This window comes from Homo sapiens, chromosome 15, assembly GCF_000001405.40.
Source record: "Homo sapiens chromosome 15, GRCh38.p14 Primary Assembly".
Classification (NCBI taxonomy): domain Eukaryota; kingdom Metazoa; phylum Chordata; class Mammalia; order Primates; family Hominidae; genus Homo; species Homo sapiens.
In genome coordinates this window covers 20,811,108-20,874,032 of record NC_000015.10, presented here as the reverse complement: position 1 = coordinate 20,874,032, position 62,925 = coordinate 20,811,108, and the positions used below count along the sequence as shown (strand labels likewise).

The window sequence follows — 62,925 nt, the reverse complement described above, 5'->3', positions numbered from 1 at the left end:
AGATAATAAGAGCCCAAGCCACAGCAGGCTCAGCCTTTTTTTCCTAAATAAAAAGGAACGAATAGCTAAATGTGACAAAAGTCAAGGTATCTTTTAAGAAAGTTACACTTCCTCTGAACCACAACAGAAATCAAAGATAGTCACCCTACAGCACTCCTTGCCTCTCTTCCAAGGATACAGCTATGTATTGTTTTTTAAAAAAGGTAAAGGTAAAGAGACATGGTCACTTGACCATGTCTCTATCCAAGGTGAATTTCTCCAAAAGCACAACTTTGGGACACTTGTATGAGATATAGTTTAAACCCCACTGAATTTGATTTCTCACCCTCCCAGACACTTACCTTTATTATTTTCTCATATTTGTTTGCTTTTGTTTCCTTAATATAGTCTAGGAAATGTATCTGTGGGCTGTCCTACAGGAGAAGTTACAATGAATGGAAAAATGTGAAGAACCTTCTATTCTCCCAAGAGTATATGGCAAAGAGGGTGCAATTGCACCCAAAATATCAGTGTGGAAGGGTCACATAACTGATACTATAAAGTAACACATTGTCTTACAGAATTCTCATTCTTAGGCTAAAATATTATCTTCTTCATCAAACTTACTTGACTGCATGTTTGATGTTGTTTGAGTAAAATATAATACTCTTTTATTTCCCAAATGCACACACACACACACACACACACACACACACACACACACACACACACATATTATATTATGTTTTGGGAAATATATGTGCTATAGTATCTATATTTATTCACTTCTTAAATTTGAACTTAATTAAAATGACAAAATGAATTTGCTGAAAGGAGTTGGTAAAATGATCAGCTGTATTCAGTCACATAACTATTGTTTAGTCTTAGTAATGAAAATAGAAAAAAAAAACCAGCCAGGTGCAGTGGCTCACGCCTGTAATCCCAGCACTCTGGGAGGCCAAGGTGGGTGGATCGCCTGAGGTCGGGAGTTCGAGACCAGCCTGGCCAACATGGTGAAACCTCATCTCTACCAACAATACAAAAATTAGCTGGGCGTGGTGGCACGCACCTGTAACCAGCTACTTGAGAAGCTCAGGTAAGAGAATCTCTTGAACCTGGGAGGCGGTGCTTGCAGTAAGCCGAGATTGTGCTACTGCACTCCAGCCTGGGTGACAGAGTGAGACGCCACCTCAGTCAAAAAAAAAAAGAAAAATGAATATAGAAAAAAACGACAGACGCTAAAAGCTAAGAAAATAGTGTGTTCATTTTGGAATCTAATTCAAAATTCATTATAATGAATTTTAACGGGCCACCAAAGGTATGTGTTGAAGTTCACTGAATATTATTCAATGTTTGAGAATTACTGACAGCACATATATTTCATTTGTAGCAATGTTTGATTTGTTTTGCATCCATATATTTGCATTTATTTAAAACAAAAAACATCAAAGTATATTTCATCTGTTATTTGGAAAAAACATTGAGTAACTAATTGTCCAAATATAGCTATTTTCTAATTTTTAATTAAAAATGCTTCCTGTTTAAAAAAGTAACTTATTTCAAAATAACTGACATTTAATGTATTTACATTTTTTAAAGTGTTCACGCACATCTATTTAATTTCTAGATGTCTTGAAGGAATCGTCACTGTATCTGGAAGCCAGATGCCAAAGATGTTCAGTTATTATCAATGCATCTATGCATAAAGGATTGAAAATGATTCTTCATTCCATAATTTATCTAAATGTTCATTCCTTTGGAAAACTGTTTTCCACCAATAGTGACAAGACTTGGAACAAAATAAAATAGCAATATCATATGCATTTTCTATTTCTGCACTTTTCCACTTCTGGAAATAGTCATAGAATCATCTTGTGACAGATTAATATCATCCATGATCCTAAGCCACTAAGAATAAGTGTTAGATTCTTTGGGTTAAATTGCCATAAGGACTAAATTTATTTTTTTAACCAATTCCCTAAAGAATCAACTGATATTTCTGACATAGTTTTACAGCATATGTATCACCTCTCCATCCATTTTGCCTTAATTCTATTTCTTTTTATCCTTCACTGGTGAGGATGAGAAAACCTGGATGCATATGGGTATGGTTGATTTGAAAAGTACTTTTTAAACATTTGGAAGTTTTTCAAAACCAAAAACATATTTGCCAAGTGATCTTTTTCCCCTATATTTTAAATCCATGTGCAACTTAAAAGAAACTTAGACCATATGCTAGTTCAGATTCACTTATATTAAAATCATGAAAATTTTATTTAATAGCTCTTTGACACACAGGGAGTGTTTAAATTAAGCTTCTCTAAATTTTACATTTCTCAAAATACACTCTCTTTCCTATCTACCCTCAACTACTCCTCACTACTCTCCAAGAAAATATCAGGTTTAATTCAGGAGATGTAAGTTGGATGTTGTCAGTCCATCAACAATGATTAAGTAATTTAAAAAGCATTCTTTTCTTCACTTCTTCCCTAGATTTTTTGTTTCTTTGTTCGTTTAAATATCTCTGTGCAAGTTCTGAACAGTTTTATTTATATCAGGATCAATAATCTGAGGAATGAAATAAATTGTTGCATTTGTTGCAATAAATGAGTTTATGCTTCCTTTACAGAACATTAAGGACATGAACTTTTAAGAACATTTTAATGTTTCACTATAAATGATACTTGAGCCTTGCATTAGAATACATAAGGTAAACTTATATAAAGAAAAAATAAAAATCTTCTCCTTCTCATCTGCATTTGCAATCCCACATGCACTGAAGTAATCAATGTTAATGGTTTTCTGTCCATTCGGCCACACCTCTAATGGATGGAATTTATGTAGTGTAATTCTTTGTCAGGTACAACTACACATGAGTAAAACTAGGTGTGATTTAGAACTCAAGATTAGGATTTTTATCTAGTAGTGAAATGGGAAGGGAAAAGCAAAAGTAAAATATACATCAACTAATGGCAGAATGGTGTACAGAAGGGAGTCATCTGTATATATGACATCTGATGGCCCCGCCACTCAGCTAACCCATCCACACATGAAATAATAAGTAGACAAGTGCATTGAAAATTGTAAGTGTGACAGAAAGGTCACCACTTGATTGCTACTATTATATCGTTTTATTATTTTGTTCTCCCAACAATGTATAGCTCAAATTTATACTACAGGCTGTTCATATCCCTTAACAAAATATCCATTAATTTATGAATTTGATAAAATTCTAACTTACTGCAGTGCCCTACAAATAATAGTTTGGCCCATCTGTGGTGATGACTGTTCTGGAAGATCTTTCTGATGTTGAATAACTAATATTGTGTTTCAATGTTACTATTAGGTTGGTGCAAAAATAATTGCGATTTTTGCCATTAATCACAACTACATTTGCGCAAACCTAATAGTAATTTAACATTCTGTATCTAACATTTGTGGACACTGATCGAATATGCAATATTCTGGGGAGAAGTTGGTGGAAGAGATGTGTGTTGTTTTGTGAAAGATAGTATTCTGAGGGAAGGCAGAAAAGGGATATACATATAAGAAAATAGTGGATCTTGATCAGATGCACACTTGTTCCTATTTACAAGAAGTCTACTCTGTGTTACTGAACAAATCAACTTACATGAAGTCAACTAATTCCAAAGAATTTACCGTCTAGAGAAATTCACATTTGTAATAATAAATACTTTTCTTAATGACAGAAATTTTATAATATGTCTTTTTTACTTTATAGCTATAACCGTAGAGTTATAAAATCTAAATACAGACAAGCCTACCCAGTGTTTGATTATATTCAATGATGTTTAAAAGTAATGGCCTCTCTTTTGTTCTTACTGGGAAAATTATCATTAGCACAGTGCTTCATGCAGGCTCTTATTACTTCTATCTTCCATTGTTATGATTGGCAAAGCACAAAGCCATACTCAAATTGGAATGCTTGGGCACATTGCAGTATTTATCACAGGGTGGACTGGATACTGAGTTTCTTAATTTATAAATATTTCTTTCCAATGCAAAATTCATGAAGGCTTAATGTTGGGAAATGTCTGAATGGCTATAAATTCCCTTCCTAATTCCCTCCCCTCAATGCATACCCATTTTTTTTTGGCTCATTCTTAGAACTGTAGCTGTTCTTGAATCTTTGATGAGTTGAAGCTAATCCACATTCGGATTTTACAATCTCATATAATTGCCAAAATTCTACCCTTCAAAACACTTGTTTCTTTCTTTTTTTTCTCTTACATTTCCTCAAAGAAAATTAGTGAAAAAACAATTTTTTATTTGGTCTGAAACTTTATGGTGGAAATCTGAGGACAGGAAGAAATTTAGGGACTTGTTCATGCACTTTTGATTTGGCGAATGCCTGGAATATATTTTTTTCTCTCTGCACAATGCAAAGTAGTTGCACTCACAAAGTATCAATTAGAAAAAGAAATTCTTTCCACATTTCATCAGAGTTTTAAGTGGTTACACCACAATAATCCCCAGCTATTTGGGAAATGGTAAAAAAAAAAAAAAAACAACTTTGAAGATCAAGCCATCATTATTATTTTCACTAAAACCTAAAAATTCAGCCACAATATGTCAAACCAGTTGGGACAGGACTTCCTTCCACTAATTTAGTTTTTACTGCTGGATACCTGATGGGCTACTTACTATATCAGGTGTCTCATAGGGCAAATTGTACCTGGAGATAAAAAAAAGAAGAAAAAAACAGGCTCCAACCCCTAGCAGCAGAATACAGCAGAACATTTAGGTACCCACAGAACATAAACCAAAATGGACTGTATCCTGGATTTTAACAAACATTAAGAATTTTTTAAAAACTGAAATCCTGTAGAATGTATCCTCCAGCCAAAATGGCATCAAATTAAAAATAAAAAAGTAAAATAACAGCAGAATCTTAAATACTTGAAAAATAAACAGCATACTTTTTTAGTTCTTTTTTTTACATTTTTATTTATTTTAAGTTCTGGGGTAGGTGTGAAGGATGTGCAGGTTTGTTACATAGGTAAATTTGTGCCATGGTGGTTTTCCCTACCTATCAACCCATCACCTCGGTTTAAGCCCAGCATGCATTAGAGATTTTTCCCAATGCTCTCCCTCTCCCTCCCCCATCCACAGGCCCCAGTGTGTGTTGCTTACTTCCCTGTGTCCATGTGTTCTCATTGTTCAGCTCCTACTTATAAGTGAGAACATTAGATGTTTGGCTTTCTGTTTCTGCATTAGTTTCCTGAGGATAATGGCTTCCTGTTCCATCCATGTCCCTGCAATGAACATGATCTCCTTCATTTTTATGGGTGCATAGTATTCCATGTTGTATGGGTACTGCATTTTCTTCATCCAGTCTATTACCAATGGGCATTTAGGTTGATTCCATGTCTTTGCTATTGTGAATAGTGCTAAACAGCAAGCACACTTCTAAGGAGAACTTCTCAAGGGAAACAATTAAATATATTAAACTGAATAAAAATAAAAATACAACATATCAAACTTGATTTAACACAGTTGACGTCAGTGCTGAGAGGAAAATGTATTTCACTAAATATATATAATAGAAAAGTAGAAATCTCTCAAATAAAAATTCAAGCTATCACATCAAGAAAGTAGAAAATAGTAGCAAAATAAAATCAAAACAAATATAAGAAAGAATATAATAAGGATAAGAGCAGAAATAAATGAAACAGCCAAAAGAAAACAACAAAGAAAAGCAAAGAAATAAAGCTGGTTCTTTGAAAATATCTATAAAATTGACAAACCTTAACTAATAATGATAAAGAAAAAAGGGATGTCATAAATTACCAATTTCATGAATGAAATGGGCTAACATTAGCAGTAGAACTCAGCAATGTACACAAAGAATTACACAGCATGTCCCAGTGACGTTTACTCCAGTGACTGCACACCTAGACATTCATCCCACTGAAATAAAAACTTTTTTTTTGCACTTGCAATTGGCTTCCCCTCTGCTTTTGTTGGCAGGAGCAGGTCGGTGTCCCAGGCTTAGAATCCATTTTTCTCTCTCTCCGTCTGTCTCTCTGTCTCCGTCTCTGTCTTTGTCTCTGTCTCTCTCTCTCTCTCTTTCTTTTCTTTTTTTTTTTTTTTTTTTTTTTTTTTGAGACGGAGTCTCGCTCTGTCGCCCAGGCTGGAGTGCAGTGGTGCGATCTCGGGCTCACTGCAAGCTCCGCCTCCCAGGTTCACGCCATTCTCCTGCCTCCCGAGTAGCTGGGACTACAGGCGCCCACCACCATGCCCGCTAGTATTTTGTATTTTTAGTAGAGATGAGGTTTCACCGTGTTAGCCAGGATGGTCTTTATCTCCTGACCTTATGATCCACCCGCCTCAGCCTCCCAAAGTGCTGGGATTACACGCGTGAGCCACAGTGCCCGGCCAGAATGCATTTTTCCTCCCACACCAAAGCACCTGCAGTATGGGTGAAGCAGCCTGGAGCCTGGCTGCATAAGCCTGCACAGCAGGAGGGTCCCAGCAGGAGGGTAGAGGTGCCACTGCCTGGGTCCAGCTCACAGGCTGCCAGGGAGGCTCCGATCTGGCTCCCTGGTGCTGGCAGTGTCCTGTTCCCAGGATCTGCACGTGGGGGTGCCTTCCTGCATCTCCCCATCAGTGGTAGGTGCTCCTCCCAGCCCCCTCTTGCAGGCCTGGAGACAGCGGCCTGCACCTCAACCCTACTGCATGCCAGTGAAGCGAAGCACCCCGGGCCAGAAGCCCCACAGCTGTTGGCCCTGGTTTGGACACCAGGCAGGGGGCACCACAGCAGGAGCTAGCAGCCCAGCCCCGATTCTGTGGCCCCGAGTGCCCCGTTGCTGATGGCCCTGTGTTCTGGGTGCGGACCAAGGAGGAGCAGGTGTGGAAGGCGCCTCAGGCAGGCCCTGGGCTCCGTGGGCGTCTTGTGCTTGGAGATTTTGAGGCCATTTGCATCCAGCTCCGCCAACCAGAGCTCTAAGCTGCAGCGGCGGCCACCCGCAACAGCGCCACCACTAGTGTCTTGGGGGCTTTCTTCAGAGGAGGCTGTCAGCATCCTCGAGTTCCAGGCGCTCTAGCCCCAGTCCTGCTTCAAGAGGCTTTTTCCCACCACAGGCTTCTCTCCTCAGTGGCCAGAAAGCTGGGCCAACTCCCATGAACTTTGCCAGTAACGCAAGGCTGTCACTGACATTTGTGGCGCCAAGACTTGCGCACGCGGATTGCACACATCGGCCACTTCCTGGACCACGTGCAATGACACGCGCACGCCTCACGCACACGCCGCATAACGTCTGAGGCGCGCGCCCCGCACGCGCGCCCCGCACGCGCATAACGGCTTGGCTTACCTGTAACGGGTACGCTTCGCTTCGCGTTCCTCGCTTGGCCTTGCGTTCCTAGCTTGGCTTGGCTGTTAGTAGCTTTGCCTGGTGTTTCTTGCTTGGATTGGCGTTTCCTCCCTCGCATTCCTTTGCTGGACTTGACCTTTTCTCTGCTGGGTTTGGCATTCCCTTGACTGGGCTGGGTGTTTCCTTGGGAGGGGGGGCTTGGCCTTTCCTGGGGTGGGCGTGGGGTCCCCCTGGTGGGCGTGGGCTTTCCCCGGGTGGGTGTGGGTTTTCCCTGGGTGGGGTGGGCTGGGCTCCCTTGCTGGGGTTGGCAAGTTTTGGCTGGGATTGACCTTTCTCTTCAAACAGATTGGAAACCCAGGGTTTCCTGCTAGTTGGTGAAACTGGTTGGTAGACGCGATCTGTTCGCTACTACCGGCCTCCCCTGGCTGTTAAAAGCAGATGGTGGCTGAGGTTTGTTCAATGCCCGCTGCCTCTGCTGTGAAGAAGCCATTTGATCTCAGGAGCAAGATGGGCAAGTGGTGCCACCACCGCTTCCCCTGCTGCAGGGGGAGCGGCACGAGCAATGTGGGCACTTCTGGAGACCATGACGACTCCTTTATGAAGACACTCAGGAGCAAGATGGGCAAGTGGTGCTGTCACTGCTTCCCCTGCTGCAGGGGGAGCGGCAAGAGCAACGTGGGCACTTGGGGAGACTACGACGACAGCGCCTTCATGGAGCCGAGGTACCACGTCCGTCGAGAAGATCTGGACAAGCTCCACAGAGCTGCCTGGTGGGGTAAAGTCCCCAGAAAGGATCTCATCGTCATGCTCAGGGACACTGACATGAACAAGAGGGACAAGCAAAAGAGGTAACCGGGCCTGGGATGGGAGGAGGCGGGACATGGGGGGATGATGGGGACATACCCTCCTGGCGCAGGGAGGGAGGAGCCAGGCTTTCTCTTCCTCCGCAGGCCCCACACCACCCTGGGTGTGGAAACCTCAGAGATGTCAGGGCCCAGGTCCCTTTATAAACAGCAACACAAAAACAAAACTTTAGCTGATTTCCAATCCAATTATAATTTCCCTTATAGAACACTAATAGACGGTTTTAAAGTGATTTAACTCGCAAAATTAAGTCGATGCAGCAGATTATTTTTAATGTACACATTTTAAAACAATGTTCTATACACTATAGAAAGGTGTATATTGAGAACTAAGTCCCATAATATATCAACTTCTGGGCTAAATATTTTTCAAATAAAATCCAATATGGATTTTATATCGATGTGTACCCTATGTAAACACGTTCTTTACTGAGTAACCTTAAAAGGAAACTGAAATGGGAAGTATGGTTCATATCTTTGAATAGGAAGGTTCGTTTTTCTTAAGATGTGAGCTTTTTCTGTGTTTATCACTTTTACATAAGCCAAATAAAAATAGCAAAGTCTTAGTGTCTTTAAATTGCACATGATGTATTTTATCATTGTGATAAATTGATTTTTTGTAACAGAATGGAAAAAGACTTGCTTTTCCAGATATCAAAATGTGCGTGTGTTATTTCCACAAATTGTTTACTAACAGCTGAAAAGACATAAGTGAACAGAACAGAATAGGAAATCCAGAAATACCCAAATATATGTAAGAATTTAGCACTTGATAATGGTGATGTTTCATATTGGTAAAACAAGGTGAATTATTCATAAATTAAATGCATGCTGTTTGGAGAAAACTACCTAGATTTTTATGTCACAAAAATAAGTTCCTGGAGTATAGATTAAAAATTTTAAAGATACAAAAGGAGAAAAGTACCAGAAGAAAACACAAATGCCTATTTATATGTGCAAATATTTATTTATTTTTCTGAGACAGACTCTCACTCCATAGCCCAGGCTGGAGTGCAGTGGTGCAATATCAGCTCACTACAACCTCTGGTTCCTGGTTCAAGTAATTCTTTGCCTCAGCCTACCAAGTAGCTGGGATTACAGGCACCCACCACCATGCCTGGCTAATTTTTTGTGTTCTTAATCAAGACGGGATTTCACCATCTTTGCCAGGCTGGTCTTGAACTCCTGTCCTTGTGATCCACCCACCTCAGCCTCCCAAAGTGCTGAGATTACAGTCATGAGCCACTGAAACCGGCATATATATGCAGATATAATAAAATAAGCTCAATTTAAAATTGGGCAAGGTACTTTTTTGCATGTCTACCAGTGACCTGTGTACATAGGAAAACATAGCATTCCTGCTAAGAGAAGGAATTTAAGTTAGAAGAGGAATGAAAGACTATTTTCTGTTTAAGTTAGAAGAGGAATGAAAGGCCAGCCATGGTGGCTCATGCCTGTAATCCCAGCACTTTGGGAGGCCAAGGCAGGTGGATCACGAGGTCAGGAGTTTGATACTAGCCTGGCCAGCATGGTGAAACCCGTTTCTACTAAAAATACAAAGAATTAGCTGGGCATGGTGGCATGCACCTGTAATCCTAGCTACTCAGGAGGCTGAGGCAGGAGAATTGCTTGAACCAGGGAGACAGAGGTTGCAGTGAGCTGAGATTGCACCACTACACTCCAGCCTGGGTGATGGAGTGAGACTCCATCTCAAAAAAATAAATAAATAAAAATAAATAAATAAATATAAAGGAATGAAATACTGTTTTGTGTCCACAAAGTTTGTGAGGGTGAAGAACAGTGGTACTTATATACCTGCTGAAAGTTTAAGTTGCTGCGACTTTTCAAATAGACACTTTGATGGTAAGAACCACATTTTTAAAATGTGTATGCCTTTTACCCATCTGTTCCATTATACCGAAATATCTATATGAAACAGACACAGCTGTTTTTCTTAGTATTGCTTAAAATAGCCATGTATTGAGAAGAACTCATATAAAGATTTTATGAACAAATTTCAGTGCATCCATAGGATGGAATAATATGTAACCATTGAGGGTGTCAGTAGATACAGAGATATGTCGGCATGCAGAGATGTACTTTGCTGTATCAAGTGAGAAAAAATCAGTTTGTTATACATATACACAAATAGAATCTGCTCTTGTGTTAGCTGGAAATATGTGGAAAATATAATCAAACTTATTTCTGGGGATTTGTAAGTGAAGTTTTTCCCTTTCTCTTATCTGTGATTTCTGCAATGAACATCTGCAAAGTTTTAGTTAAGTTTCATTAGTAATGAAATAATCCTTGGGAAGAGAAGGAATATGCTACTTGCATAGATACAAATAATTTCTTACATTCTATTATTTATTTTTATACCTGTGGATGGCTATCTTCTGTGAACTTTTACCCTCTTCAGAAGTAGAGGGCTTCTGTTTACCTCTTCTGGTAGATTTTATTGTGTATACATCTTATTATATATAGATTGATGTGTAAATAGTATGGATTAATTATTTTAGTTTAGTTATATATTTATGAAAACTAAAATAGCAAATATAAATGATTGTTACTATCGCAAATGTATTGCTCTACTCAACAGGAGTTTTCTTTTAAAAATATTGAACTTCCAACCTATGTTTATCCATTCTTTCAATCCGTTTAGTCATCAAACATAAGCCAGACACCTATTATATGGCAAGCATATTCTGCTATCTCTCAGGATCCTTCCACCTTTGAAAACTTCATGTTTACCTGCTGCGCCTGAGCAAGCTGAGAGAATCAAAATTGGGGCATTAGGACTTAATCTCAATTGAAGCTTTTCCTCCCTCCTTTCAAACAAAAGCACTTCTGAAGGTGGAAAATAGTAAAAGATAACCCTTAACTGCCCTTTTGAAAATGTATAAGACTTGGGTAAACACTGTTTTAGCTGTTTTAAGAACTTAAATGTGGTACATAAACAGCATGGAATACTATGTAGCCACAAAAGAAAGAACAAGAGCCTGTCCTTTGCAGGGACATGGATGGTGTTGAAGGCCATTATCCTTAGCAAACTAACATAGGAAGAGAAAACCAAATACTGCATGGTCTCACTTATAGGTGGGAGCTAAATGAGGAGAACACACAGACACCTAGAGGGAAGCAACACACACTGGGGCCTATCAGAGGGTGGAGGGTGGGAGGAAGGAAAGAAGCAGGAAATAGAACTAACGGGTACTAGGCTTAACACCTGAGTAATGAAATAATCTGTACAGCCAACCCCCTTGGAACACGTTTACCTATGTTAACCAACCTGCACATCCTGCACCTGTATCCCCGAATGTAAAAGTTGAAAAAAGCTCCACAAATAGTTTCATAAATCCATTTTAAAAAGAGAAAATTTATAACAGTCTTAAATCCTAATATGAATGATTGGAAATATCTGATGTACATACGTTGTATAAATCTAAGTATTGAAAAAAATGAGCCCATGCTATTCATTTGAATTTCAAGATTTCTTTGGCTTAAAGTTTTTGAAAACCAAAGTAAGAAATAGATTATTTTAGAAAATTGTTTTTGTTTTCACCTCAGCCCTCTTATTCCATAGTTCTTTTAAGAACTAAAATTTATCTAAATGCTAGTCATCTGACTGGAACTGCCCCAGACCTGTTATATTATAACATATTCTACTTAATGTAAGGCACCAGGGATTGTATGATGCCCCATTATTTTATGTCTCACTAAGAAAATTATTTAAATGCTGCCAATTATAATTATAGTAAATCATGAATTAATAAGTGGTATTTCAGTGTAAGAAATGTTAAAACATGGAGACAATGATCATCTTAGACTCAATAAAATACAGTACAACGCTACCTGTAATCTTTAAAATGTACCTGAAAGTGTAGGTATAATTGTATCGTTTCACTTAATTCAAATGTTGTCTTTAGTGGTATTAGTAAAAATTATAATATCTTACAATTTTTGAGCTGTTATTTGTGTTAGGAACTATTCTATATTTTGTGTAGAGTCTTATTTAAGCATTACAGTGGTTTCCTCTGAGAAACTGACTATTTTCATTCCCATTTTATTGATGAGGAAATTGAGACACAAAAAGGCTAAGCAACAGCTAGGAAGCGACAGAGCTTCAAGTAGGATTCCAGCCCAAGTTGAATGTCATCCAAGAGCTATGCTCTTTCTATTCAAATAGGCTGCTCTTTCATTAATACAGTGACTAATGAGAGGTAATAAGTAGTGTGCTTTCTTCAAAGGAAAATTGAGTTTGTTTTGAAGGCAGAGTAATAGGCTATTCAGTGTTTGCAACTACATGAATCATTAATGTGGCATTAGCTAGTGCACTACAATTTCCTGAAGTCTTCTCACTCTCATAGGACTGCTCTACATTTGGCCTCTGCCAATGGAAATTCAGAAGTAGTACAACTCCTGCTGGACAGACGATGTCAACTTAACGTCCTTGACAACAAAAAAAGGACAGCTCTGATAAAGGTATGCAGTAGTCAACTATATCAGCGTGAGATGGGTTTGATTTCAATAGATAGCATAAAAATGAGTTTTCTCATTTAAATATAACTAGTTGGTGAAAGCTGTGGAATGTTATTTTGAATTCCTAGGACTTATAATTTGTTTTTGGTCTAATACTGACAGGCCGTACAATGCCAGGAAGATGAATGTGTGTTAATGTTGCTGGAACATGGCGCTGATGGAAATATTCAAGATGAGTATGGAAATACCGCTCTACACTATGCTATCTACAATGAAGATAAATTAATGGCCAAAGCACTGCTCTTATATGGTGCTGATATTGAATCAAAAAACAAGGTATAGATCTACCAATTTTATCTTCAAAATACTGAAATGCATTCGTGTTAACATTGACCTGTGTAAGGGCCAGTTTTCCGTATTTGGAAGCTCAAGCATAACCTGAATGAAAATATTTTGAAATGACTTAATTATCTAAGACTTTATTTTAAATATTGTTACTTTTAAAGAAGCATTAGAGGGTACAGTTTTTTTCAGTGCACTTGTGGTTAATGCTTTTTAAAAAAAAAAAACACTGAATTTGTAAAAGGTAATACTTTTTTTTTTTTCAATTTTTCCCTGCCAAGTTTTTTTTTCCCTAACAAATGTAAAATGACAAAATTTGCCCTGGAAATAGGTTTTACATTAAAACTCCAAGAAAACTTAAACATGTTTCAGTGAATAGTAATCCTGCTACTTTGGCAAATTCCTAAAAAAACACTAATAGATATGAGGTGATGTATCTCTCAGTGGCAAGGCTTAAGATATTTCTGATTGCTCATGAGGCAGAATTGGAAAGGGAAAAATGCAGCAATCAGAAATACCAAGGCCAACTTGGAAATTAGGTAATGGGGGAAAAGACCATGAAGAGGTTTTTTTTTGTTTTTGTTTTTGTTTTTGTTTGTGTGTGTGTGTGTGTGTGTGTGTGTGTGTGTGTGTTGTTATTGTTGTTCATTCATTTGTTTCCTTTATATGGTGAGACAGGGTTCTTTTCCATTTTAGAGAATGACAGTTTTCAGTTTGGGAGAGGGAGTTAGTGGGTTGTAAACTGCCTAGAGATCAATTTTAGGAGGCCTCTGAGGAACCAGACTGGCAGTGAATATGTGGTAATGTAGTGGGAAACCCTTGAGTAGAAGGAATAACAAGTAATTAACCAAATTAGTATCCTATTCTGGTAGAAATGGCCAATTAGAGTCTCAACTCTGCTTTCAATTCTAGAATGTCTTGATGGGAAGGTGGGAGATAAGGGGCTTATAAGTAAAAAGATCAGGTTGGATTTTGAGTTTACTAGACCTTGTTCTACTCTTACCGGGGAAAATTTTGTGGTGTTTTCAGCAAATGAGTCTCTCTCCTACTCTTTCCTCTTTTTGGCCAAATCCTCAAATGATAAAGGGAATTGTTTATGTGATGAGAGATGAGACTGAAATAATTGTCTATTGCACTAGCTTCCAGCTAGAGTTGTGCATTCCAGTTACTTCAGGAAAATTTTTAAATAATCTTCAAGTCTAGGTTTTCCCCTGAAGATTTTGATAGAGTAAGTCTAATAAAGCCTGGATATGTATGTTTAAAAATGTTTCCTTGAAGCCAGGCATGGTGGTGCATGGCTGTAGTCCCAGCTGCTAGGGAGGCTGAGGTGGGAGGATTGCCTGAGCTTAGGAGTTCTAGTCTAGCCTGGTCAACATAATGAGACCCTGTCTCTAACAACAACAACAACAAATTTCTCAAAATCCGGATACACTCCTGCTTAACCACTGAATACATAAGTGTAATATGTAAATTCTTATATCTCAGAAACTTCAGATATTTCTAGAAGAGTTGGAGTTGGATATGTGCTAATTCCTTTAAATCTTTCCTTTCCAATAACATTAATCTAAATTTTTGTTTGTTTGTTTTTGAGATGGGGTCTCACTCTGTTCCCCAGGCTGGAGTGCAGTGGTGCGGTCACAGATCACCACAGCCTTGACGTCCCTAAGCTCTGGTGGTCCTCCAATCTGTTTTTGTATTTTTTTTTTTTTAGTAGAGATGAGGTTTTTGCCATGTTTCTCAGGCTGATCTTGAACTCCTGGGCTCAAGTGAATCACCCACCTCAGGCTCCCAAAATGCTAAGATTACAGGTGTGAGCCACCATTCCTGGCCTAGTCTGACTTATCTCTGTCGTTGGGACATTAAAATAAATATTATTGGCACTATCTATCAGCTTACAGAATAATACCTTTTCCTTTCTACCATCAGTTATTCACTGCCATTCAGAAGGTCTTTAGAAATTTGCAGTGAGTAGTCTTCCAATAAGTAGAGGATGGCTCTCTCAGGACTTTGTGTCCCTTTGTTCAATCATTCAAGTGCTTAGGTCAGTAAGTCGTTTTTAAGAGCAGAGTTTTCTCAGAATTGTAGCAAATTCTAAACCTTTTTTGTCAATTGAAGCTATATTGTGGGCTATCCAGTATGTCTCTTAAGTTTGTAGAGCTTTGGCTTAATCAGGATGGCAGGTTTAAACACTCAAAACCATGGAGTTATTAAGAATACAGATAGGAAATCTCTTAGTTTCAGTAATCCTATGAACTGATTATCTATCTAGTTAACAATCTGGAAAAATTAAATACAAATAGATTTTAAATGAATAAATGTTGGAAAAAATTCTTGAAATGGGCAGTGTGAGTATTAATAGCAATATTTATTGCATGTTGGAGCTTGAACTTTGGTAAAACATGTGAAACTAAAGAAATATTTTACATTCAAATTCTTGCTTTATACACAACAATTTTGTCTTAGGATTGGATAATAATAGAGATAAAAGATACAGCCCCTGCCCTCAAGAAGCTTTTTGTTTAAATGAAAAAAAAAATCATCCAAAAGTGCCATGCCAAATGCTCATTTAGAAACAAAGAGTCTTGGAAACAGTAAATGTTTAAAGTGAGTTTTTGAGATGATCAGATTTAATGTGGTGAGGCAGAGAAGGGATGTTTCCAAGGGAAGGAGTGGCATGTGGGAAAGTACAGAAGAGTGAGAAGGAAGCGACCAAATTTTATTTACTTTCTGTGAGTGTAAGTCCATAAGCTTCTAGTTCAGTTGAGAGATACATAATTTTTTGAATTACATATTGTTTTTGTTTTATATTGTTTTACAGTGTGGCCTCACACCACTTTTGCTTGGCGTACATGAACAAAAACAGGAAGTGGTGAAATTTTTAATCAAGAAAAAAGCTAATTTAAATGCACTTGATAGATATGGAAGGTATGGTTATTTCTTTTAATCTGTGTGTTGTTCTAGATTGATAGCAGTCACTCAAGTCATAAATAATAAATTAATAAGATCAAATTATACTTATTGGGACATAGTGATCAGTATCAACACAAATCAGTTAAGTAGAAAAGCAATTATTTGGACTGGGCAACATAAAGAACTGTTTTAGTAGGATTCATCTTCTCTTATTATATTGACTGATGTTATTTGTTGTATGATGTTTTTGGTTACATGATCTTATGTTAGCTAAAGGGATTTCATATTAATTTTATGAAGTTTGAACTTTAACTTTCAGTTTACTTTATGACTCAGTATTGAACTTTTTAACCCTTTCTAGTAGGTTTTAACCTCTGTATCTTATATGCTTTTCCACTAAATATGCTGTATTAAACATAAATAGGAGTTGAAAATCCTTTTGTCTTTTCAATGACTCTGCTTTAAGTTGCTTTCTTTGAAGAATATTAATGTTAGCTTATCCCTACATGACAATTAATTGCTATTCCCACATACTGTGGGTTCAACAGCTTTTTTCCTTTTTTATTTCCAGTGTATTTTGATGTTTTTATTTTTAGTTGGTATGGAGAGAGGGAGTGAAGATAGTTTTAAGTGGATACACTTTTCCTTTAATGAAGGCAAGCTGTAGGTGGGTGATAAAGAGAAAAGAGCTACGCTTTGGATTCACACAAGACTGGGTTTAATTCCTAACTTTCTTACTTGCTACGTGTGTGACATTGGGAACGTGATTTACCACCCAATATGTTGTCATATGTGAAAAGTAGGAGAATATATCCTTCAAAGTTGGCTGTGCATAAGCAAGAAAGGTACATGTGGCATTTAATTCAGTGCATAGCACATGCTTATTGGCATCATTAACTGAAACTCCTGTGACTACTATTCTTACCATTATTATTAATATTACTGCTTTCAGCATGCAGAGAGCTCTTATTTATCTTAGCCCCTAGCTAATTTTCTATTACAGCATATCAGTCTAGGGAAGCTGTGACAAAATCTTCACTTAAATCTTTGTCCACTTCAGATAAGTGGCCCTAGCATTGTTTCTTGCCCATCAAAGGACTTTAAATTAGTAGCTTCTGCTATGCAATACCCCACTGAGATAAGAGGTTTCCTTTTTGTCCCTTCCTTTTAACCTTGGTGGTATTTTACAAAGATGAACTCTTGAGCACCCAAGATGCTTATGTCTTTTAGCGCATGTAAATGTTTGATTCTGCATGGACAGGCAAGATGTCAAATTGGTAAAGTATATCAAATTAGCTTTTAAAATAACTTTATTACAGTTCCTAAAGGAGAAATTATCTCTGTAATTTTAGAACTGCCCTCATACTTGCTGTATGTTGTGGATCAGCAAGTATAGTCAATCTTCTACTTGAGCAAAATGTTGATGTATCTTCTCAAGATCTATCTGGACAGACAGCCAGAGAGTATGCTGTTTCTAGTCATCATCATGTGTAAGTGTTTACATGAAAAGGCTAGTTAATGCTAAATTGAGGTTTAAAATAATTATAACAATTGCATCTTACATATCAGGTGAGATGTCATAGTTTGGTTCAGGTAGTTTTAGAGTGGCAGTGAGTTAGTCCCCTGCATCAGCCAGAAATCAGACAAAAAGCAAGACAAGTTAGAAGTACCAATGGGTGCAGGATTCTTTACCTCAGGACTTTTAAGACCTTTATCCTTAGAGATCCCAATATTGTTCATTTCATCCAAGTATAACACCTATGCATGGCATAAAAAAGAGTATCACATCTTTGATTTTTCTGATTAGTTATTTGGGTCTTGAAATGTCCAGTTTAGCAGAAAGCCTTGTACTGTCTTCTGGGGACTGTCTCCTACATACTCCTTGAATTTTTCAAGAACCAAAGGGGTTCACTAAATCCAAGGAAGACAGTCCCTTTTATCAAGTCAGAAGGAGGAGAGAAAAAAGGACATTCCAATCATTCTGTTGTTTCCATTGTTTCTGTTGCTGCATTGTTGCCACTCAAACTGCTTCTGCTGCCTGGTAATTGTTGACCTTTGACACCAAGGTGCCCTTACTGATTCAGATCCCTCAAGTCTTCATGGGGATTCACACAGTGACTTTGAAGTTACAACATTTTTTAGTTCCCTTACCTATGCTTATATGCTCAGCCATTGTTCCCAAAGCACCAGCACCCTGCTCTGGCCGCTGGGCATCCTGACTTTATCCGCACACAAAGTGAGCAAATTGACCCTTCCTCCTGTATTCAGAACCTAATGTGGAACCCACATCTTAGCTAAGAATTAGCTGAGACCTTCATGGTAAGAGATCCTTTCAGGCCGTTGTTGGTCTTTTCTCTAGCAGATATGAGGTGGGCTTGTTATAAAGGGTCAGAGGGGTTCAAATAATGTGGCAGAAAGAGATCAGTGTTTGTTTCTTCTTCTTTGCTACCAGATCTACACTGTGAGGCACCTTTATATCCTGTGTAGAACCTTAGGCAGTAGAAAGTCCCATATGAGCCTTCCCCAAGCAGTGGCTCCCAGCTGTGGTTGGCCCCTTGAGTGATCTGATTTACATGATAATGAAAATCGTCCAAGCTACTTCCATCTCTAGCTCAAGATTTTAAAATATTTTCAAATTGTACCTCACAGGAAGCCATTGAAGAGAATTCTCAGAATCTCAAGTGGGTTAAGTAAGTAGTGATGAGTCATGGACAAGAGCCAAGCCTTGCCCATGACTCATCACAAATCATGTGTAAAAGTAGGGCTTTGTGCCTGCTTTGGCGGCACATATCCTAAAATTGGAACAATACAGAGAAAGTTAGCACGGCTTCTGCATAAGGAGGCAGCACAACTCTTTGAAGCATTCCATATTTTGTGCAGTCACTGGAAGATCATTTCACTATTTGCTGACTAGCTCTAAGGAAACAGTGTGAATCAAAGCAAAATGGGTGCCACCAAAATATCGAAATGTGATTTGTGCTGCAAAAATAGTCATGGAAGATGGTCTGTGAGATGATTTAGAGCTGAATAATGTGTTCAGTGCAAAATATATTATAAGTATGTACGTCAAAAATTAGAGAATGTCAATTTGCAGCTTCTTCATGAAAACTGAAAAAAAATAAAAGTAGAGTTTTGGTCTCCCATGTCAGCTGGAATTGAACATCAACATAAAGCATTATCTTAACAAACATCTGCTGGCTCAGAGTTTGAGTCTGTAGAGAAGGATCATTGCTCCAAGCCAGGTCTTAACATCCATTGGTTTTTCTGCCCTTAGCACAACAAATTGGTCAACTCCGTAATAGTGGACAATCACATTATCTACTTTAATGAGAGATTTATGAAAAAATTTAGTTACAAACTATGACACAGTTGAGATGCCCTGAATGATAAGCCATAAGGAGTAGGACAACTAAGAAGCAAAATTAGGACTTAATAACATTTTCTGAAAACTACAGCATTTGCATATTAGAACCTATGAACAAAATACACATGGGGTTTTATTTGGGATTCCAAGATAATTTTAGTCATAAAGTTTAGGAACAGATTATTCCATTGCTTTACTATTTCTCTGAGCATTTAAAAAATGTTACCTTGTTAAATCTTTATAACAACCTAGTGAAATAAGGCAGCAAAGTCCTCACTTTGTAGAAGAAGACATTGAGCCTAAGAGAAGAAAGTTGTCCAAGAACAAATAGCTGTTCATTATGGAGCTAGGACTTATGCAGAGTTGGGACACTTTCTATTATGTCATGCTAATGCATGCTGATTTACTGGGTCACAGTGCCCTTGATTTATGAGCATTTCACCTAATTTTTTTTCTTCTTTAATTAGAAGCTTAAAGAAAAGTTTGTAGAATGTACTCGTAAGTGTATGGGATAATACTGTTAAATTCTGATATTATGATATTGTTTGAAATACTCTAAGAATTTTACATTTGGTAAGTATTTTTTATATCAGTATTAAAATAGTAATTTGGTTTATTACATTTTTATACATAGAATTTGTGAATTACTTTCTGACTATAAAGAAAAACAGATGCTAAAAATCTCTTCTGAAAACAGCAATCCAGGTAAGACTTGTGATAATGAATTACTTTAGGTCAGTTGTCCACAATGTTTTTGGCATCAGGGACCGGTTTTGTGGAAGACAGTCTTTCCATGGGCTGGGGGAAGGTGGGGATGGTTTCAGGATTATTCAGCCATGTTTCATTTATTGTGCTACTTTATATTATTATTACATTGTAATATATAATGAAATAATTATACAACTTACCATAATGTAGAATCCGTGGAAACTCTGAGCTTATTTTTCTGCAACTAGATGGTCTCATCTGGGGGCAAAGTGAGACAGTGACAGATCATCAGGCATTAGTTTCTCATATGAAGCACACAACCTAGATCCCTCAGATGAGCAGTTCACAATAGGGTTCATGCTCCAATGAGTATCTAGTGCTATCACTGATCTGACTGGAGGCAGAGTTCAGGCGGTAATATGAGCCATGGGGTGTGGCTGTAAGTACAGGTGAAGCTTCCCTGGTTTGCCTGCTGCTCACCTCCTCCTGTGTGGTGTGGTTCATAATAGTCCATGGACTGGTACCAGTCTGTGACCTGGGAGTTGTGGACCCCTGCTCTGGGTGGTCCTACCATAGATAAAAAAATAAAAGTAAGGAATTTTTGATCACAAAAGAACGCCAAAGCACAAGTCATGTTACATATCCTTGTCCCAACAAGGTCTCACTCTTACTGACTTCATTCCTCCTCATTTGAAGTTGGAAAGAGATACATTTACTTTGTTGGAACAAGATGTGTTCTCTACCTGCTGGTCAATTGTCTTGATAACAGTAATTTTGTTAGAACAAGATGCTCTGCTACCATTTACCAAAAGATTGTCATAATAAATATACAAATTGCCCAACTCTAGGCTCAGCAGATTATAATAAAAGTAGAAAAATGCTTCACATTAACAAAAATACTAGTATGCCACCTGGTTGTGGACACCTAATACATTGTATAATCCAAACTGGATGAGGACACCTTTAATTTAGCCATCTATTTATCAAAAAGCTTCTGTAAGTTAGGTTTTATAAGTTGCAGAAGACAAAGATGGAATAGATGTAGTTTTGATCTTTAAGGTGCTCATAATAGAGGTGTCTCTATTTCATTTCTGTGTTTTTTCAACAGAATTTACAAAGAAAACATTTCTATGTTTTCACTTGTCCACTTAACAAATAACTATCAAATGTCTTTTAGATACTAATCATTTTTCTAATGCTACAGAACACACACAATTAAAAATACAGACAGGAGCTTGTTATTATCATTGTCATTTTTATTATTTTACTACTTTATTCAGTGCTTACTGTGTGCTAGATGCCAACTGGAAGCTTATAATTATGATTTATTATGTATTAATTATGTGCCAGACATACGTGATGAGGAATGAAAGTTTTGAAAAAAAGTAGGTATGATTCAAAGTAAGCATGCAGAGTGAGAAGAATTTTTCTAGGTAAAGAAGCAGAAGAATAATTTTTGGCAGGAGGAAATTGCAACAAGTTTGTGTGTTTGCCAGAAGAACATCTGATGAGATTGCCTGTTTGGCAGGAAGAGCAACAACTGCAAAAGACAAGATGCCGAGTGAACTTTGCAGGGTTTCTGAGCAGTTCACTTTTGCTAGTACCAAAAGTGTGAGACACCAGAGTTTGGGAATGAGGTGAATACTTAGCTAAGGCAAGTTTATGATAGACTTTTTTAATACTATAGAAATGAGTAGGTCTTACCCTGTGGGCCATGGGAAATTTACCAGGTAGAATGCTTTGGACTGTAAATACTAGATGAGCAGTGGCTAAAACAGTAGGAACCAGAGTTGTTTTGGTTGTTCAGTGATATCCTAGGATCCCATTTTTCCCTCTTTCAGCTGTGCTGTTGGCAGTGTTTTCTTCATGTTTCCTTTCGTGGTTGGCTAATCCGCAGCAGCTCCAAACATCTTGTTCTCACAACACAACATTTCAAGGGCTGCTTTTCTTCACATGTGTCTTTTAAACAGGGAGAAAACTTAGAAGCATGCAAGGGGCTTCCTGTAACATTTCATTGGCTGGGTCACACCACATGCTCATTCCCAAACCAGGCAATGGGATGGCAAATACATGATTAGCTTAGAATAAACATTTCTCTTTCTGAGGCTGAGGAGGGGGATTGGGATAATAAATATCCCAATAGACTTGTGTTTCTTCTGCAAGAAAGAATAAGGAATGGCTATTGATAGGAGCCAACAATGTGTGCTGCAGGGGCTCATTGGAGAAATTTGAGCAGGGGAGTTACAAGATTAAATTTGAATATTAAGGCATATTCTGCTTATGGTGTAAAATGGGTTAGCAAGCTTTTTCTGTAAAGGACCAGGTGGGAAATATTTTAGACTATGTGGTCTCTGTCATATCTACTTAACCAGGCTGTTGTCTGTTGTTGTAGTGTGAAAGCCACCATGATTATATGTAAGCAAACAGGCATGACTGAGCTCCTATAAAACTTTATTTACAAAGCCAAAAGGCAGATTGGATTTGTCCTGTGGCCTATAGTTTGCTGGGATTGATGGAAGATAACCATGTAAAGAAACCAGGAGACAAAGGAAGCTTTTGCAGTAGTCAGCTATAGTTTCCATGTCACACATCCTTGGACTACTATCAATGTATTCTAAGGTTTTCACCTGCCCATGGTGAAATAAAGTTTGGAATCCCCGTTACTCATTTTAATGTGTTGGCCTTTTTTTGGTGTTATGCTTTTTTCATTTGTTTTGCTTAATTTTTTTCATGTAAGAAATAACATTAATAGTTGGAAGGCTTTTTTGTAATAAAAGCCATTTTGTAAATGTTTATGTTCTCAGTGGAAGTGGTAATATAAAGCAGAGGCAGAAGAGAGGTATAGTCAATATGATTTAGTGATAATTGAATGAGAAAGGTTTGGAGGACAGAGAGAAATGTCAGATAATTTACAGGTTTCCACGTTGTACACTAGTATTTAAGCTGGGAATGAGGAAGGAGTACGAAATTTTCTCCATGACCTGTGTGAGTCACAGCTTCCAGAAAAGAAAGAGAGCAAGGAGCATATTAAGGAAGCACAGCAAAGTCAGTCCTAGAGTGCCCTGCTTGACTTCATGTCATAGTTCTGACTTCTAAAAAATCATTTTCTGCAAAATGTGCTTTGTGTTTTTCCCCTCTTGCAGCCTGCAGCCAAACAGAATCCCTTTAGCAGGGCATTTTTGTGTTCTTCCTTTAAACAAAGCAACATATAAATAACAAAAAAGAAGTAAGAGAAAGAGTATTTTTTGTATAGGCTAGCATTTAACTTAAACTTGAGAGCGAGTACTAGGATTATACTTAGAATTTATGGACTGGGTAGGAAGACTAGATAGAAATCTAAAGATTGCTGACTCAAACACAGTGTGATTTTTTTGCTTTATTCTCACAGCTCTGAATTCACAACTATTAGTTATATTCATATACACTATAACTTTATAAAGCACCTTCCCAAACAAATATTAAGTGATTTATTATAATTTCTATGACTTATTATAGAATTGACTTTCCAAGTGTTCATGAGAATTATTGGGAATTTGCTACATAGTATCATCTCAGCTGTGTCCACATGAGCTAGCTGTCACCTTGTCTTAATGAATAATGGCTCACTAGGAATATTGGTTTTGGCATTAAAATGATCTACATCTTAATACAGATAGGACCAGGGACCACTCTTGAACGTTAATGTCTAAGCATCTTAAAGGTACACATAAGGCTTTCATAATCTGACTTCTGCCCTATTCTACATCTTTAGCCCTTTTCCCTGTGTGCCCTTTCTCTGGCATTACTGAGTGGCTCTTAATGCCCTACTCACTCCTCCTTCTATTGCAGGCAAATACTTTCACTCTTTCAGGCCTCGCTCCTGCTCTTGCTGCTGTGTGGCATGCTGTCACCCTTTCTTGCCCTCTACCACTTTTAATCTAGCTAGCCTCAATATTTAAGTCTCTGCTTGGGCAGGTGTTCTAGAAAAGCCATCCCTGACAGGCTTTATTTTCATTCTTTTTAAACCCTAACACCTAGCATGTATGTAGCAGGACTCAATAAGAAATTTCTGAGTAAAATAAAGACTGTTTTTACAAAGATGATGTGCAAGACTGTCCTCTGCAGTCTTGGAGCAGAGGGGACAGACATGTGGAGGAATAGTGTACAGTTCAGGTGGTAAAGGTGCAGTAGAAAAATCAGTGAGGTCCTAAGGCAACCTCAAGGAAGGAGTTACCTGTTTATCTGGGGAAAGATCTGCAGAATCAAGGAAGACTTCCCATAGCATTGTTTTAAAAGATGAAAACAAGGCTGGGTGTGGTGGCTCACACCTGTAATTGCAGCATTTTGGGAGGCTGGAGCAGGTGGATCACAAGGTCAAAAGATCAAGACCATCCTGGCCAATGGTGAAACCCCATCTCTACTAAAAATACAAAAATTAGCTGGGCATGATGGTGTGTGCCTGTAATCACAGCTTCTCAGGAGACTGAGACAGGAGAATCATTTGAACCAGGGAGTCAGAGGTTGCAGTGAGCTGAGATTGTGCCACTGCACTCCAGCCTGGTGACAGAGCAAGACCCCAGCTAAAACAAAAAAAAAGAAAAATGAAAATAAATTTGTCATAATAGTGGATGGAAACATTTTAGATGTTAAGAAGACATTGTACACTAATAAAGGTGTCAGTAGTAATTTTGGAAATCGTTTGTAAGGTACTATTTTTGCAGAAAAGAGGAGGCAGGAGAGACCCAGTGGGTCAAACAAGAGGATTTTGTTTAGGTGCACACCAGCTCAGCGGATTTGCATCAAAAAGCTGAGCCCTGAACAAAGACAGGGCTTGGCTTATATAGGCAAACTTATAGAAGCAGAACAAAGGCAGTTAATCATATAGTGACAGTTTTGCAACCACTGCATAGCTTGTGACCTTGCAGCTGCATTGAAGGAAAACAAGAATTTGCAAAATATATGCATTTGTAAAAATAGCTATGAATAAATGCTGAGGGGGAGGGGAGATGGTAAAGGAATTTGTTTTCTTAACCTTGCTCTGGGATGTCTGGAGCCCATACCTGTGGGCTCTGGCTTCTCAGACAGGGTCACCATGACCTTTCCTGGGCCTGCTTGTTACTATCCTTAGAGTCAGACTAGCTAAGTGCAGGAAAACTTGTTTCTCTTTAAAACTAAATTTCCTTTTCTTTACATTTACTGCTTCACTATTAGGAAGTGAACAACATACTGAGTTACCTTATATGTTTCTACTGTATTTTGAAGTTGTGTTTCTGGTGGTTTTGTTCATTTATGTTGGGTGGATGAATTTGTGAGTGAATCACATCAGGTGTCTCCCCAAGTGGTTTGTTGAAGTTTTGGAGAATTATTTCCTAAGTAACTATTTCATGAAAGACTAAACACTCAGTTTATGAAATAAAATAAAATGTTGTCTTCAATCTATTTTTATAAAGGCAATAGTTTTTAACTGTTCTAAGTGGTTCATTTTAACTGAATATATGGATTTCTCAACAGAACAAGACTTAAAGCTGACATCAGAGGAAGAGTCACAAAGGCTTAAAGTCAGTGAAAATAGCCAGCCAGAGGCATGGAAAATTTTAAGTTTAAATTTTTGATTTAACGTTGTTTTCTTTGCTTGAATAATATTAGATAGTCCAAATGAAATTACCTTTCAGACTAGGTTTTAAGAATCAATAGATTCTTTTTTTAAGAATTTTTTAATAGATTCTTAAAATTTATTTTAATAAATTCAGCAATCTCATTAACAGAAGAATTAATAAATTCTAACTTAACATTTGATATTTAGCTTAAAAACGTAACCACTATAAAATTTAAAATACTCTTATTTTATGGTATTCTTATTTAAAATATTCTTATCTGCCTTTTTGATTAGCTTATAGCTAATCTTTCCTTTTGGAATAGAGGCAAAAACATATTCCAGACCTTTGTTTGTTCTTTTATTTTTACAACACCCTAACATGATAAAGTACCATCAATTATTGGATTATATTATTAAGCAATAGAACTGTGAACAATGTAACACTGAAGGTCCCTGAGCTGGATTCATGGTTAAAGAATAATCACGGCCAGTGATTGAAAATCTGCAGTTTTATATTGTCAGTCACAGATACCAAGGTTAAAGACATATTCTGCCTTGTGGTCTCTCACTGACCTCAGCATTTCTGTTCAGGGAGGGAACCAGGTCATAAAAGCAACCCAACTGCCTATTACAAGAATCATATCTTGCAGAATGGGACATTTGGTGTTAGTGCACAAACACAATAACCTTCTACCTTATTTTAGTTGCAGAAAATCAGTACAGATTATTAAAAAATTTTTATCCACTGTAATTAGTACACCTTAGAATATATTAGAACTGGACTTAAGCAGATCATCTAGATACATAACACTATCATATTACAGCATATAATTTCAATTAAAATTTAAGAATTTGCATTTCTTCCTGTTTGGTGTTGATTTCAGCTCCTAATAATTTAAAGCGTGCCTACAATCCAATTAGGAATCTTTTTAAAAAGCACTTCAGTGCACTATAGGGGCTCACTAGTTAGGGTTTCATGAGATATACTCTTTTCAAGTGAGGAAGCCCTTGGAACACTACAAATCATCTGCTAATTCATTTTTGGTAGATTTAACACATAACAAATTAAGTTTAGTCCAAACAAATGGTGACAAAGTTAAGTTTGCTGGTTCATGTTTTTATTCTCCCTTTGTCTAAGGTGAATTATTTTCCCATGTTAGTCAGAAGCCAATGATGTGGCAGTAGCTAAACATAGATTAAAAAGTTAATTCTTAATTTTAATTATTTATTTATTTAATTATTTTAACAGTTAAATTTTATTTTATTTTCTAATTTTTCATGTCCATACTTGATTACTTAAGAATAAAATTATTTTAACATGCATTCCAAAAGAGGAGACATACACGGAAATACAACAAGCAAATTAACCTTCTATTTTTGCATCTGCAGAAAATGTCTCAAGAACCAGAAATAAATAAGGACTGTGATAGAGAGGTATACCTTTATGTTCAAATGTTTCTGTGGAATTAGATTTTTATGTTATGCTGTTTAACAAAGTGTAGTAAGTGTACGCATACATGATCCTATCATGTAAGTAGCATAAATCACCAGTGAAAAATTTAATATTTAACTCAGAAAGAATTCTGTACATTGAGTTTTCAAGAGATACAAACCCTAGAGAGATTCTTTCATTATTATGGAACAATCCTGAATGGTGCCATAAAATGCTAGGTAATGCCACTTTAGGAGATTTGGACCAATCCTTTTATCTTTCTTGGTTTTAGTCTGATTATCACTAGATAATGTGGCTAAAGAAGATAATTACTTATTCTTTGTAATTTCCAGCTGGAAAATTGTATAGCTATTGAATGTGAAATTTGGGGAACATCTAATTTCCTGGAATTCCATGCTTGCACCTCAGCAGTTTCACTCTGCTCCTTGTGTTGTGGCAAACTTTGGTTTTCATGTTTCAGTGAGCACCATCATGTTTTTGATATACAGGAACCAAATGAAAAAAGAACGATCAAAGGCAGTGGGGGAGGAGAATATCTTAGTGCAGAAAAGGGCCATCTTCCTTTCTATTCCTGAAGCCCCCCAGTGTCTCATCCTCTACATCTGAGTGTTTAATGTAAAATCTAGGTGGTAAAGACAGAAGACACATTTTGTGTCTATGTCGTTTTATTTTTGTGTTCCCACGAGTCAAATGGGGTAAATTCATATATAAGATTCTGAAGAGTTTTTGGGAATAAAAGCACAAAATGAAGGAGGGCCCTTTTTGAATTTTGGAAAATTCTGTTTTATTCAGTCAAACAGCTGGAATCAAGCAAACTTTACAAAAATTTCAGTGATATACTAATGACATGATAATTACATCTTAAAATTATACAGTTATAGTTCTGTATATATGATCAAATTTAAGTGTGAAATATTTTTAATGACTAAAATAATGGCAAACTGAGTCAATTGATAAAATCAATTAAAAAGGTTATTTTTATTCAATAAAGTGATAACCATCCTTAATATCAAACTTCCACTCAAGGTTGAAGAAGAAATAAAGAAGCATGGAAGTAATCCTGTGGGATTACCAGAAAACCTGACTAATGGTGCCAGTGCTGGCAATGGTGATGATGGATTAATTCCACAAAGGAAGAGCAGAAAACCTGAAAATCAGCAATTTCCTGACACTGAGAATGAAGAGTATCACAGGTAAGCCTATGGCAACATTTAATAGGAGATAACTATATGCTGTCAAACTAATCCTAATTTGGGCTTTCATGATGAACAAATTTTATACTTTTACTAGAATATTCAGCCTTGCCTGTTAATCAGAAAAATGAAAATCAGTAAACAATGAGTTACCGTTTTTTCCAGTCATTAATTTATTTGAAAAATAACCGGCATTGGCAAATGTGAGGGAAAAGGCATTTCCTTTTCTTTTTAATGAACTTTTATTTTAGCTTCAGAAGTTCATGTGTAGGTTTATTATATAGGTACACTGTGTCATGGAGGTTTGGACTACAGATTACTTCATCAGCCACATAATAAGCAAAATACTCGAGAGGTAGTTTTTTGGTCATCTCCCTCCTGCCACACTCCACCCTCAAGTAGACCCTGGTGTCTGTTATTCTCCTCTTTGTGTCCATGAGTTTTCATTGTTTAGTTCCCACAAATGAGTAAGAATATGTGGCATTTGATTTTCTGTTCCTGCATTAGTTTGCTTAGGATAATGGCCTCCAGCTCCATGTGTGTTGCTGCAAAGGAAATGGTCTCATTGAAAAAGACAATTCATACACTGTTGGTAAATATATTTTGAACATTAATTTATTAGCATATTTGCACACACACATATATAACATAGTAAGGATATATATGTATGTTAAGGATATTTGTATAGATTTGTCACATATATACTTATGTATAAGGACATTTCTTACAGCGTTATTATATCAAAAAGATGGATCCTTATCAATAGGAATTTATCATTATCAAAAGTAAATCCTTACCAATAGGAAATGGCTCAATTTTCATACCCAGAAAATAATACGGTATGCAAACATTTTTTACAAATGAGGTTAGATCTAGAGTATACTGATTATTTCACAATTAAAATGTATTTAAAGCATTTAGTTTGGTAACACATCTTAAGATAATTTTGTTAGAATTCTTGTAATATCTGCTGTGTTGCAAATGGAAGCTACACGCTACATTGACACTGTACCTTGTTAGCAACGAGATTGGTAGTTATTAAATTTTTGTTGTCAGTGCCTGAGTGCCAAAATATTGGACCTTCAATCTGAATATTGCCAAGGGATTGTACATGGGGATCTATATTTAATATAAACATTTGAGTATATTGGGTAAAACTTTTATTAAAATATATCAAAGTATCTTTCATCTGCTAAACCAGGAGCTGGCCAGCTTTTTCTGCAAAGAGCCATTTAGTAAATTTTTAGGCTTTGTGGACTATATATATTTATTTTTTTTGAGACAGGGTCTCTGTTGCCCAGGCTGGAGTGCAATTGTGTGATCACAGCTCACTACAGCCTTGACTTTCTGGGCTCTAGTGATCCTCCCACCTCAGCCTCTCTATTAGCTGGGACCCCAAGTGTGCAACATCACACCCAGCTAATTGACTCTATGGACTGTAAAGTGAATAAGCATGGCTGTGTTCCAAGATTCTTTACTTACAAAAACAGGCAGTGGGCTGGATTTGGCCCACAGGTGCTAATTTGCTGACCCTTGTGCTAAAAGGAAGGTGCTGCTAATGCAGTAACACTTATTTATAAAAGTGCCCAGCATGTGTGACATTATCTTTCCTTTGAGAAAAGGATATATTTTGGTATTCACCTCACCATATTTTTCCACAGTGACTTCATATAATTTTAAAAATTTCATTTGTAAAATAAGATTATTTTCTGCATTTCTGCCACTTTATTCCTGTTAATAGAATTCAGTATTTTATGGTGATCAATTACTTTGTATATTCGATGAGCATCAACTGTCCTAGAATTGGCTGATTTTTATCAAGCAAGAAATACTCTCCTTGAAACTTTTAGTTTTTCTTGGTCTTTATGTATAAGCATGAACAAAATGATAATTAGCTTATGTAATCTAGAAATGGTCAAGGCAACTTTTAGTTCTATAGTTTTAAGATTTAACACCTTGGTCTGGCATTTTTAATGCCACATGTGTATAATTTTTATAAGCTTTAAAATATATAATTGTTATATAAAATTTGAAAACTACACCTTTTATGTAAAATTTGAAACTATTTGTCCATTACTTTTCCATGACTGTGGAAGAAAATTACAACATTCTCAGCCATGACTCCTAAGTATGATGTCCTTAAAAGAACTGTCTACACTCACGAACTCAAATTTTCTTTTCATTCACTCTTGATCTCATGCCAGTAAGTCTTCAATTTCAGCAGTCCTCCAGCATTGTTTTTCCTCAAGATTATCACTATTTTTTTTTCTGTAATAAATCTAGGCCCTTTTCTTCCACCTCATTTTATTTAATCTGTCAGCAATATTTGAGCCAATGGAGGGCATCTCCTCCCTAACGGCATCTTCACTTGGCTTTCAGGACCTCACTCCCTCAGGCTTTTCCTCCTGCCTTTCTAGTCCATTCATCATGGTCTGTTTTGCTTGCTCCTCCTCATCTTTCTCCTTTTGGACATTGTTGTTTCCCAGGGCTCACTCCTCAGTCTTCTTTCTCGTGACTTTTTCTTTTTCTTTTTTGGAGACAGAGTTTCACTCTGCCTCCCAGGCTGGAGTTCAGTGGTGTGATCTCGGCTCACTACAACCTCTGCCTCCTGGGTTCAAGCAATTCTCCTGCTTCGGCCTCCTGAGTAGCTGGCATTACAGGTGCATGCCACCGTGCCCAGCTGATTTTTGTATTTTTAGTAGACACAGCATTTCCCCATGTTGGCCACCCTGGTCTCAAACTCCTGACCTCAGGGGATCTGTCTGCCTTGGTCTCACAAACTGTTGGGATTACAGGTGTAAGCCACTGCACCTGGCCCCTCGTGACTTTTTCTACTGTGTATATGCTAGTGATTTCTGAATGTATGTCTCCAGCTCAGATCTTTCTCCTTAATTCCAGATTTCTATATCAGCCTGCCTACTTGACGTCTCTATTTGGTTAGTTATTGGGTATCACACACTTGTCAGATCCAAAATTGGGCTACTGATGTCCTTCCTGAAATCTGCACCTCATGTAGTCTTTCCTATTTTTGGTTAAGGGCAACTCTTCCAGTTGCTCTGCCAAATATCTCGGTGTCATTCTTGACTCATCTCTCTCTCTCTCTGACACCTCACATCTAATCTCTCAGTAAATCTTGTCAGGTCTACCTGAAGAATATGTCCAGAAGTCAGTCATATCTTGTACATCTGAGCCACCCTCATCTGCAGTCTAGATGAGTGTCATAGACTGGGAATTGATAGTCCTGGTTTTTAAAAACTTCCCTTTTCATCAATTCTTAACTCAGTGGATGTATTTAAAACATAAGTCAAATTGTGTCATTCCTCTGCCCCAGCCCTTCTGATTATCTCCCATTTCACTCGGAGTATGTGTCAAAGTTCCTCCTAATTATCTCCCTTGCTCTGCTTCAGCCAAACTGAATTCTTGCCGTCCCTTATCTACCCCTAGTGCTTAAAGATGCCAGGCACACCTCTGTGATTCGCAGTTCCCTGTGTCTGGAATGCTTTTTCCCCAGTTATCCTCCTAGCTTTCTCTTTCCATTCCTTCAGTTCTTTATTTAAAACCCCCTTTCTAAGAAGAAGAGGAAAAAGGGTAAAAAGAAAGACATTAAGGAACAACCACTTTCTGAGGAAGAACAGCGTGCTACCTAGACGCGTCATGCTTGAGGTTCAATTGGGTGCCTACCAGGGATGCTCTCTAACGTAATGAAGGGAAGGTTCAGTGAAACAAAGTGATTTAACATCTCTAACTTCAAACCCATTTGTATCTTGACATCAATGCCGTTAACCTTATGTCGTCATTTCTTAGAGTCTTTGATATACAAATAAAAGGTTTTTTGTATTAGAAAAAAAAATCCCCTTTCTCAGCAGGGACTTTTCTGACCACCCCAACTTTCCCACCCTCCCCATGAAACACATAAACATTTCATTTTCCTGCTTTAGTTTTTCTCCTCTAACATACTGTATATTTTGCCTTATCTGTCTGTTGTTATTGTGTGTTTTTCTCACTCTCATGAATGGGGTTTTTATTTTTCACTACCATATCCTCACTGCCTAGAAAAAGGCCTAGCATATTGGATGAAGCTACCTAATAAATACTTATTAAATGAGTGAATGGAGTTTATCCTGGATATATTGTTTGATTAATTCTCACTTTAAAAATGTTTGACATGGTTCATTCTAACAGTTTTGCCCGGTAATTACATGCATTTTAAAAATTGTTTTGGCTCTTTATAATAAGCTACATTCTTTATATTATTTTTTTATTTAGAGAGAAAAGCCCAATATTGTGGTTATTCACTATTTATTCTTTTACTAGTAAACATAATTGTAATTATGGTAAACTGAGTCAGAGGAATTGTAAACTTTACTGGTATTTTATTTTATTTTGAGATGGAGTCTTGCTGTATCCCCCAGGCTGGAGTTCAGTGGTATGATCTCAGTTCACTGCAACCTCCGCCTTCTGGTTCATGCATTTCTCCTCCCTCAGCCGCCCAAGGAGCTGGGATTACGGGGGCATGCCACCACGCCTGGCTAATATTTGTATTTTTAATAGAGATGGGGTTTCACCCTGTTGGTCAGGCTGGTCTCAAACTCTGTACCTCAGGTGATCCACCCACTTCGGCCTTTCAAAGTGCTGGGATTACAGGCATGAGCCACTGTGCCTGGCCACTAGTATTTTATTTAAAAAAAAATTAGGGTGGCACATTTAATGGACTTACAAATTCTTTTCAAGGGATTATGAACCTTTGGTATTTGAAATAAAGATACAGAGTTGGAATTTTTTGCTTCCTATAGTAAGAGGAATACTGGTCAGGCACTGTCTATTCTGGTGGAGCAGGTGCTGCTGCGTGGCTGTATTTCAGAAGCAAGCTGCTCACATTGATATTGGTTGGTGAGCAAGAGCAGTGGTCATTGATTGATTGACTAGATTTCAAACTGGCTTTTGGGTGGCTTGTTGTTACCATTGGTACAAGTCATTTCTTTCCTAAGTTAGAGTCAACTTTAACCAAAAATTTTCTGTATAAAAGTTGCCTTCAATTAACTATGTTCAAAATGAAAGTACTTTATATTCCAGAATTGTAGACTTCATTTTAAAATTTTGGTCAGGATGAATTGGTTAATAATAGCTCTCAGGAAGATCTGTTTTCCTTTTTTAAAATACGTATTTCTCTGTATAATTTATTCCTTAAAATTAATTATTTTCTTTCTGTTTTTGGTATTTTTAGAAGCTTTTGCTCAAGTCCTAACATAATCTCCAGTAGGAGATTTTAGTCTCTTTGTCAGTTCATGTATGTATATGGTAGTGATACTCTCTTTTTAAATTCCTTTTCTCATTCACTTTCTTCTCAGTACAATAACAGTGATATTCTTATACATCTTTACCTCATTTAAAAGTAATTACAGTTTTCTGCTGGCAAATTCAGCTTTTTATATTTTGACTAAATACTAGGCTAAAATTGAAGAAAATTTACCAGGTCATTTTATTTTCAAACAAAATCATTACTAATAAAAATTGCTATTTTTGAAATATAAATAATGACATTTTGATATTTTAAAAGTAAGGATACACCCCCCCCAATAGTTTCGCTTTGTGTTTCCACCCAAATCTCATGTCAAATTGTAATTCCCAGGTGTTGAGAGAAAGACCAGCTGGGAGGTATTGGATCATGGGGTCGGTTTCCTCCATGCTGTTCTCTTGATAGTGAGTTCTCACAAGAGCAGATAATTCTATAATGGGCTCTTTCCCTTTCACTTCTCTCTCTCCTGCCACCTTTTGAAGAAGTTGCCTGCTTCCCCTTTACCTTCTGCCATGATTGTAAGTTTCCTGAGGCCTTCCCAGCCATGTGTAACTGTGAATCAATTAAGCCTCTTTCCTTTATGAATTACCCAGTCTCAGGTATACATACATACATATATATATATATATATATATATATATATATATATATATATATATATATATATAATTTTCTTTATTCCACTCATCAGTTGATGGACACTGGCTGATAACATATCTTTGCATATGTGAATTGTGCTGCAGTAAACATATGTATATAGGTGTCTTTTTGAGAGTATGATTTCTTTTATTTTGGGTAGGTATCCAGAAATGAGAATGCTGGATAGAATGGTAAGATCTACTTTAACAGAACTCTCCATAATGTTTTCCATAGATTTGTACTAATTTGTATCCCCACCAGCAGTGTATAAATCTTCTTTTTTCACCACATCCACACCAACATCTGCTGTTTTTTTTATTTTAGTAGTGACCATTCTGGCTGAAGTGAGGTGATATCTCACTGTTGTTTTATTGTACATTTCCCTGATGATTAGTAATATTTAGCATGTTTTTATATTCTTGTTCACCATTTGTACATCTTCTTTTGAAAAATGTCTATTCATGTCATGTGCCCACTTTTTAATGGAATTGTTTGTATTTTTCCTGCTGATTTGTTTGAGCTTCTGGTAGGTTATGGACATTAATCCTTTGTTAGATTCATAATTTGCCCATATTTTCCCCATTGTATAAGTGGTTGGCTCACTTTGATGATTATTTCTTTTGCTGTGCTGAAGCTTTTTAGTTTAATTAGGTCTTTATTTATTTATTTATTTATTTATTTATTTTTATTTTTGTTGCTTTTGCTTTCAGGGTCCTCATCATAAATTATTTGCCTAGGCTAATGTCTTCTGGTCTTAGGTTTAGGCCATTAATCCATCTTGAATTAATTTTTTACATGGTGAGAGATAGAGATCCAATTTTATTCTTCTATATGTGACTATCTTTTTTTCCCAGCACCATTTGTTGAATAACGTGTACTTTCTCCAGTGTATGTTTTTGTATCCTTTCTCAGAGATCATTTGGTTGTAAGTGGCCTTTTTTCTGAGTTGTCTATTCTGTTCCATTGATCTGTGTATGTACTTTTATACCAGTACCATGATGTTTGTTACTGTGGCCTTAGAGTTGAAGTCAGGTAATTTGATGCCAACATGTTTGTTCCTTTTTCTTGGTATGTCTGTTGCTATTCAGGCTCTTTTGTGGTTCTACATGAATGACAGCTTTTTAAAATAACTCTGTGAAGAATGACATTGGTACTTTGGTAGAAACTGTATTGACTCTGTAGACTACTTTGGGCACTATGGCATTTTCACAATATCAATGCTTTCAGTCCAGGAACATAGAATGTATGTTCATTTATTTGTATGATCTATGATTTTCTTCAGTGGCGTTTTCCAGTTATCCTTTGATAGATCACTCACCTCCTTCATTAAGTATATTCCTAGGTATTTTACTATTTTGCAGCCATTGTAAAAAGGATTGGATTCTTGATATGACTCTCAGCTTGGTTGTAGTTGGTGTATAGTGGTACTATTCATTGGTATTTGTATATTTTGTAACCTCTGAGACTTTACTAAATTCATTTATCAAATCTAGGAGTGTTTTGTAGGAGTCTGTAGGGTTTTCTAGGCATAAGATCATATCATTGGTGAAGAGAGAGTTTGACTTTCTCTTTTCCAATTTGGATGCCCTTTATTTCTCTTGCCCAATTGCTCTGCCTAGGGCTTCCCAGTTTTCTTCTTAATATGCATGAAATAAAAGTGAAATTGAAAGCGATTAATGATCAGTTTATTTCACATCTCTCTCTCATACACAGATAAAATTAATTCAAAGTTCTATGTTAAAAACACAATATTAGACCCTGTCTTGTTCCAAAGGGAATTTCTAATTTGTCTATAAATTACAGAGGAATCAAGAATATAAGTGGAAACTGTTTCCAAAAAATAAACATAAAAAGTTTGAGTTAACACAGGGGTTTCCAATCCCCAGGCCACAGACCAGTACCAGTCCCTGGCCTGTTAGGACCTGGGCCACACAGCAAGAAGTTAGTGGTAGATGAGCAAGTGAAGCTTCATCTGTTTACAGCCACTCTCTGTCACATTACCACCTGAGCTGCTCCTCCTGTCAGATCAGCGGTGACATTAGATTCTCATAAGAGTGTGACTTGAACCCTATTGCAAGCTGCTCATGCATGGGATCTAGGTTGTTCACTCCTGATGAGAATCTAATGCTTTATGATCTGTCACCATCTCCTGTCACCCCTAGATGAGACCATCTAGTTGCAGGAAAATAAGCTGAGGGCTCCCACTGATTCTACATGATGGTGAGTTATATAATTATTTCATTATATATTAGTAATAATAGAAATGAAGTGCACAATGTATGTAATGTGCTTGAATCATCCTGGAACCATCCCCCACCTCAGGTCCATGGAAAAATTATCTTCCACAAAACTAGTCCCTGGTGCCAACATGACTGGGAGAGCAGGGTTAACAGATGTGAGGCCCCTTTGCCTTGTCTTGGATTAATGTGCAGATATACATTGTGTGAATGACATCTGATGGTGCCATCTTGCCCTGTAGATCATTTTAGGGACACCTCCAGTATTTCATGAAAATTAAAATTTCTTCTAGTGACGAACAAAATGATACCCAGAAACAACTTTCTGAAGAACAGAACACTGGAATATCACAAGATGAGATTCTGACTAATAAACAAAAGCAGATAGAAGTGGCTGAAAAGGAAATGAATTCTGAGGTATTTTCTTTAGTCATTATCAAATGTTTTCATATGTGTGTATATTTTTAAAAAGCTTTATTTTGGAAGGTATAAAGGATTTTTAAATCATATATATACACACACCCTGTATATCCTTGGTCATATATCTATATATGTACACATAGGATAAAGCCATGTTCTTAATTCAACTGCATTTGCCTGCAACAGTCGAGTAGTGACCTTCACAATGGCCTCAATCCAAAGGAAAAGCATTTGATATTTTTCATAAGAATTGATTATCTTTCCAATATCAAAAATAAGTTTTGCTACTAACAACAGATTTGCTAGTTTTGGGACATTAGTTCTTTTTAAAATATTAATAGAGAAGTCAGTTTGTTATTTTCACTAATAGGAAAGTAGGAAATGTACAGCTGGGTCAGAGGCCACATTGTGGATGTCATTATCCTTGCTTTTGAGGAGAGGAACAGTTTGCTCCGAGTAGTTTCTCAATTCAATGCAAAGAGCTTTGAAAACAATGACATGCCATGATACACATTTAGTGATAATTTATTGATAAGTATTTTGTTCCCAGATGAATAGTTCAGTACGTTTCCCGTATTTCACACTTACTACTATAATGTTTCAAACATTATGAAGAGGAAAGAAAAGTTATTGCAATGGCAAATAATCTCATGATTTCTAAGAAAAGCCTTGTAAGTTATATCTTATTTACCATTTGTATTTTGAAATAAAAGGCTTCTTTTGTATTTATATATTTACACCACAGAAGCAACTGATTTTGTGGAGGATCACTAACAGTAGCATCAGAAGACCTGGCAAAAATCTTGCACGTTGCATATATATATGTGTGTGTGTGTGTGTGTGTGTGTGTGTGTGTATTCTAGATGGAGTCTTGCACTGTCACCCACGCTGGAGTGCAATGGCACAAACTCAGTTCACTGCAACCTCTGCCTCCCAGGTTCACACGATTCTCCTGCCTCAGCCTCCTGAAGTGCTGGGATTACAGGTGTGAGCCACTGGTCCTGGCTGCATATATTTTTTGACCTCTCCTTTTAAGAATCGTGATCTTAAATGAGTTGAGTGTTGTATGTAGAAGTGCAATGCTTAGATGCCGGTGTGTACATTGTAGAAGGGTACAACGCTTAGATTTAACAGTTATGAATAAATGTAATTCTTATAACTGACTGTAAAAATATTAGAAAAGCAGTATATTGATAAAACATTCCTCAGAAAAAGGAACTTAAAGAACTTTGAGGAATTGCTTCTGTCCTAATATATGCATAGCTGAGGCTCTTATGATGGTGTGGTTTGTAGGTTAGATATCAGAGTGTAAACCCAATTTAAAAAATGTAGCCAAATGTATTAATCTTCTATTTTATGCCTCTGGGTTTTTTGTAATTCAGAGAAAGGCTTTTCCAATTCTGAAATTCTTAAAAATCCTCTAGTGATTTATTTTTCATGGTCTTTAGATAAATATTTCAACTTTTTGGAATTTACACTCTTCTAGATTTGAAGTTTTGTCCAACTTTTTTCCAGTTAAATATCCACTATGGGAATTATTTCATTATACAAATATAAATGTCATTCTTTGATTTTAGAAGAAATCATGATATGTCATTCTATTGAGTGCTAACTAAAAGTTCCCTTTGTTTACTTAGCTTTCTCTTAGTCATAAGAAAGAAGAAGATCTCTTGCGTGAAAACAGCATGTTGCGGGAAGAAATTGCCAAGCTAAGACTGGAACTAGATGAAACAAAACATCAGAACCAGCTAAGGGAAAATAAAATTTTGGAGGAAATTGAAAGTGTAAAAGAAAAACTTCTAAAGACTATACAACTGAATGAAGAAGCATTAACGAAAACCAGTATTTAAGTACAGTGGACAGCTTAGGATTTTGACAACTGAGAATGCTCAGTTCTGAACTGGAGAATGTAAGACACAACTAGGAAACACTGGAAATGGAAATTCAATCATGTCATTGTAGACTGACTACTGCTCTACATGATTGTGATCAAAGTCAGATAGCTGAAAGGGACTTCTTTCCAGAGAACAAACATCAACAGGTTTATTTACAGGAGAAAATGAATTCTTATATATCTCACCTAAAAGATAACAGTGAGATTCTTTCTGAACAACTCTAACGCTGACAGTAAAATTAACAACCTAAAAATTAAGCTCCATCACACAGGATAAATTCTGAGAGAAAAGATGAGGCAGGCCACCATCTTTCCTGTTTGGGCAACTTAGTCATTCCAGCGTGCGGGCTTTGGAGAGTACAAACTCACCAGGGACAGAAGAGATCCTGTGGCATAGCACAGCTGCTTTACCAAATCATGGCCAGAATGCTTCTGTAAGCAGGCCCCTGATCCTGTTCCTCGTCACTGGACAGGATCTCCCACCTGAGGCCTCCAGCTACACCCACCAGTGTTCCCTGGCCAATGGAGATTTGAAACCTTCCTGGGACAGAGTTCCCAGAGAGAGGGGTGGGCCATGATGGGCAGGTCTTCCTGGCCTGGGTCTCCAGCCAGCCCCCCACTTGAGCCTTCAAGCCAGTAGCAACTCAGCAACTCCCTGGACAGAGCTTCCAGGAGCAACAGAAATCCTCTCTGCCACTGCCTCTGCAGTGGAACTGCCCTTGCTACCCTCAGAATATCAAGGGAGCAAAGACCCTAAGTGCCATATTGACACCTCCAACAAGCTGCAGTTGACACAAGGAACAAGTCAGTCCATCTTCCACGGGTACAACACACCCCTTACTGCTCATCACCAGACAAGGAACCCTGGCTTGGGCCCACAGCACAGACCCTCCATCCTGGGGTGATTACATTAAGTAACTCCTAACTTACACCTCTCTGGGGTGGAGCCCCCAGGAGACAAGGAAAGTGGTGGAGCAGCAAGTCAGCTGATGTGGAGCCCGGAGGGCAGGGACATCTATGTCTCTAGGCTCCACTTGCTCTTATGAGACACTTTATCCCAGCACTTAAGGAGTGCTGAGGTCAGACCAGCCCCATCTCACGTGCAAGATTGCCCAGCACAGATCAGGTCTAAGAGTTCTCTTCCTAAAAAGGGGGACTTGCTTAAAAAAGAAGTCTGGCCGCGTTTGTGTAGAGCAGTTGTGCTGTGCTGAGGATTCACTTTTGAGAGAGTTCTCCTCTGAGACCTGATCTCTGCTGGGCAGTCTTGCACATGAGATGGGGCTGGTCTGACCTCAGCACCCCTTAGTCTGCTTGCCTCTCCCAGGACCCCAGCCAGGCCACACCTGCTTAGAGGGCACTTCTGGGTGCCCACACCATAGCTTCTGTACAAGCGGACCGTGGCTGATCAGTGGAGAGCTGCAGCAAGGTGACCTCTACAGCCACGTACCAGCCTGCACATTACCTCTCCATACTGCAGCCCTTTATATGGAAACTTTCTACATCACTTAGCTGTGTGTGTTTACACAGGTGGGTTTTGTTGTACTTGCCCTAACAGCATATGGGAATGCAGCACACACCCCAACCCACACCAACTGCCACTGAAGATGAAGCCATGGTGGGCACAGAACCAAAAACCCCACCCCTGCTAGCATCTCACCCTTGAGGTAATGCTGTGCAGAGGAAAAGGGACCTTCTTATACCCTGAGTGACCACTGTTGCTTGGGGGGGATCAGAGAAGGCACCTTCACTGGCCAGCCACCCACCCCAAACCAGAACTACCTCCAGTGCAACAGCACACACAGTCAGCAGGGGCCCCCTGGCCCACACCCCAGCTGTTTTGCCTCCACCACTAGGTGAATGCCCACAGGGAGGCAGGGACTTTTGCATCTGCTAGCATTCTGCCACAGCTGCCGCACTTTGGTCCCCTCAGTGCGGTGGACTCCAAACCTCGAGGAGCCAGAGAACAAAGTTGTGGCCCAATACAAGTTCCCCAGAGTTAAAGCACACAGTCCAAGAATTGGGAGCTGCATGTTGGCCCCTTAAAATCCTCCAAAGACAAAACCTGTTGGCTGAATCCACCTTACACCACAATCAAATCCTCAAGGTCATCAGATATAATAAAGGAAAAATACCCTGTCCAAAGGTCAGCAGCCTCAAAGATTGAAGGTGGATAAGCCCATAAAGATGAGAAAAAGACTGTGCAAGAACACTGAAAACTCAAAAATTCAGCATGCTTTCTTTTCTCCAAATGACTGCATCAACTCTCCAGCAAGTGTTCAGAACTGGGCTGAGGCTGAGATGTCTGAAATGATACAAGCAGAGTTCAGGATATGGGTAGGAACAAAGTTCCCTGAGTGAAAGAGGTATGTTGTAATCCAATACAAGGAAGCTAAAAATCATTGTAAAACATTGCAGGAACTAACAGACAAAATAGCAAGTATAAAGAAGAAAATAACTGACCTGACAGAGCTGTAAATCACACTAGAAGAATTTTCATAATGCAGTCACACGGTGATTGTGTGTGATTGCATTATGAAAATTATTGTAGTATGTGTGGGCACCTGAGAGTGCCCTGTAAGCAGATGTGGCCAGGCTGGGGTCCTGGGAGAGGCAAGCAGACTAGGGAGGGCTGAGGTCAGACCAGCTCCATCTCATGTGCAAGACCATCCAACAGAATAGACCAAGAAGAGGAAAGAATCCCAGAACCTGGAAACTGGCTTTCTGAAATAAAACAGGCAAACAAGAATGGGGGAAAAAAGAATGAAAGGGAATGAACAAAACATCCGAGAAATATGGGATTATATAAACGACTAAATCTATGACTGATTAATGTACCTGAAAGAGATGAGGAGAATGGAACCAACTTGGAAAACACATTTCAGAATATCATTCATGAGAATGTCCCCAACCTAGCCAGACAGGCCAACACTCAACTTCAGGAAATCCAGAGAACCTCAGTAAGATATGCCATGAGAAGATCATCCCCAAGACACATAATCATCAGATTCTCTGCGGTCAAAATGAAAGAAAAAGTGTTAAAGGCAGCTAGGGAGAAAGGCAACATCACCTGCAAAGGAAATTCCATCAGACTTAGCAGACCTCTCAACTGAAACTGTACAAGCCAGAAAAGATATTCAACATCTTAAAGAAAAGAAATTTCAACCCAGAATTTCATGTCCAGCAAAATTAAGCATCATAAGTGAAGGAGAAACAAGATCCTTTTCAGACAAGCAAATGCTGAGGGAATTCATTATCACCAGACCTACCTTACAAGAGCTCCTGAAGGAAGCACTAAATATGGAAAGAAAAGACCACCACCAGCCACTACAAAAACACACTGAAGTACACAGACAAGTGATGCTAAAAACCAACCACATACATAAGTCTGCAAAAAAGCCAGCTGACAGCATGACGAGAGGATCAAATCCACACATACCATTACTAACCTTAAATGGAAATGGGCTAAATGCTCCAATTGAAAGACACAGGGGGCAAGCTGGATAAAGAACCAAGACCCATTGGAGTATGCCATCTTCAAGAAACCCATCTCACATGCAGTGCCCTACATAGGCTCAAAATAAAGGAATGGAGAAAAATATTTCAAGGAAATGGAAAATAGAAAAAAGCAGGTGTTGCACTCCTAGTTTCTGACAAAGCAGACTATACCAATAAAGATTAAAAAGAAAAAAAAAAAGACAGAGGGCTGGGCGCGGTGGTTCACGCCTGTAATCCCAGCACTTTCGGAGGCTGAGACAGATGGATCACAAGGTCAGGAGATCGAGACCATCCTGGCTAACACGGTGAAACCCCGTCTCTACGAAAAATACAAAAAATTAGCTGGGCATGGTGGCGGGTGCCTGTAGTCCCAGCTACTTGGGAGGCTGAGGCAGGAGAATGGTGTGAACCTGGGAAGTGGAGCTTGCAGTGAGCCAAGATCGTGCCACTGCACTGCAGCCCAGGCGAGACAGTGAGACTCCGTCTCAAAAAAAAAAAAAAAAAAAAAAAAAAAAAGAGAGAAGGAGATTACAAAGGTGGTCCTGACCTTTGATAAATCTCATTATTGCTTGATACCAACCTGGGCTATCTTTATTGCCCAAACCAATAGGATAATGTGCTGAGGTTAGGGAGCTTCTCCCCTGCAGAGAATCCCTGATCTCCCAAAATTTGGTTGAGATCTAAGGTTGATTTTGCTATACAACTCCTTTTCTGAAGTTTTACTTATTTCCAACAAGGCAAGTTTTCCTGCTTCCGTGATGATGGAGAGCAGGCACCTCCTTTCTTGAGTTTCAGCTTGCTTCTGACAGGGAAGGTGAGTGTAAGTTTTTTCCAGCTTCTAAGATGGCAGAGAACAATCACCAGCCTGAGACTTATTTCCAGGTAAGTAGCTGAATTAGAGTTTTGTCTTAAAATTTTTCCTTAATGACTAAAATTTAAGATTACTCACCAGCTGCTTTTAATTTCTCGTTACCATTAGAACACTCAGTAATCATATGAATTGTGCATTTGTTTGTTTTGCTTAACTCTTTTTGTTTGTTTATGTTTGGGGTTTTGTTGTTGTTGTTTCACTTTTCTCCCATCTCTTCCTGACTTGGTCAAATCCAAAGAATGCTCCAAATTGTGGGGAACAAGGCTTCTGAATTGGCTAAAACTCATGTGGCTGCAAAAAAAAAAAAAATTCCAGTTAGCAGAAATGATTTTTTTAACTTTTTTATTTTTATTTTTTACATAAGTGGTTGCATCTTTTGCTAGCCAAGGCCAAACTGAGGGAGTAGTGGTGGCGACCCAAAGTTAAGATTCTGCCCTGTTCACTACAGAAACCTGAGTTTGGTTCCTAAGTCTAGTTCTTTCTGTTTGATATTTGTGTTACTTTTAAAATATCAGCAGTTTGTCCCAGCTATGATGTGGTAGTAAAAGATTCAGAAGTATTTTCTTTACAAGTTCTATGTTGAAAAGCTTAATTAAAAGCAAATTTATTTTTTTTTAATTATACTTTAAGTTCTGGGGTACATGTGCAGAACATGCAGGTTTGTTACATACGTATACACATGCTATGGTGGCTTGCTGCATGCACCAACCCATGATCTAATGCCATCCCTTTTCTAGCCCCCCACCCTGACAGGCCCTTGTGTGTGATGTTTCCCTTCCTGTGTCCATGTGTTCTCATTGTTCAGGTCCTACTTATGAGTGAGATCATGTGGTGTTTGGTTTTCTGTTCTTGTGTTAGTTTGCTGAGAATGACAGTTTCCAGCTTCATCCATGTCCCTGCAAAGGATATGAACTCATCCTTTTTTATGACTGCATAGTATTCCATGGTGTATATATGCCACATTTTCTTTATCCAGTCTATCATTGGTGGGCATTTGGGTTGGTTCCAAGTCTTTCCTGTTGTGAACACTGCCGCAATAAGCATACGTGTGCATGTGTCTTTATATTGGAATGATTTATATTTTTTTGAGTATATACACTGTAATGGGATTGCTGGGTCAAATGGTATTTCTAGTTGTAGATCCTTGAGGAATCATCACACTGTCTTCCACGATGGTTGAACTGATTTATACTCCCACCAACAGTGTAAAAGCATTCCTATTTCTCCACATCCTCTCCAGCTTCTGTTGTTTCCTGATTTTTTAATGATGGCCATTCCAAGTGGCGTAAGATTGTATCTCATCATGGTTTTGAATTCCATTTCTCTAATGACCAGTGCTTTGCTTCACATGTTCATTGGCTGCGTAAATGTCTCCTTTGGGAAGTGTCTGTTCATATCCTTTGCCCACTTTTTGATGGGGTTGTTTGTTTTTTTCTTGTAAATTTGTTTAAGTTTTTATAGATTCTGCATATTAGCCCTTTGTCAGATGGATAGATTGCAACAATTTTCTCCCTTTCTGAGGGTTGCCTGTTCACTCTGATGATAGTTTCTTTTGCTGTGCAGACACTCTTTAGTTTAATTAGATCCCATTTGTCAATTTTGGCTTTTGTTGCCATCGCTTTTGGTGTTCTAGTGATGAAGTCTTCGCCTATGCCTATGTCCTGAATGGTATTGCCTAACACAAGGACATTTCTGTGCCTGAATGCCATATCTCCCAAAGTAATTTATAGAATCAGTGCCATCTCCATGAAGCTACCATTGACTTTCTTCCCACAATTAGAAACACTACTTTAAATTTCATATGGAGCCAAAAAAGAGCTCGCGTAGCCAAGACAATCTAAGCAAAAACAACAAAGCTGGAGGCATCACGGTACCTGACTTCAAACTATTCTACAAGGCTACAGTAACCAAAACAGCATGGTACTGGTACCAAACCAGATATATAGACAAATGGAACAGAACAGAGGCCTCAGAAATGACACAACACATCTAAAACCATCTGATCTTTGACAAACCTGACAAAAACAAGCAATGGGGAAAGGATTCCTTATTCAATAAATGGTGTTAGGAAAACTGGCTAGCCATATGCAGAAAACTGAAACTGGGCCACTTCCTTACACTTTATACAAAAATTAACTTACGATGGATTGAAGAGTTAAACTTAAGACCTAAAACCATAAAAAACCTAGAAGAAAACCTAGGCCACCAAACTCAGGAGAAATGTACTTGTAGTGCAATGCATGGTACAAACACACATTCCCTGCTTCTTAAGTGGGTGAGGTTGGTGGCTGGTCCACCTGCTCCAGGTGGATCCTTGCAGAGGTGGCTGGTTGCTCTTTGAGCCAGCTTGGCCTTGCCTGGCATTCACAAGCCTCAGTGCAACAACTGTGCTACAAATGGAGCCACACAGAAAATGACCAGCAGGCTCAGGAGCAGGGTGTACACTGCCTTTGGGGCTCCAGTCCATGCCTCAGGGCTCATATGGCACCGTGGGCTTCTTGGTTGCCAAGAGGCAGATCACAGGCCATCTTGTGGAGGACTTTATGTTCAAGTGCAGAAAGCAGCCAGGATTACAACCTAGGGGACTCAGCCTTTTGTGACCCTGGCCAGACTTAGAATTTGGCCCCAGGCATGACACGCTCACTCAGAGTAGCGTGTCAGTACCTGGGGCCTGTGCATGCCAGGCAAAGCCAAGCTGGCTCAAAGAGCAAGCAGCCACCTCTGCAAGCATGCTCCTGGTGCAGTTGGACCAGCCTTTAATCTCACCCACTCAAAGAAGCATGGATGGCCAGGTTCCAACAGCCTGAATGGCTGCCACCTGATGGCTGATGGAGCAGAGTCCTGAGGAAAAGCAGATGGCACTGCTTTGTAATGCCCTTTGTCTCTTTTGATCTTTTCCATTTAAAGTCTGTTTTATCGGAGACTAGGATTGCAACCCCTGCTTTTTTTTTTTTTTTTTTTTTTTTTTTTTTTTTTTTTGCTTTTCATTTGCTTGGTAAATATTCCTCCGTCCCTTTATTTTGAGCCTGTGTGTGTCTTTGCATGTGAGATGGGTCTCCTGAATACAGCACACCAATGGGTCTTGAGTCTTTTTCCAACTTGCCAGTCTGTGTCTTTTTACTGGGGCATTTAGCCCAGTTACATTTAAGGTTAATATTGTTACATGTGAAATTTATCCTGTCATGATGTTGTTAGCTGTTTATTTTTCCCATTAGTTAATGCAGTTTCTTTATAGTGTCGATGGTCGTTACAATTTGGTATGTTTTCCCAGTGGCTCATACTGTTTGTCCCTTTCCATGTTTAGTGCTTCCTTCAGGAGCTCTTGTAAGGCAAGAATGTGGATTTATTTCTTGTAAGGCAAATATGTGGATTTATATCTGGGTGCTGTATTCTATGGCCTCTACCCCAAGAGTCATTACTTTTAAAAATGCAATTCAAATTAGCATAAAACATTTACAGCCTAGGGAAAGGCTTATGGCATTAGAATCCTTATTTATAGGATTATTTTGTGTTTTTTTGAGATATGGTCTCTGTCTGTCATCCAGGCAGAAGTGGAGTGGCTTGGTCATAATTCACTGCAGCCATGAACTCTGAGTCCAAGCCATCCTTGTGCCTTAGTCTCCCAACTAGTTGGATCTACAAGCATAAGTCACCATGCCTGGTTAATTTTAAATAAAATTTTTTGTCGAGATTATGTTATCACTATGTTGCTCTGGCTGGTTTCAAATTCCTGGCCTCAAGTAATCTTTCTGCCACAGCCTCCTATAGTGCTGGGATTACAGGCATGAGCCACCATGCCTAGCATAGAGTATTACATTATTTTCAAAGTCTTATTCTAAGAGCCATTTATTGACTTTGGCCTAAATAACTCAATATTATATCTCTGAAACTTTTTTTGACAAATTTTGGGGCACGATGATGAGAGAAAGGGGTTTGAAACTTTCTAATAAGAGTTAACATAGAGCCATTTAAGGAGGAAAAAACACAAATTATCAGAAAAGTAAAAGAAAGATCAAGTGCAAAAGTTCTGTGGCAAAGATGATAGTAAAGAATATATGTGACTTATGGTGGCTTTTACTTTGTTCTTGAATTTCTGAGTAATTTAAGGGTTAACATTTAAAGAATCTACATTATAGATAACATTTTATTGCAAGTAAATGTATTTCAAAATTTGTTACTGGTTTTGTATGAGATTATTCTCAGCCTACTTCATTTTCAAGTTATATTATTTTATTAATGTAGTTTGATGATCTTACAGCAGAGCTGGAAGCTGTATCTTCAAAATATGTCTGTTTGACTCAAAACAATCAAGGTATTCAACAGGAGTTATTATGTATGAAAAAATACAACAGGAATGTAAAAATCTTGAGGAGGCTAAAAAGATGTTGGAAAAAGTAATATTAAATCTTAAAAAACGTATGGAAAGTACACATTGGTGAAGACACATTGGTGAAGTACAAAAATATAAATTGGATCTAGAAGAAAGGGCAATGCAGGCAATGGAAAAATTAGTACAAATCCCTTTACAGGTTAGTTTGTAAAATCAGGTAAGTTTATTTATAATGTGCTTTCACTTATTTCACTGCAATGGCTCTCTTATAGTAATTTGCCTTGTAGAGTTCTAGCAAAGAGGTGGCATCTGTTTTTACTTTTATATGTTTAAATTTCTATCATTATAACAAAATCGATTTTTCACAGTAATGATTCTCAGTGTGGAGTCATTTGATTATTAAGACCCATTGACATGAGATTACATCCTCTGCCTATAAAAATCCTGGAAGAAAACCTAGGAAATATTCACCTGGACATTGCACTTGGCAATGAATTTATGGGTAAGTCCTCAAAAGCAATTGCCAGAAAAATAAAAATTGACAAGTATGATTTAATTAAACTAAAGAGCTTCTTCTGCACAGCATGAGAAACTCTCAAGGGATTGAACAGACAGCCTACCGAGTGGAAGAAAATATTCACACACTATGCATACAGCAAAGGCCTATTATCCAGAAGCCATAAGAGACTTAGGCAAATCAACGAGCAAAAAATAAATAACCCCATTAAAAAATGGGCAAAGAACGTGAACAGTTTTCAGAAGAACACATATGTGGCCAACAAACATATTAACACATGCATACCATCACTAATCATCAGAGAAATGCAAAACAAAACATCAGTGAAATACCATCTCACACCAGTTAGAATGACTTCTGTTAAAAAGGAAAAGTAATAAAAATATTTAAATATTTAATATTAAAATGTCATTTAGATTGAGATAAATTAACTTGTCATTATCATTAATTCTCAAAACATGGATATTTAAGAATAACCTTACTTCACATGTAATAACACAACAACTACCTTAAAAACTAAAAGCTGGGGCCTGGCACGGTGTCTCAAGTCTGTAATCCCAGCACTTTGGGAAGCTGAGGTGGGCCGATCATGAGGCCAGGAGTTTGAGACAAGCCTGGCCAACATGGTGAAACCCCGTCTCTACTAAAAATACAAAAATTAGCTGGGCATGGTGGTGGGCACCTGTAATCCCAGCTACTCAGGAGGCTGAGGCAGGAGAATCATTGGAACCTGGGAGGCGGAGGTGGTTGCAGTGAGCTGAGATCACACCATTGCACTGCAGCCTGGGCAACAGGGCGAGACTCCATCTCAAAAAAAATAAATAAAATTAAATGAATACAAACAAATAAATAAAAGCTGGAAGTTCTATGAAAACATTAATGCACATACCATTTTTTAAAAATGTTCATGGTTTCTCTAGAGATTTCAATACCTATTCTAGCTTATTACAGTAACCTATAATTTGTACTATACCAACTATGGTATAAAAACCTTAAAATGTATATTTCTGTTTCCTCTCTCCTTTATACTATTTATGTCATGCATTATAGTCTCAAATATTATGAATTCCATAATATAAAGTTACTCTTTTTTTAAAAAATTAGACAATCAATTATCTTTAGAGCAATGTAAAATAATTGGGTTATATATCTTTATATCTTCTCTGGCATTATTTATTTCTTTGTGTAGTTTCAACTTTCACCTGCTTCCATATTCCTTTTGCCTCAAGAAATGATTTTGACATTTATTTTAGTGCATACCTGTTAGCAAGGGACTCTTCCAGTGTTAATCTGCAAATGTCATTTAATTGTTATTTTTGCTGTATTACAGTTAATGGATATAAGATTGGGGGTTGACTTTTCTTCAGTTATTTAAGAATTTTGTATCATTGGTTTCTGACTTGTAGAGTTACTGACAAGCAGTTCATTACAATGTTTGTTTCTGTTTATCTCTCTACACAGTGTTCTTATTTTTTCTGTGACTGAATTCAAGATTTATGCTAATCGTTGGTTTTCAGCAGTTTCACTAGTGTGATTATTCTAGCGTTCTTTAAATTTTGTATTAATCTTTCTTGTATATTTTGAGGTTATTTGGTCTCCTCAGTCATCTTTTTCAAATTTTTCTTCTCTCACATTCTGTTTTTACTCTCCTTCTGTAATTCCAATTAATTGTATTTTGGTTAATTTCATATTACCAGAAAATTCTTTGATTCACTGGAGTATTTTATTTGCTTGGTTCATTGGTTTATTTGGTTTTTCTCTTTCCTCCCTTTGTGCTACCATTCAAATGATTTGTATTGACCTAGTATAAAATTTACTGCTTCTTTCTTTAACTCTGATGACCAGTCTGCTAATCAGCTTGCTGATGTAATACTTCATCTCTGTTCTCATGCTTTCACTTATTTCTAGATTTTGCCTTTTACTGTTCCCATCTTTGCTGAAATTCCTCATTTTTCCATACATGTTGTCTTTTTTTAACTAGATCCTTTAACATTTTGATCATTATTATTTTAAATTACTTTCATTTAGTTCCAACATCTGAATTATCTCTGAATTTGATTCTGTTGACTTTTTATCCTTTGAAAATATTATAACTCATAACTCAAATTTCTAACTTGCTTTTATGTGTCTCCCAATTTCTAAAAAATGCAAATCATCTGATGTAGAAAAACAGTAGATCATGAGATAATTATTTATGTCGAGATTGTTTTACATTTCTGTTTCATTTTTGTTTGTGTCATGCTATTAGTGTGGGCAGGAACAAAGGTTGCTTTTTGCTGCGGTGTCTGAAACATTCAGTGAACAATGTAACTCAGATTTCTCCAGCAGTAGACTGCTATATGATGTGCCTTGTGTGGGGCCTTAGACTCTGGAGAGCATATGCCAATGATCCTGTTCCACAGTTAGCTTTCGGTAGTCCTTACAACCTATGTTATAGAGAGGGTCTCTCTCCACTTTCTTGTTCTTCTCTAACTGTAGAACATCATTTTGTGTGTGTGTGTGTGACTAGGCAAAAAATTCAGGTTGGGGACAGAGGGATGGTTTGTGTTGTTTTTGAGCCAGTTTCATCATTGGACACTCAGAGATGGGGTATTTTTAACACTTCTTGACTCTTTTTCTAGTGGGAGTCAAACTGTCACTTACCTGTGTTGTTTTTTGCAGAAGAAATAATACCTTACCCTCCTCCCACCTCAGTAGTAGAAAACCCCTGATTTATATCATTGCAAGTTTTCAACCCCACAATAAGGGCAAACTCTTTTATTTCTCCTTCCATAGGAACAATGTACCTTTGTCTGTGGTCACCGGATGGAGACTTTCCAAACCTTTACCACAGTAGCACGACTCTGCATTAGTGCAAAATCCTGGGCCCCAAAACAATCCTTGTTCCTCTCCTGATGGAGGAGTATTTTTCTTGCATCCCTCTCCCAGAAGCAGTGATCCTTTGCCTGGTGTCAGGTGGGGTAGGGTAGGGTATGAGAGGTTTCTTAACCTTCTCTGGAAGCTGATGTGTTTTGCTTCTTCTTATCTCCCAGAAACAGTAGACTTTTGCATGGGTTCATGGACCCAGATGCTTTTTTGCCACAGCAAATTAAGGGTTTTGATTCTTAGGAGAGAAGCAAATGTTCACGTAGTCAATTTTTTTCTTATTTATTTTTTGCTTTGTTTTCTTATTTCAGTAATGATGAGTTCAATATGATCATTATTTTCCACTTACACTGCTTGCAACTCTAATATTTTGTTTTTGTTAGTCCCCCTTTGACAGTTCAGCACTAAATCAAATGCAGATAATCATCAGTTGTGTGAATAAAGTGTTTTTAATTGAGAACAAAATTATTGATATAGACACAAATTTGGATATTATCCTACTTAGCACAATATGTCGCTGGTTCAAAATGTAAAAACCTCTTTAGGCTGAGCAAATAATGGTTCTTGGAACTATTGTCCCATTTTGACAAATAAAACCCAATGCTTTTTATCTCATGGATAGATTATTAAAATAACTACATACCTGATCTTCATTTTATGTTCTCTCTCTTCAAGATATTCCTTCAAAACCACTTTGACTGATTAGTCTCTTTTGAATTATGTTAGACTCTGTATTTTCTCCACAAGCTCATCAGTGTAAATCCTGCCTTTACATTTTTTATAAAAATTCTCTTTTTTTTTCAAATCTTAGTTGAGCTGAAAGATTTCCACCAAATGTCTCCTATGCCACAAAGCCTTATTTTACTTATCTCCCCTGTCCTCCTTGCTCAAGCTCATTTAGGAATATTTTAATTAAAACATTCATGCAATACTGTTTTTTAAAAAATCTGAACATATAGTATTTTCAATCTGAATACAAAATAGTGCTCTAATTTGAAAACAAGTTTTAGAAACAAATGTTTCTAGAAGGAGAATCAACAGTGTCATAAATATCATAATCCAATTTTCCTGTTTGTACTAAAACATTAGCAAATATTTATTGAGGAATTGCCATCTGCCTGAAAGTATAATGCTTTTGATGCACATTATATCATAAAAACTAGGTACTATTATTAGTAGTATCTTAAGAGTATAAATATCGAGTCTTAGAGATGTTAAGCAACGTGCCCAAATAGCATGGGGAAAGTTGGAATTCTGAAATTCTGACTATGCTGTGCGTAGGATAGGAGAATCAAGGCTTGTCAAATGTAACTGTTAAGTCATTGTGGGGATACGGAGGCCTCTGATTGCTAGGGTCAATACACTTAAGCAGATCATGTCACTACTTAGTTAAATCTATTTCATTAAAGCAAAATTCCATAAAGATTATTGCCACCAAAACTATTAATTTTCCTTCCTTCCTTTCTCTCTTTATCTTTCTTTCTTTCTTTCTTTTCTTTCTTTCTTTCTTTCTTTCTTTCTTTCTTTTCTTTCTTGTCTTTCTTGTCTTTCTTGTCTTTCTTGTCTTTCTTTCTGTCTTTCTTTGAGACAGGGTCTCAGTCTGTTGCCCAAGCTGGAGTGCAGTGGCACAATCATGGCTCACTGCAGCCCCAGCTTCCCCAGGCTCCGGTGATCCTCCCACCTCATCCTCCTGAGTAGCTGGGACTACAGGCAGGCAAGCCACTACGCCTGGCTAAAATTTTTTTTTTTTTTTGGTAAAGATTGGGTTTCACCATGTTGCCGAGCCTGGTCTGCAACTACTCAGCTCAAGCAATCCACCTGCCTTTGCCTCCCAAAGTATTGGGATTACAGATGTAAGCCACATGCCTGGCCAAAAATATTATTTAACAAGTTCAATTTAACTATTAGATTTTGGACAATGAGGGATAGAATTTTCTACATCATAAATCATCTTGTGTTCTTTATTTAAAGTAATATGTAAGGATTTCAATTCAATTCAAATATATTTATTAGGAAATTAAATGTCTTTTTCAGGATTCCAAACTTTTGTTGAAGACATAAATGTTAAATGATGTCACTAATTTTAATTAGATTAACAGAAAGGTATTCTGGTGTTTAATAACAGTGACAGAATGGGCTATTAATTTTATTTTCTTTCCCTTTCTCCCTTTCCCCTTTTTAAAATATTTTACTTTTTAGGCTGTTTGGAATCCTGTAGATAGAGTTTTGGAGAATTAGACAAAACACTCACAGAAACTGCCAACCCTTGGATGAAATATATTGTTACTGTGCTTTGGGATTAAAATAAGTAACTACAGTTTATAGAACTTTTATACTGATACACAGACACTAAAAAGGGAAAGGGTTTGGATGAGAAGCTCTGCTCTGCAACCAGGAATCTCAGCCACTCATTTCTGTTGGAGCTGCAGGAGCTCCCTGTAAAGAGAGATTATGGAGTCTGTAGCTTCAGGAAAGATACTTAAAACCCTTCAGAGTTTCTCCATTTTTCCCAGAGTTTCCCCAAAAAGGTTATGACATTTTATAAGAATGCTTCACTTGTGAAAAACTAATACCAAGTCTTCTTGTAATTTATATTTAAGGATAAATCTTTATTCCATGTTTAATTTATTTCACTTATCCTGTAACTAATATTTCATGCTGAACACATTTTAAATGCTGTAAATGTAGATAATATAATTTATGGATCATTAATGCCTCTTTAGTAGTTTAATGTCAAAAGAAATGACCCCAGAATAAGCTTCTTGATTTGTAAAATTCTATGTCATTGACTCAAGTTTGTATGGCATCTCAAAATATAAATATAGACATCTCAGATAATATATTTGAAATAGCAAATTCCTGTTAGAAAAGAATAGTACTTAACTAGATAAGAATAACAGGTCACCATTATTTGAATTGTCTCCTATTAATTTTTGTTCTGTTGTGTTACTCATGTTTTACTTATGGGGGATATACATAACTTCTGCTGTTTTCAGAATTATTGTATGCAGTCAGTATGAGAATGCAATTTTAGTTTCCTTGATGCTTTCTCACACCTCTATTACTAGAAATAAGAATACAGTAATATTGGCAAAGAAAATTGACCAGTTCAATAAATTTTTTTAGTAAATCTGATTGAAAATAAACATTTCTTACGGCTTTCTTACATCAATATTGTTATGTCTTAGACTACCGTATCTGAAATTAAGGCTTTGAAATTCTAATTATGTGCAAATGTGTAAAATATCATCACCTAACGCTATATAATATATTCTATTTCTATACTGTGATGGCAGGTTTATAATTCTGGAAAGATATACACAACATAAAATTTACCTTTTTAATCACTTTAAGTGCACAGTTTTGTGGCATTAAGTATATTTGCACTATTGTGCAACAGTCACCACCATAGACCTCCAAAACTTGTCTTCTTCTCCAACTAAAATGCTTTACTCATTGAACACCAACTTCCCATTCCTCTCCCTCTCCTTCCCCCTAGCAATCACCATTCTACTTTCTGTCTCTACAAATTTCACTAAGTAACTCATAGAAGTGGCATGATAGAATGTTTGAATTTTTCTGACTGGCTTATTTCACTTAGCATGTCTTCAAGTTTCATCTATTTTGTAGCATGTGTGAGAATATATTTTAAGGCTGAATATTATTATGTTGCCGTATATACCACATTTTGTTTAACCACTCATCCATCAATATTCACATGGGCTGCTCCCTCCCTTTGATTATTGTGAATAATATTGCTAACGGACACGCTGCACAAACATCTTTTTGGTCCCTCCGCTCATTTATTTTGGATATGGATTTGCATTTTAATACAAAGGAGAAATTACACAGCTTTTTAAAAGTGTCCAAATAAAAAGGAGCACAACATCAGTAAAATATTAGAAAGTAGATTGGGGGGAAAACAGGGAAGGAATTGAACCAAAAGTCAATAAGCTGCATAAGAGAGTTGCAAGAGGAGGAAAAAATTGACAATATTAACATAGAATTAAAGAGCGATAGGTCGATATTTAGAAAATTGTCGCATGTACTCATATGTCGCCTGTGAACTGACATTTACATTATTTTATTATTCCAGGTTTCCAAAAGTAAGTGCAATATGAGAGTTTCATGATGCTAAGTAAACTGAAACATGCTATATATTTTGATATATTGTCCTTGAGAGGAGGCTGAGTGGTAATTAGTGCAATTTTAAATTATGATATGATAATGCAGTCAATCTGCCAAACTGAAAAAAAGTATATATACAATATGTATACATTTCTCGCAAAATTCAGTTTTATCATACAATTAAATTATGATTTAAAACTACCTGACAATTAATGGAGGAAAAAATAAAACAACATTTGCATTAATATTACCATAATTTTGATATTATTGTAAATATCAAAATATGTAGTACTTAGAGATAAACCAGCAAAAAAGAGAAACATTTGAAAACTACAAAACTACAAAATATTGCTAAAATAAACGAGACCTAAATAAATGGAATTTATGAGTCATAAATCTCAATATTGTTAAGATGTCTACTCTTTCCACATTGATCTATAACAATTCCAATCAAATCACAGCTGGATTTCTTATTTTAGAAATTGAGAAACTAAAATTCTGAAATGTACATCGATGGGTAGAGGACCTATAATGGCAAATTACTTTGAAAGGAAACAGTTACTTTGAAACCAGGTGCTGCTGGAGAATTAACAGCACCTGGATTCAAGACTTATAACATTACAGTAATACTTAAGACAATGTAGTACAAATATAGATATACACATGTATATCATCTATCAGCTAATTTTTGATAAAGTTCTTAGACCATTCATGGACATAACATTTTCAACAAATGCTTCTGAAACAATTAGATATCCCAGTATATATTTGTGTGTGTGTGTGTGTGTGTGAAGCTCAATACTTCACACCTGAGAGGTATGAGTGTGCATTACAAAAGAGAACTGGGAAGCTTTGAGAGTATTGGATATGCTCATTGTCCCCTTCATGGTGATTAATGGGCACATGTACATATCAAATTCATCTCATTTACACTTTAAATATTGGAAGTGTGTTTTATGTTCGTTAGACATGAATAAAGCTGCAAAATGTTATCAAAATATTCACTTACTATGCTTTTATTCATTTTCATCTCTCTATAAACTTTCAGATAGAAAATGCAGTTGAAAGATATTTCATAAAGGAAGAAAAAGTAAGAATACAGGTGAGAGATATTACTGAGATTTTCTTTCAGTGCAATTCTGGTCTTTTCTGACTAGCAATATTTTTATGTGCAGAAGTAGTAGAAAAGATAAATATTTTGTACAGTAGAAAAACGCATCATTTCTGTGCCATGGAAGAGAGAACTCACAAAGATGACAGCTTCTGGCTATGTTGGATACTAACCAGTACTGTAAGTACCCAGCGATCTGACGTTAACATTGGCTGTAAAGCTCCTTTAATGTTCCTTGCAATGATTTGAACCTGTTACTGGAACCCTCATCGCTTATTGAGTTGAAAAACATTGTTGATATGTGTTTATCTTATATTTGCAGTAGAGTCATAATTTTACTTCTTAGAAAATTATACATTAAACAAAAAAGACACATGAAATTGTATATTGTTTAATGTTTCAACTGTGATAATCACTCCATATGCATATTTAAATTCCTATTTGATAAAGGATAGGAAATACAGAAAGAATTCTTGTGATAATAGAGAACACAGAACTGTTGAAAGGTGTTGAAGCTGAGCTGGAGAGAGTCACCAAGGCTGGCGCCAAAGCTGGCAAGGTCGGAGGGTTTCCTGCCTGGGTGGCACAGCTTGAGCTCGCCCTGCATCACGAGTGGTGGAAACTGCAGACCCAGCTGGGCCCGGAGGCCTCTGCCTCAGCCTCCCGCCCACTAGGAGCTGCGCTGAGGTCCCAGATAGGCGACCCTGGCGGGGCGCCCCTGAGCGAAGGGGGGACAGCAGCAGGAGACCAGGGTCCAGGGACCCACCTCCCACCGAGGGAACCTCGAGCCTCCCCTGGCACCCCTAGCTTGGTCCGCCTGGCCTCCGGAGCCCGGTGTGCATCCTGGTCATGGGGACACCCACCAGGTGCCCGGGAGTCCCCCTCCGCCACAGCCTGCGGCTCCGCCGGCCCTCAAGCCTGGTGCGGGGACTCCAGCCCCGTCGCCTCTGCTCCTGCCAGGCCGGGACCTGTCCTCCTCCTGGGCGCCCGGCAGTAGGGGCGATGCACACTGCCCGCTGCCCTGCACAGCCTTTCGCCGCACATCACCTCTGGCCCCTCCGCCCCGGGCCAGGACCTTCCTGGCCACACAGAACCCCCCTTCCTTCCCGCTGCAGAGCTGCTGCGCTTCCCCCACCCACAGGGAAAAACGGCCGATCTCCAACCAAACAGAAATCTGTGTGTGACTCCTCTGGTTGGATACTGCCAGTCCCCACATTTTCTTCCGGGAGTTTTCTTGGCAGAAGGTGCCCAATGTTTGATGTTTCGCCAGCCATGAGGCTGAAAAGTGACAGCAATAGAGAAACACATCAGGCTTTCCGCGACAAAGATGACCTTCCCTTCTTCAAAACTCAGCAATCTCCACGGCACACAAAGGACTTAGGACAAGATGACCGAGCTGGAGTGCTCGCCCCAAAATGCAGGCCCGGAGTGGGTCACCTCCTTAGGGCAGGCCCAGGCTTGTCCTGGCTGCCCGGGCACCTTTCTCCTCACTCCCACCCAATGCAGGGGACCCCAAAACTCGGCTGTTGGGGCTCCCTGCGCCTCCCTCCACAGAAGCCACCTCCTGCCCTCCAAGCTGGGGGTCTCCTGGGGCGTCCTGGGCTGAGAGGGAAAGACGCCAGCTCCGCAAGCCGGGAAGGGAACACCGCCACATTGTTACACGCACACACCACCACACTGTCACATGTACAGACACACGGAGACATTACCACACGGAGACACCGTCACATGGACACACTGGCACATTCACATGGACGGACACACAGACATACGGAGAAATCCACACGGACACACCACCACACTATCACAGGGACACACAGACACACGGAGACGTCACCACATGGACACACCACCACACTATCACAGGGACACACACAAGAGACATCACTACACTGTCACATGGACACACCATCACACTCACACGAACACAAAAACACACTGCCACATGGACACTGCCACACACACACACACCGCCTCACTGTCACATGGACACACCTCCACACTGTCAGACACCACCACACAGACACTGCCATGTGGAAACAAGGACACACAGACACTGTCACACGGATACACAAACACACTGTCACACGGAGACATCACCATGCAGATACATGAACACACCACCACATGGACATAGCACCACACAGACACTCTGCCACACGGACACACCACCACACAGAAATGCGGACACACCACCACACAGACACACCACCACGCTGCCACACAGAGACACCACCACATCGTTGCCACACTTTCATGTGTCAGCTGGCGGTGTGGGCCCCACGACTCTGGGCTCTAATAGAGAAATTACTTAGGCATATAGTGAAGGCAAAATAATTTTTTTTTTTCCTGAGGCGTAGTCTCGCTCTGTCCCCCAGGCTGGACTGCAGTGGTGCAATCTCGGCTCACTGTAAGCTCCGCCTCCCGGGTTCACGCCACTCTCCCGCCTCAGCCTCCCGAGTAGCTGGGACTACAGGAGCCCGCCACCAAGCCCGGCCACCTTTTGGGTGTTTTTAATACAGACGGGGTTTCACCTTGCTAGCCAGGATGGTCTCGATCTCCTGACCTCGTGATCTGCCCGCCTTGGCCTCCCAAAGTGCTGGGACTACAGGCGTGAGCCACCGCGCCTGGCCAAGAATTTCTTTCCATCTCCTGTGTCATTGCTTTGGCAGTGGAAATGCGCGTGGCCTCTAGAGTGGGTCCCAAGGTCAGGAAGGCCTGTAAGGTGGAGGGCCAGGTCTCTCTTTCCAGGCTGGAATGGAGGAAGATGTGGTGGCTGAGGGGCTGCATGTCCTCCTCACAGCAGGCCCCTGAGAACATTTATCCTCCTGAGCCGCGAGTGTCCCTCAGGGGTGTTTAAAGCGCTGGGTGGGGCCCTTATAGGCCTTAGGAGCTCTGGCCCATTAGTGGTCCGTAAAACGCAGAGGTGAACACCATAGAACAACAGGTCCAGGAGAATTTTGTAAAAGCTCTGAGGATGCCCTTTTTTGTTCTCCCACTGCAAAATTGTTTTAAAAAGGAAAAAATCCAGCAATGTCCGGGAAAAGTCAATACTGAGTGTCAGCGCGGGATGCTGCCGCTGATACGATCCCGGCGTCCTGGCCGAAAGTGGCCTCCTCGGGGACCGCATCTCCGTGCACCATGGCAGCAAACGCCAGCGGTTTGTGGGCAGATGGTGTCCCTGTGGCCATCCCCGCTCCTGAGTGCGGAAGGACAGACAGGAGCGGGGACTTCTGGGTGTTCCTGGTGTCAGCCAGCTTGACGCCGTTGTTCCTCCTGGACGTCCGGGATTTGGAGAAGCACCTGGTTCCTGATGGAGGCCGTGGGCCTCTTGGTCCCCGCTTACCAGGCAGCGGCGCCGGCCTAGTTCTCAGCCCCGCCCCCGATGGGCGCCGCCTTCCATCAGGCCGAAGACTTTCCTCCAAACTGCCCTTCTTGGGGCGGGGAAGCAGCATCCTGGGCCTCCCCTGGGGCCTGTGGCGCTGGCAGCAGCTCCACGTTGAGGTCGCCTGCAGCCTGCACCGCGGAGCGCTGGAGGTCCCTGAACCCGGCGTGGGGAGGCCAATCCGCAGGTGCCTGGTGCCCGGTGCCGGTCGCAGTCTCAAAAGCGCCTGGAGGTGACATCCAGGAGCACCACCGCGCCGCCCGCAGGGAGACGCATGGCAAGGCGCGCCCCCTAAAGCGGCCAAGGAAGAAGCAGAAGGACAGGAAGGCACCCAGAGCTTGGGGTGATCTCAGGCCGCGCGCCCCAAGTTCCTGGTCTCTGGGAGGTTTTTTTTAAATTTCTTCCATATTATTATTTTTATTATTATTAACTTTTCAAGATGGATTAAAGACTTAAATGTTAGACCTAAAACCATAAAAACCCTAGAAGAAAACCTAGGCAATACCATTCAGGACATAGGCATGGGCAAGGACTTCATGTCTAAATCACCAAAAACAATGGCAACAAAAGCCAAAATTGACAAATGGGATCTAACTAAACTAAAGACCTTCTGCACAGCAAAAGAAACTACCATCAGAGTGAACAGGCAACTTACAGAATGGCAGAAAAATTTTGCAATCTACCCATCTGACAAAGGGCTAATATCCAGAATCTACAAAGAACTTAAACAAATGTACCAGAAAAAATCAAACAATCCCATCAAAAAGTGGGCGAAGGATATGAACAGACACTTCTCAAAAGAAGACATTTATGCAGCCAACAGACACATGAAAAAATGTTCATCATCACTGGCCATCAGAGAAATGCAAATCAAAACCACAATCCGGGAGGTCTTGCCAAAGATGATGTGGGCTTTCTGGGCAATGTCCAGCCTGAGCTGGAGCTTCTGGGACGCGGTCAAGTGGTCCTTTGGAGATTCCACGGCTTCGGATCCCTACTGCAGGATGCTCCGCTGTGTCTGCCAGCCTCTGGAGTTTTGCTGAGGGGTAACCTCGGAATGTATAGAAATAAGAACACTGGGATGGCCCAGTCATGACCCAGGCATTCCTGCACACAGTGGTGGCAAAGGCAGGCGCTCAGACAAAGTGCCCGGTCGGCTTGGTGAGAGTACTTTACAGGTTAGTGACAGACTTGGTCCCGTGCTTGTGTCCTCTCATGTTTTCAGTTAACCTGCGGACGCCCAGGGGCTCCTCCATCTCCACCGTGTTCTCCTCGGGCTGAAGCCCAAAGTCCCCCATTTTCTCCTCAAACGGCTCACAGAGCCACTTCTGCAGGCAGGAGGACAGCGGTGGGCTCAGTGGCTGACCTGGGAAGCCACATCTGAAGGAACTGCTGGGTGACTATGGCCGTAAGTCAATCAAAGCAGACTTTCCCTGGCTTGCTGCGCTACATTGATTTTGTTTTCATATTTTAAAAGACACAGAAGGGAGGTCCTAGGAAATTTGCCCAATGCAGATGCTGACAAGAGTGGTGACATGAAAAAGATTACCCAGAAGGAAAACAAGAGCTATTTTCTAAACATCTGAAATCTGTGTAGGCTTTTGGAAAAGTGAAACTAGATGCAAAGCAGCATGATATAATTCTGGCAATTTCCACTGACACAGAACTCAGTCAATCTGAATTAATCTAAGGGTTACAAGGAAAATGGCACTCCAAGAGGTACCTATTAACATCACTCAGCTGCTGTGAAATAGGCTTACAGACAACACGGAGTGTCAATTATCCAATGTTTAAAGTCAGTGATACAGATTGGACTACAATCTCTATGGCTCATAAAGTCTTCTTTAAAGGATTGATAGATGATTTATCTCATATGTAGACAATGATTCTCAGCAGTTAGCTAGCACAACTTGCTAATATCAATTGCTTGAGAAAATCAGATAATTGCTTGAGAAAATTAGGACATTGCTTGAGGATGTTAGGTAATTAAATAAATTACTTTTTTTAAGAATAGTTTAATGTTTTGGCAAGTAGACTTTAAAATAGATTGGTAATATTTTAAAGGCTACTTTTAAAGAAGTAGCAATATAACATGTTTAATTATGAAAAATAATGTTGGAAACAATTCAATTTTCTATCAGATAATTTCACAAATATAGAAATACCATCTCAATAATTAGAAGAAGTAGCAGCAATTTCTGTCATTTTTATGCAAGTTACTCCTAGTCCATTTATCTGGTCTTAAATAGTGTTTTTAAAATTTGTTTTCAAACAAGGCAAATCATAAATAATAGAATATATTTTACAATAATTGAAGGTAACAAAAAATAAGAGCCATTTAAAAAATTGTATTAGATTGTTTAAAAATGTTGTGGGTACATAGTATGTGTATGTATCTGTGGGGTCCCTGAGATGTTTTGATACAGGCATGCAAGGTGAAATAAGCACATCTTGGGGAATGGGGTATCCCTCCCCTCAAGCATTTATCCTTCAAGTTATAAAAAATTCAATTACAGTCTTAGTTATTTCAAAATGTACAATGAAATTATTATTGGATATAGTCACCCTATTGTGCTATAAAATAGTAGGTCTTATTAACTCTCTATTTTTATACCCATTAACCATCCCCACCTTCCCACAAAATCCCCCCCCAACTACCTTTCCCAGCCTCTGATAACCATCCTTATACTCTCTATGTCCATGAGTTTGTTTTGATTTTAGATCCCACAAATAAGTAAGAACATGTAACATTTGTCTTTCTGCGCCTGGCTTATTTCACTTAATATAATGATCCATAATGTTCCATCAGTGTTACTGACAATGACTGGATCTTGTTCTTTGTTACGGCTGAATAGTCCTCCATTGTGTATATGTACCACATTTTCTTTATCCATTCATCTGTTGATGGACACTAAGGTTTCTTCCAAATCTTAGTTTTGTAAACAGTGCTGCAACAAATATAGGAGTGCAGATATGTATTTGACATACTGATTTCCTTTATTTTTGGTAGAGACCCAGCAGTAGGATTGCTAGATCATATGCTAGCTCAACTTTTAGTTTATTGAGAAACATCCAAACTGTTCACCTTGGTGGTTTTATTAATTTACATTCCCAGGAGCAATGTACAAGTGTTCCCTTTTCTCTGCTTCCCTGCTAGCATTTGTTACTGCCTGTCTTTTGCATACAAGTCATATAAACTGTGGTGAGATGATATCTCATTGTAGTTTTGATTTGCATTTCTCTGATGATCAGTGATATTGAGCACCTTTTCTTATACCTGTTTGCCATTTGTAGGTCTTCTTTTGAGAAATATCTATTCGAATCTTTTGCCCCCTTTTTTTTAACCAGGTTATTAGATTGTTTCTTAAAGAGTTGTTTGAGCTTTTTATATATTCTGATTATTAATCCTTTGTTGGATGAGTAGTTTGCAAATATTTTCTCTCATTCTGTGGATTATCTCTTAACTTTGTTGCTTGTATCATTTTCCGTGCAGAAGCTTTTAACTTAATGTGATCCATTTGTCCATTTTTGCTTTGG

The 62,925-nt window shown here is 38.5% G+C and overlaps 1 protein-coding gene, 1 non-coding gene and 2 pseudogenes across 6 annotated transcripts; 2 read left to right on the top strand and 2 right to left on the bottom strand.

The window, feature by feature from the left end:
- The first annotated feature begins 7,718 nt into the window (after positions 1-7,718).
- Positions 7,719-38,661, top strand: POTEB2 (POTE ankyrin domain family member B2). Of its 5 annotated transcripts, NM_001277303.1 has the most exons (11): positions 7,719-8,161; positions 12,544-12,658; positions 12,818-12,991; positions 15,816-15,922; positions 17,260-17,397; positions 19,906-19,976; positions 25,470-25,540; positions 26,944-26,988; positions 28,034-28,200; positions 36,666-36,789; positions 38,430-38,661. In NM_001277303.1, exons 1-11 carry the CDS (start codon positions 7,752-7,754, stop codon positions 38,640-38,642), a joined length of 1,635 nt encoding a protein of 544 aa, NP_001264232.1. In that variant the 5' UTR covers positions 7,719-7,751; the 3' UTR covers positions 38,643-38,661. The 5 variants fall into 5 exon arrangements, 4 of the variants coding, with proteins under 4 accessions (NP_001264232.1, XP_006720417.1, XP_016877342.1 ...); NR_102390.1 differs by lacking the exons at positions 17,260-17,397; positions 25,470-25,540; XM_006720354.4 differs by lacking the exons at positions 25,470-25,540; positions 36,666-36,789; positions 38,430-38,661 and having other exon boundaries at positions 28,034-28,121.
- Positions 18,676-18,782, top strand: RNU6-749P (RNA, U6 small nuclear 749, pseudogene; annotated as a pseudogene).
- Positions 38,662-41,163: 2,502 nt separating the features above from the next.
- Positions 41,164-41,238, bottom strand: MIR3118-2 (microRNA 3118-2). The gene has a single exon (NR_036062.2). It is a non-coding gene; the product is annotated as a microRNA 3118-2 (primary transcript).
- Positions 59,060-60,743, bottom strand: GRAMD4P5 (GRAM domain containing 4 pseudogene 5; annotated as a pseudogene).

What these genes read in the sequence shown, in the direction of transcription:
- POTEB2 (NM_001277303.1), top strand. Translation starts at nt 7,752, where the DNA reads ATGGTGGCTGAGGTTTGTTCAATGCCCGCTGCCTCTGCTGTGAAGAAG. An exon ending in GAGAATGAAGAGTATCACAG is followed by an intron (nt 28,201 to 36,665) that starts GTAAGCCTATGG and finishes AATTTCTTCTAG; the next exon opens with TGACGAACAAAATGATACCC. An exon ending in AAAAGGAAATGAATTCTGAG is followed by an intron (nt 36,790 to 38,429) that starts GTATTTTCTTTA and finishes TTGTTTACTTAG; the next exon opens with CTTTCTCTTAGTCATAAGAA.